Source organism: Spermophilus citellus (genome assembly GCF_964194105.1).
Source record: "Spermophilus citellus genome assembly, chromosome: 2".
Taxonomy (NCBI): Eukaryota; Metazoa; Chordata; class Mammalia; order Rodentia; family Sciuridae; genus Spermophilus; species Spermophilus citellus.
Window position 1 is genome coordinate 199,271,972 of NC_138183.1, and position 58,018 is coordinate 199,329,989.

General features: G+C 39.9%; 3 protein-coding genes across 9 annotated transcripts; 2 read left to right on the top strand and 1 right to left on the bottom strand.

Moving 5' to 3' along the window:
• Positions 1-19,503: 19,503 nt before the first annotated feature.
• On the top strand, positions 19,504-20,466 carry OR52W1 (olfactory receptor family 52 subfamily W member 1; the record flags this gene model as incomplete). Its single annotated transcript, XM_081281752.1, has 1 exon — positions 19,504-20,466. One exon carries the CDS (start codon positions 19,504-19,506, stop codon positions 20,464-20,466), a length of 963 nt encoding a protein of 320 aa, XP_081137878.1.
• Positions 20,467-22,137: 1,671 nt separating this feature from the next.
• Positions 22,138-29,420, top strand: LOC308642152 (uncharacterized protein C11orf42). The gene is made up of 3 exons (XM_081280755.1): positions 22,138-25,304; positions 28,083-28,881; positions 29,154-29,420. Exons 1-3 carry the CDS (start codon positions 25,122-25,124, stop codon positions 29,282-29,284), a joined length of 1,113 nt encoding a protein of 370 aa, XP_081136881.1. The 5' UTR covers positions 22,138-25,121; the 3' UTR covers positions 29,285-29,420.
• A 186-nt stretch (positions 29,421-29,606) lies between these two features.
• On the bottom strand, positions 29,607-55,031 carry FHIP1B (FHF complex subunit HOOK interacting protein 1B). Of its 7 annotated transcripts, none has more exons than XM_081280604.1 (13): positions 54,897-55,031; positions 52,830-52,927; positions 45,103-45,429; positions 44,338-44,976; positions 43,790-43,948; positions 43,561-43,647; positions 43,178-43,345; positions 37,204-37,283; positions 36,803-37,008; positions 35,582-36,373; positions 33,016-33,194; positions 32,697-32,859; positions 29,607-30,126 (listed from the first exon to the last, which is right to left on the bottom strand). In XM_081280604.1, the coding sequence occupies exons 3-13, from the start codon at positions 45,238-45,240 to the stop codon at positions 29,768-29,770; spliced, it is 2,970 nt and encodes a 989-aa protein (XP_081136730.1). In that variant the 5' UTR covers positions 45,241-45,429; positions 52,830-52,927; positions 54,897-55,031; the 3' UTR covers positions 29,607-29,767. The 7 variants fall into 7 exon arrangements, with proteins under 7 accessions (XP_081136730.1, XP_081136731.1, XP_081136734.1 ...); XM_081280605.1 differs by lacking the exon at positions 54,897-55,031 and adding an exon at positions 54,183-54,715; XM_081280608.1 differs by lacking the exon at positions 52,830-52,927 and having other exon boundaries at positions 44,704-44,976; positions 54,897-55,029.
• Between the last annotated feature and the right edge of the window lie 2,987 nt (positions 55,032-58,018).

A 58,018-nucleotide genomic window follows, 5' to 3' on the forward strand; every position in this document is an offset into this window, starting at 1 on the left:
AAAATTCTTAATAAAATATTGGCAAACCCCATTCAAAAACATATTTAAAAATAGTGCACCAGCATCCAGTGGGTTTCATCCAGGAGAGGCAAGGATGGTTCAATATATGCAATCAATAAGTGTAGTTCATCACATAGAGTTAAGGACAAAAATCATGTGATTATCTCAAGAGATGCAGAAAAAGCATTAGACAAAGTCCAGCCCTCATTCATGTTTAAAACACTAAAGAAACTAGGGATATAAGGAAATTACCGCAATATTATAAAGACTATATGTGACAAATCATACTGGAGAAAAACTGAAAGCATTTCCTCACCATTCCTATTCAACATAGTCTTTGATACCCTAGCCGAAGCAATCAGAAAAGAGAATGAAATTAAAGGGATACAAATAAGAAAATAAGAAGTCAAATTATCCTTATTTGCTGATGACATGATTATATATTTAGAAGGGCCAATAAACACTACCAAAAGATTTTACATCTGATAAACAAATTTAGCAAAGTAGCAGAATATAAGATCAATATACATAAATCAATCACTTTCCTATATTCTAATAATGAATCTGCATAAAAATAAATTAGAAAAACTATCTGATTCAGAATAACATAAAAAACTTGGAAATAAATGTGATCAAGGAGGTAGAAAACCTCCACAATTAAAACTATAAAACACTAAATGGACCTTAGAAGGTGGAAAGACCTCCCATGGTCTTGGATAGAGAATTAATACTGTCAAAATGGCCATAATACCAAAAGTTATACAGATTCAGTATAACCCCCATAAAAATACCAGTGACATGCTTCACAGAACAAGAAAAAAAACAGTTCCAAAATTCCTTTTAAAAAAATAGGATACCCAGAATAGTCAAAGCAATCCTGACCAAGAATTGTGATGCAGGAAGCATCACAATACAGGACCTCAAATTATTCTACAGAGCTGTACTAACAAAAACTGCATGGTCTCAGCACCAAAACAGTCATGAAGGCAATGAAATAGAATAGAAGACTAAGAGACAAATACACATACTTACTGCTATTCCATACTTGACAAAAGTACCAAAAATACATGTCAGACAAAAGATAGTCACTTTAACAAGTGATGCTGGAAAAACTAGATATCCATAGGTAGAAGAACAAAACTTAATCCCACTATCTCTTATCCTGTACAAAAGTCAACTCAAATGGATCAAAGACTTAGGAATTAGACCAGAAATTCTGAAACTGCTGGAAGAAAATATACTCCTACCATTCCAACATGTTGACACAGGAACTAAGCACATAGCAAGACTCCTACTAAAGTATAAGAAATAAAACCAAGAATCAGTAAGTGGGACAGCATCATATTAAAAAATTTCTGCACAGCAAAGGAAACAATTAATAGCATAAGCCTACAGAAAGTGAGATCTTTGCCACCTCCTCCTCAGATAGGGTATTAATATCTAGAATACAAAATAATACCAAAAAAAATAACCCAGTTGATATATGGGGCAAAAGAACTAGAGAGACACTTCTCAAAAGAATAAATACAAATAGCCAAAAAGAAAAATGGAAAAATGCTCAACATCTCTAATAATCAGAGAAATGCAAATCAAAACTAAATTGAGATTTCTTCTCATTCCACTCAGAATGGTAATCATCAAGAAAACAAAAAATGATAAATGTTGGTGATGATGTGGAGAAAAAAGTACATTGTCAGTAGGACTGCAAATTAGTACAACCACTCTGGAAAGCTGCATGGAGATTCTTTCAAAAAAGTAGAAATAGAACCACCATATGACCCAGCTATCCTATTTCTTAGTCTAAATGTAAAAGATCTAAAGTCAGCCCTGTCAATGTTCATGGCAGTGCAATACACAATAGCCAAGTTATAAAACCAACCTAATTGCTCATAAATAGATGAATGGATTTTTTAAATGTGGTATATATACACAATGGAATTTACTTAGCCATGAAGAAAGAAGAAATTATGGCATTTTCTGGTGAATAAATAGAAATAGAGAACATTATGCTAAGTGAAATAAGCAAGACTCAAAAGGTAAAGGGCCAAATATTTTCTCTCAAATACAGAAGCTAGACCAAAATAGCAGGGTAGGAAGGAGAGGGGGGAAATTCAAAGAAAACAGAAAGGGAGATCAGTGGAGTAGAAAAGGGGATTGGGGAGGAGGAGGGGGAAGAATGAAAAAGGAGAATGGTGACTCCGGCAAAGAACTGCCTTTTCCAACCATCAGACTACCACAGGAGCCCACGCCCAGCCCAGATCCACCCACAGTGACTTGTGTAGGACCCAGGGTCCAGGGTAAGTCCAAGATCGTGCCCCCCACCCTACTATGCCTAATCCACTTCCATCTTGGGACACTGCAGTCATCGCCATAGCCTTCTCCACGCAGTAGACCCTAACTTTTTGACAGTAGACAGGGCCTAAAAGTAGCTGCATCTGAAAGCAGGCATCCCAAAAAGAGTGTAAGGCCCACCCTTTCAGTCCCATCTCTTTAAGACATTGCTCCCATGTTGGGGCACCTTAACTATTATCTTATTATCTCGAGTTACCTTGGCTATTGCCTCCACCACCTTTAGATGCAGTAGCATACATTGAGGGACACGAGCAGGGTCTGGAAGCCCAACATCAAGGTGGGGCATAGACAATCTGCACATGTACTACAAGAATACAGAGAAGAAACTAATATCTCAGATTCATGCTGCAAGAAAGAAAGACACATAGACAACATGAAAAAAAAACAAGAAAGAAAAGTACCCCAAACAAACCAGGATACTATAATAACAGAACCCACGGCCAGCAAAGTTGATGAAATGTCATAGAAGGTTCATAATTAAAATGTTCTATGAATTAAAGAAGGACCTAAATGAGCAAATACAAGCAAACATTGATCACTCCAACAAAGAGATAAGAGATCAAATACATGAAGCAAAAGATTACTTCAAGAGAGCGAGACTCTGAAAAAAAAGTCAGAAATCCTTGAAATGAAGGATACAAAAAAATCTAAAAATAAAAAACTCAATAGAAAGCATAACCAACAGACTATAACACTTGGAAGAAAGAATGTCATATAATGAAGACAAAGTATACAATCTGGAAAATAAAGTTGATCACACAGTGAAGACAGTAAGAAACCATAAACAGAACATCCAAGAATTATGGGACAGCATCAAAAACCAAATCTAAGAGTTATTGTGATAGAGGAAGGCACAGAGTTTCAAACCAAAGAATGCACCATCTCTTCAAGAGAGAATATCAAAAAATTTTCCCCACACACACAAAAAAAAATTTTCCCAAGCATGAAGAAGAATTGGAAAATCAAATACAAGAGGCCTACAGGACACCAAATTTACAAAATTACAACAGATCTACACCAAGGCACATTATAATGAAAATGCCTATCATATAGAATAAGGATAGAATCTTAAAAGCTACAAGAGATAGGAATCAGATCATATATGGGGGAGACTAATTTGTAACTCAGCAGATTTTTCAACCCTTACCCTCAAAGTCAGGAGATCATGGAACAACATATACCAAGCTCTGAAAGAAAATGGATACCAACCAAGAATCTTATATCCAGCAAAATTAAGCTTTAGATTTAATGATGAAATAAAAATCCTCCATGATAAACAAAAGTTAAAAGAATTTACAACTAGACAGCCTGCACTACAGAACATCCTCAGCAAAATATTCCATGAATAGGAGATGAAAAACAATAATGAAAATCAGCAGAGAAAGGTATAACACTAAAGAAAAATCTATTCAAAGGAGAAACCAAGTCACATTAAAAACCAAAAATAAACAAAAATGGCTGGGAATACAAATAATGTCTCAATAATAACCCTGAATGTTAATGGCCTAAACTCACCATTCAAAAGACATAGACTAGCAGATTGAATTTAAAAAAAAAAAAAGACCCAACAATATGCTATCTCCAAGAGACTCACCTCATAGGAAAAGACATCCACAGACTAAAGGTGAAGGGTTGGGAAAAATCATGCCACTCACATGGACTGCAGAAGCAAGCAGGGGTTTCCATCCTCATATCAAATAAAGTAGACTTCAAGCTAAAAATCAATCAAAAATGGTAAAGAAGAATACAACATACTTCTCAGGGGAACCATATACCAACAAAACTTAAGAATTATAAATATAGGGCTGGGGATGTGGCTCAAGCGGTAGCGCGCTCGCCTGGCGTGCGTGCGACCCGGGTTCGATCCTCAGCACCACATACCAACAAAGATGTTGTGTCCACTGAGAACTAAAAAATAAATATTAAAAAAAAATTCTCTTTCTCTCTCTCTCTCTCTCTCTCTCTCTCTCTCTCTCTCTCTCTCTCTCTCTCTCTCTCTCTCCCCTCTCTCACTCTCTCTTTTAAAAAAAAAGAATTATAAATATATATGCCCCAAACAATGGAGTGTCTATATTCATCAAACAAACTCTTCTCAAGTTAAAGAGTCAAATAGACCACAACACAATAATGTTGGGTGACTTTAACACACCTCTTCCATCACAAGATAGATATTCCAAACAAAAGCTGAACAAGGAAACAATAGAACTCAATAATACAATTAATAACTTAGACTTAACTGAAATATATAGAATATTTCATACTTCAACAAGAGAATATACTTTCTTCTCAGCAGCACATAGATCCTTCTTTAAAACAGACCATATATTACGCCACAAAGCAACTCTTAGCAAATATAAAAAGGTAGAGATACTACCCTACATTCTATCAGATCATAATGAAATGAAATTAGAAATCAATGATAAAATAAGCAATAAAAGCTATCCCAACACTTGGAGACTAAATAATATGTTACTGAATGACAATGGGTTGCAGAAGACATCAAGGAGGAGTCTAAAAAATTTTAGAGGTGAATGAGAACACAGATACAACATATAATCTCTAGGACATTAGGAAAGCAGTTCTAAGAGAAAAGTTCATTGCATGGAGTTCATTTCTTAAAAGAAGAAAAAGTCAACAAATAAATGATTTACTTAACATTACATCTCAAAGCCCTAGAAAAAGAACAAATCAACACCAAAGCAATAAAAGACAGGAACTAATTAAAATCAGAGCTGAAATCAATGAAGTTGAAACCAAAAAATTGACAGAAACAAAAGTTGGTTCTTTGAAAAAATAAATAAAATTGACAGACCCTTACCTATGCTACTGAAGAGAAAGAGAGAGAAAACTCAGATTACTAACATACATGATGAAAAAGGAAATATCAGTCCAACAACAACAAGTGCTGGCGAGGATGCGGGGAAATGGGTACACTTGTTCATTGTTGGTGGGACTGCAAAATGATGCAGCCAATTTGGAAAGCAGTATGGAGATTTCTTGGAAAGCTGGGAATGGAACCACCATTTGACCCAGCTATTCCCCTTCTCAGTCTATTCCCTAAAGACCTAACAAGAGCATGCTACAGGGACACTGCTATATCGATGTTCATAGCAGCACAATTCACAATAGCAAGATTGTGGAACCAACCTAGAAGCCCTTCAATAGATGAATGGATTAAAAAAATGTGGCATTTATACACAATGGAGTATTACTCTGCAATAAGAAATGACAAAATCATAGAATTTGGAGGGAAATGGATGGCATTAGAGCAGATTATGCTAAGTGAAGCTAGCCAATCCTTAAAAAACAAATGTCAAATGTCTTCTTTGATATAAGGGGAGTAACCAAGGACAGGGTAGAGACGAAGAGCTGGAGAAGAAGAATAACATTAAACAGGGATGATAGGCGGGAGGGAAAGTGAGAGTTAAGGGAAATTGCATGGAATTGGAAAGTGAGCCTCAGGGTTATACACAATTACATATAAGAGGAAAGGAGGAGTAGGAGAAAAATTATATAAGTGGAAGAAACGATTTATAGTAGAGGGGATGGAGAGAGAGAAGGGGAGGGGAGGGGAGGGGAGGGGTGAGGGGACAGTGGAGAATGGGATAGACAGCAGAATACATCAGTCACTAGAAAGGCAATTTGTAAATCAATGGAAATGTAACTGATGTGACACAGCAATCTGTATACGGGGTAAAAATGGGAGTTCATAACCCACTTGAATCAATCTGTGAAATATGGTATATTAAGAACTATGTAATGTTTTGAACAACCAACAATAAAATTAAAAAAAAATTTAAAAAAATTTAAAAAAAGGAAATATCACGACAGACACTACAGAAATACAGAAGATAATTAGAAATTATTTTGAAAACTTGTACTCCAATAAAATAGAAAATATTGAAGGCATTGACAAATTTCTAGATACATATGATTTGCCTAAATTGAATCAGGATGATATACACAATTTAAACTGATCAATTTCAAGTGACAAAATAGAAGACACCATCAAAAGTCTACCAACCAAGAAAAGCCCAAGACCAGATAGATACACAGCCGAGTTCTACAAGAACTTTAAGAAAGAACTAATACCAATACTCTCCAATTTATTTCATGAAATAGAAAAAGAAGCAGCACTTCTAAACTCATTGCATGAAGCCAATATCACCCTGATTCCAAAACTAGACAAAGACACATCAAAGGAAGAAAACTTCAGACCAATATCTCTAATAAATATAGATGCAAAAATTCTCAATAAAATTCTGACAAATCGAATACAAAAACATATCAAAAAGATCGTGCACCACAATCAAGTGGGATTCATCCCAGGGATGCAAGGTTGGTTCACATACGGAAATTAATAAATGTCATTCATCACATCAATAGACTTAAAGATAAGAATCGTATGATTATCTCAAAAGATGCAGAAAAAGCATTTGACAAAATACAGCACCCCTTCATGTTCAAAACACTAGAAAAACTAGGGATAACAGAAACATATCTCAACATCATAAGGGCTATCTATGCTAAGCCCCAGGCCAACATCATTCTAAAATGGAGAAAAAAAGAAAGCATTCCCTCTGAAAACTGGAACAAGACAGGATGCCCTCTTTCACCACTTTTATTCAACATAGTTCTTGAAACACTGGCCAGAGCAATTAGATGAAAGAATTAAAGGGATACACATAGGAAAAGAAGAACTCAAAGTGTCACAAAGGGCTTAAAATTAGCATATTGCATTGACACAGTCACATCAATAATTAAAGCAGCATAATTCACAATAGCTAAACTGTGGAACCAACAACCTTGATGGATAAATGGATGAAGACACTGTGGCATATATACACAATGGAATATTACTCAGTATTAATAGAGAATAAAATCATGGCATTTGCAGGTAAATGGATGGAGTTAGAAAATATCATGCTAAGTGAAGTAAGCCAATCCCAAAAAACCAAAGGCCAAATGTTGTCTCTGATATTCGGATGCTAATCCATAATGGGGGGGTGATGCTAGAGAAGAATGGAAGAACTTTGGATTGGGCAGAGGGTAATGAGGGGAGGAGAGGAGGGTGGGGGTGGGGAGAATGGTAGAATATGATGGATATTATTACCCTATACCCATGTATAATTGCATGACCGGTGTGACTCTGCATTGTGTACAGCCAGAAGAATGAGATGTTGTGCTCCATTTGTGTACAATGTGTCAAAATGCATTCGGCTGTCATGTATGACTAATTAGAACAAATAAAAAATTAATTTAAAATTAAATGACATAAGTGTGTTGAAAATAAAAGGACAGAAAAATATAACGTGCAAATGTTTACCCAGAAAAAATAGGAGTGACTATATTAATTTCAGATAAAGTGAACTTCACAGCAAAGGGAATTACTAGCTACAAAGTGACCCAATAATCAGTTCACCAAGAAGACATATACACACACACCAAAGCACAGATCCCCAAAATACATGAAGCAAAAACTGAAAGAATAAACAAAGTTCAGCTTGGTATTTGAGTTATTTTCTTCTGGTAACTGATAAAACTACTAGAAACAATAACAACAAGGACATAGAAGAAATGACCAACATGATCAAACAACAGAATCCAACCAACGTATACAGAACATTCCATCCAAAAGCATAACATAATTTTGTTTTCCAAGTACGCATAGACATTCACAAAAAATGATTCTATCCTGAGTCATAAAACAAGCCTCATCAAATTTAAAAAACTGAAATCACCCAGACCTATATTCTCTGGCCATAATGAAATCAAATTGTAAATCAATAACAATGAGAAACAAAGAGAATCTCTAAAAATCTGGAAATTAAAAAACATACTTTTCAATAAACTATGGATCAAAAAGGAAATCATAAGAGAATGTTTATTTAAAGACACTGCACTGGATGAATGGAAATAAAATTATAAAAATGTGTGGGTTGTAGCTTAAGCAGTTCTGAAAGGACATTAATAGCACCACAAACGTAAACCAGAAAAAAGGAAAGGCCTCAAATCAGCAATCTACTATTCAACCCCAATAAACTAGTGGAAAAAAAAGAAAAATATTAATCCAAAGCAAACAGAAGGAAGAAAATAATAAAGGCTGGAAATTAATGAAACTGAAAATGGGTAATATGGGGGAAATTAGTGAAATGAAAAGTTTGCTCTTCAAAACAGCAATAAAACTAACAAACTCTAGAAAGACTAATAAAGATAAAAAAAAAGATACAAGTAATATCAGGAATAAGATGGGGGATTATCACAGTAGGCTCTATTACCATGATAGCTAATAAAGAAATACAACTTTACATTCATAAATATGATTATTTAGAAAAAATGAACCAACTCCTCAGAAACTATATACTACCAAAAAATCACAAAAATTCATAAAATTAACTGAGTAGTTCCATAATTATTTTAAAAATTAAACATTAATTAAAATCAAGAATCAATAAATGGGATGAATTCAAACTAACAAATTTCTTCTCAGCAAAAGAAACAATCTGTGAGATGAATAGAGAGCCTACATCCTGGGAGCAAATTTTTATCCCTCACATATCAGATAGAACCCTAATCTCTAGGGTATATAAAGAACTCAAAAAGATAAACACCAAAAAACCAAATTACCCAATAAATAAATGGGCCAAGGACCTGAACATACACTTCTCAGAAGAGGATATACAACCAATCAAGAAATACATGAAAAATGTTCATCATTTCTAGCGATTAGAGAAATGCAAATCAAAACTACTCTAAGATTTCATCTCATTCCTGTCAGAATGGTAGGTATTATGAATACAAACAACAATAAGTGTTGGCAAGGATGTCGGGGGAAAGGTACACTTATACACTGCTGGTAGGACTGCAAATTGGTGCAGTCAATATGTAAAGCAGTATGGAGATTCCTTGGAAAACTTGGAATGGAACCACCATTTGACCCAGCTATCCCTCTCCTCAGTCTATTCCCAAAGGACTTAAAAACAGCATACTATAGGGATACAGCCCACATCAATGTTTATAGCAGCACAATTCACAATAGCTAAACTATGGGACCAACCTAGATGCCCTTCAATAGATGAATGGATAAAAAAATGTGGCATATATACACAACGGAATATTACTCAGCAATAAGAGAATAAAAACATGGCATTTGCAGGTAAATGGTTGGAGTTAGAGAAGATAATGCTAAATGAAGTTAGCCAATCCCAAAAAAATACAAATTCCGAATGTTTTCTCTGATATAAGGAGGTTGATTCATAGCAGGATAGGAAGGCGGAGCATGGTGGGAATAGAGGAACTCTAGAAAGGACAGAGGGGTGGGTAGGGAAGGGAGGGAGCAGGAGGTTAGAAATGATGGTGGAATGTGATGGACATCATTATCCAAAGTACATGTATGAAGACACGAACTGGTATGAATATACTTTGTATACAAGCAGTGATATGAAAAATTGTACTCTATATGTGTAATATGAATTGTAATGTGTTCCACTGTCATATATAAAAAATTAAAAATTAAACATGTAACTTAAAAACTTCTGAAAAAGAAATCTCCAGGCCTGCTTTATTTCACTGGAGAATCCTTCTTACTTTAAAAAAGATTAGCCAAATTTAACACAATCTTTTCCAGAAAACAATAGACTAAAGGACACTTCCCACCTCAATATGAGGCCAGTTTAAGAGTGACCATACCAAAAAAAGAACTCTATATTATAAACATTAGCAAATTAAATCCAACAATATATAAAACATTCATCAATGTAATTCACTATATCAACAAGATAAAAAATAAGATCACATTAATTAAAGCAAAAAGAAAATTTTTTGCAAAATTTAGTATCCTTTCATGTCTAAAACTTATCAACTTAGAAATAGAGGGAATGATCGCAATTTAGTAATGCGAAAAAACCTACAGCTAACATTACACTAATGGTGAAAGACTGATTTTTTTTTTTTTTTTTTTTGGCAAGGTCAGGAACATAGCAAAGATATTGACTCTTGCTGATCTTTTTTTTTTTTTTTAGAGAGAGAATTTTTTAATATTTATTTTTTAGTTTTCGGCAGACACAACATCTTTGTTTGTATGTGGTGCTGAGGGTGGAACCCGGGCCGCACGCATGCCAGGCGAGCGCGCTACTGCTTGAGCCACATCCCCAGCCCACTCTTGCTGATCTTAACATCATATTGGGAGTTCTAGCCACTAAAATAAGAAAAGGAAATAAGTGGCATTCAGATGAGAAATTGTTGATAGAAATTATATCTACTCAGAAAAGAGTTTGGCAGTGTCTTAGCTAGCCTCTGCTTCTACAACAAAAACAACATAGATTGGGTGATTTTAACAAAAAATATTTACTTCTCACAGTTCTGAAGGATGGAAAGTCCGAGTCCAAGGCATCAACAGATTCAGCATTTAGCAAGGGTCTCCTTCTTGGTTCATGCATAGCTGTCTTCTTGCTGTTTCATCATATGGTGGAAGGGATGAGAAAGCTCTCTACGGTCTCCTTTTTAAGGGCGCTAACCCTGTTCATGAGGGCTTTACCTTCATGACCTAATCACTGCTCAAACGCTCATCTCCAATATCATTACATTGGGGATTAATTTTCAACATATGATGAAATGAGGTGTGGGATGAGGGGAGTGGCATAAATATTCAACCTGTGGCAGGAGTGTTATAGTATATAGTTAGTTTATTAAACTAAACATCTAAACATGACCCAGCAACTGTACTCTTAAATATTTATCTCAGAGAAATCAAAACTTTTTGTTCCCATAAATGTTATATATGATTGTTCATAGCTTTATTAGCAATAGCCAAAAGCTGGAAACACCTCAGATGTCATTCAACAAGTATATGGCTAAACTAGTACATAAATACCATAAAATAATACCACTCAGTAATTAAAAATTACTGAACTAGCCAAAAGTGGTAGCACATACCTATAATCTCAGCTACTTGGGAGGCTAAGGTAGAAGGATTGCAAGTTAAGACTGCCCTGGCAACTTAGCAAGATCCTGTCTCAAAAAAAAAAAAAACAGCTGAGAATGTAGCCAAGTAGTAGAGTGACCCTAGATTTTTAAAAAAATGAATGAAAAAGAATGAGCTATTCATACACACAACAACTTCAAGAAATCTCAAAGGAATTATGAAGAGTCCAAAAAAAACAAATCCTAAAAGCTTATATGTTACTATGATTCCACTCACCTTCTTGAGAGGACAAAATTATATAGAGATTAGTGGTTTCTGGGAGTTCTTAACAGAAGTATGAGAGGGAAGAAAAAAGGTGGCTACGTGTATAAAAGGGCAGAAAGAAGGATTCCTGTGGTAATGAAACTTTTATGTATCTTGACCGTCAATATGAATACCCTATTATACTGTGCAATAGTTTTTCAAGGTGGTATTACTGGGAGAAACTAGATAAATGTTATAAATGTTCTCTATATTATTTCTTACAACTGCATGTAAATATATAATTCTCATAATCAGAAGTGTGTATACAGCTATTTAAAAAGAATACATTAAAGCTCTATCTATTGACCTGAAATATGTCTGCAATATGTTATTGTTAGGTAGCTAAGTGTAGTACCTAGTAAAAGTAGCTGCTCATTAAATATTTGCTCAATGAGTAAAAGGAAATTGCAGAAAATATATATTATTTCAAAATTTAAAAAAATAAAGAAAACCTAAACACTAAATATCTATGTTAGTGTAAGTACATATAAGCATATGAAAAGGTGTCAAAGGATGTAAAATGTTAACAAAAAATTACCTTAGGAGTGGAAGAGGTGCTAGAAGGAGAGAAACATGTTTTTCCTTCATCTTCTTTACTTTGTGTTGCAATAAACACTTTGAAATATGTATTTTTGGAAGAGATAATTAATAAATGATATTTTAAAAAGTATAGTTTGGCGGTTTGAGAAAAACCAAACCACCTAATAAAATGAAAAGTAAAGAATAAAAAATGTGAAAAGCAAAAACTAAAAATGGTTTGAATATTACTGTAGAATAGAATAGAATAGTGATAGCCAAATTGTATAAAATTTATGGAATGAAGCAAATGCAGTACTTATTTTCAAGGAAATTGTGGTAAGGATCCAAGGGAAAAAGAAGCTCAGAGATTTAGTGACAACAGACTAAGTGCAAGAAGCAAACATCAGAAATATGAACTCAAGAGACAGTCCATATGCAAGCTCTATAGACCACCAAACAACTCTCTGACATTGTCCCTTCCACCCAAAAATGGAGGACAGGCTAGGAACACACACATGGAAGTGATCACCCAGTGCAAAACTGGAGATAGATTTCAGAAGAGATGTATTTGAGTAATATGAAACTGAGAAAAAACTGATATTTGCAATGAATCTTCAGCCCCAGCCAGTGAACACTTAAAGTATAACAAGTTCTATAGGGTATAGGACATTGCAGTCAGTACACAAGGGAAGGGAGAGCATAAAGGGTACTAGACAAAGAATTATGGAGTACCGAATGAGTAGGGGAAAACTAAATTGGAAATTTAAACTTTGAAGAGCCATTTGACAATAACTTGCTAAAGAAAATGTGCATACCTTATGATCCAGCAATTCTATTTCTAGATAGTACGTTCTAGAGAAATTCATACCTCTGAAACTATTATACATTTTTCCATTTATACATGGAGACATGTACTAAGATATCAATAGCAATTTTAAGTCTATTAATAAACATTTGGCTAAATTATATGCTACAAAACTGTGTAGCAAATTAAAGGGATAAGAAAGATGTATTTATTTATATAAATAGAACTCTAAAATATAAGTTACTATACAGTAATTTATATAAATATTTCAAAGCACCAAATAACAAAAACATTAAAAACTGAATTAGAGGGTACATTCTAAAGTCATGATAATTATTGTTTTTAAGGTGAAGGAATGGGACATTATAGGGGATAAAAGAAATTTTAATTTTACCTGAAATTTTAAAGTCTTTTTTAAAAAAAGAACGAAAGGCAAGTGAGATGAAATATTAATAATTGACAATTCTGGGTGCGTTGATATTTGTGCATGTTCTGATGCTTTGTACATCTGTATTGACCGGCTACTTCTCAAATAAAAGTATGGCAAAAATAAAATATAAAGAACATGTTGGAGACCAGGGGATCAGTTATGAGGCCGCTGCAATATTCCAGAATAATATTGTGAAGAATAAAATATGACACATTCCAACATAGATAGAGAAGGGTCAGATACTCAAGCTGCTAATGAGATGAGACTTGATGGCTATTAGATTGTCGTCTTAGTCCATTCAGGCTTCCATAACAAAATGCCCTAGACTGCATGGTTTACATAACAGAAATTTCTCTCTTACAGTCCTGGAAGTGAAATCTAAAATCAAAGTGATTGCTAATAGGGCTCTTGACTGGGGCTCTCTTCCTGGCTTTGTATTCAGTTCTGCCCTTACTGTCTGTACAAGGCATGGGGAAAGAGAGACCTCACTCTTCTCCTTGTTATGAGGACATTAATTTATTCAGGAGGACCCCAGCCTTGTGACCTCATAAATGAGGGCTGGGGCTGGGGCTCAGTGGTAGAGCACTCGCCTGGCACACATGAGGCCTGGTTCAATACTCAGCACCATATGAAAATAAAATATTGTGTCTACTTAAACTAAAAAAAATACATACATACATAAATACTTAATGACTTCCCAAAGATTGAGGGTTAGAGCTGCAACATATATAGTGGGAGGGGCAGGGGGCACAAATATGCAGCACATAACAAATTAATATTGAGAGAATTTTTATTCATACAATAGTATTATATGACATACAATAAGGTCTTAATAATGTTTGTTGAATCTGTGACATTGGTATTTTCCTGGTTGTAACAGTTACCCATATAGTATGAACTCAGAAGGAGGAAGTATTGATAGGAAAAAAATAAAGGCACTATTATCTCAGAAAATAACTTCAAAGAATTAACTTCTTGAAGGATGGCCTCTTAGTGTGAAAAATAACTGAGGGGAGGGGGCAGAATTTAGAGGAGGAAAGATTGTTTTGGCTTATGGTTTCAGATATTTCAGTTAAATGGTCTCCCGATACCATTGCTTTGGACTTGTGATAAGGCAGAACATGGTGGCAGAAGGATGTGGTAGAGGAAGCCTATCAGCTTATGGCAGCCAGAAAGTGAAGACAGAGAGACAGAAACAGAGAAGAGAAAAAGAAAAGGGGGGCATGGACAAGAAGTACTCTTCCAAAGCATGCCCCCGGTGACGAACTTCCTATAACCATGCCCACCACCTACAGTTTTTCACCACCTCACAGTGATTCATTGAGCTACCCATGGTTTAATCCAATGATGAGGTCAGAGCCCTCATACAATCACTTCCCAAAAGTGCCTCCTCTTGATGAGGGCCACAACCAAGTTAAGATGGCGCCTGGCAGTATGCTAGGAGGAGTGGTTTCTGAGCCAACGCCAGTGAGTCATTAAGATGATGAGGATTCCTTAATGACTGACTGCTATGTCTAGATGATGTCAATTAAGTTAAGCTGTATGTAATTAGTTAGGTATATGTACCTCTGCAGCCCGGCAGAGAAGTGGCTCCTGCTACCTTGGGTGCCCACTACTTTTGAGTCCTCAGTTCCTGCTGAGTTCACTTGCAGTAAAGTAGTTCCTGCTTCAACCTTCAAGTTGCTTGTCACCTCTCAGTTATTTTGCCCAGCCGGACTTAGGCAGCCCAGCAGGACTACGGCATCCTCTGAACATTGCCAAGATTTCAAATACATGAGCCTTTGGGTTCCAAACCATAACATACATCCTCAACCCAATCCAAACAGAGTCACTTCAAGAGCCCTCTTTCAAATGCTAGAGAACCCTTACAGGAAGCATCTTGTCTTGAATAAGAAAAGCCTTTTATAAATCATCAAAGCACTGATTTCCTCAGCCATAATTAATCCAAGTGACTTAGTCAAAAAATACCTCTTCCATGCCTCACATTGAAGGAAAAGAATTATTGGATATGTGGTGGGGGGCATTGTTCTGGGTCCTAGCCTAATCTTACAGGTACAGTACTACTTCCTTGGAGACAAGAACAGCAACTGTGACCTCAGCAAGAAGGAATCACTGGTTATATATGGTCAAGGATAGCATTAGTTTCAGAGATTTGGTGACCAGGAGAAATGGCCCTGTTATGGATAAAGGAAAAGTAGATAGTCAGCAGAAAATATCACAAAAGAATTTATAAAAATTAGATACGATCTATTCCATATCCCTACCAAAACTTCAATTCTATCAGATCCTATTATAATGGAGAGGGAGAACACATCCTCTCAAACCTGAGGCCTCAGTGCAAGCACATCCACTATCCTAAGGACTGGGGACTCTCGGTGCCCCAGAGATTTATGGAGTAAACCTCTCATGTAAGATCTAGGGACCCTGAAATGAATGGAGGAAAGTGATGCTGGAAGACAGAATGGATGTGGTGGTTTGATGTCTCCTTCCATATCTCTATAGGATAGTGCCACCTGAGTTTACAGGGTCCCTCCATCTCTCTTGACAGTGAGGAAAGGTGAGGACTCAAACTAGTATGCTGCCACTAGTCACAAAGGAGTCTCATACTAACCTGGGATTTTCAATTTCACAGTTGGAAATTTGCCTCCAAAATAGAATTCAGTGTTGAGAAGCACTCAACTAGGACCCAAGATTTTCTGATCCATAATCTATTATGAAAATGGATAATATGCTCTTATGTGCTGTTGTTCATGGAACAATTTAAACAAAAAAAAATCACGGAATAGGTCTACACAGACACGTGCCAATATATGAGAACTCTATTCTATGGAAGGTGGTGGTAACTAAATTAACCAAAGGACTGAAAAAAATCAGCCTCAGTCTCCAAATAGAAAACACATCCTATTTTTCACATTAGCCTAGAAGCAAAAAAATAAATAACTTTGAGTTCCAGTGTATGGCCTCTCTCCTCCTCATACCTCACTCCCTGCAGAGGTCTGGCATCCTCCTCTGAGGAGCAGGTTCTGGAACATAGCCTCACAAGGTCACAGGTATGTTACTAAATCCCCTCCTATAATTACAGGGAATGACCAGCCTGGTGACCCAACATGTGCTCAGAGAGCATCTGTAAGTATGGCTGAAGGCCTTAAGGGACCAATCAAGGAATTTTCTAGAGAAAAGTCTCCCAGTATATCTTGGATTACTGGAGAGCAAAACAGCACATATTTCCAAGAAATTAAGTACTTAAATTTTGGACATTTGGGACTTAATATATCTGACTTAAATCTTATAAATAACCTATGCACAAAAAAACAGGTGCCTAAGATAGCCAAAAGTCTCATTAGTGCTCTCTTGAAGTCAAAAGCATTTTTTCCAATCTCTCCTTCATGATTCCCAACCCACACCCACCTCCTGAGTTTTCCTTTTCCTGCCCTCCCTCAATAGATGAGAGAAAACCATCTACTGTCTAATAATTGTAGTCCTTTCTACATTTTACCATTTAGCAATCCTGGGACCACCTGCCAATTCCAAAGACTCGAAAACTGCTTGTCCCAGGAGAAGGTATATTTTCCCCCAACTATTCTAGAAAATTCCTATTCATGTGCTAGATCTCAGCTGAAATGCTTGAAGTAATGACTAAGTATGTTAAAGCCATACTGTTTTAGTATCCTAACTCTGCTATTTAATAGCTGTGTGTTCTTGGGCAAGTTAATGATTCTGTGCCTTAGATTCTTTGTCTATAAGATGGGGAAAAGAATTGTACACACCTCAAATGACTGTAATGAGATTAGGGCTTAGAACAGTGCATGCACACAGGAAACCCTACAGGATTTTTAGCCATTACTGATTCAGAGATTTCCACTGACTTTCCAGGAAGAGTGAAAAGCTTCTTTGTGCTACCCACCTAGCTGATACTGACCAGAGTTAATGGTCTTTATAGCTCTCAACAACTGCTTATATCACTGTATCCACTAGATTATAAGCTCCTTGAAGGAAGTAGTTTCTTGTTTTTATCACTGTATCTTCACCATATGGCACAGGTCCAGGAACAAGATATTCAATCAGTTCTGCTTTACTATAGGTAAATTTGTATGTGATTCCATTTTCAAGAAACTAGGAGAACATTCAAAACTGTGCCCAGGGACTGGAGCTGAGTAGAAGAGCGTAGCATGCATACACCTCAAGCCTTTATCAGTTCCCTCAGCTTACTATTTGTGTTATGAACTACATCCATTCATACTTGGTGTTAAAACTTTCTACCCAATTCCAGATAAACCCACTTCACCACTTCACAATAATTCACAAGGTGCTTCCAACACTCACACAAGGGAAACTCCTGGTCTTTTTCAAGGAAGAGTATCATATTTATTGTAGTATTTAACCATATACCAGATGTAAAACTGTTCTACTATTTGTTTCTTATCTTTAATGTGTCATTGAGAAATTTTTAAATGTTATGTCCATATCCCATTTTTCCAATAAGCCCCATGGTTTTTATTGTGTAATTTTTGCATAGTATGGTGATTTTAAGGATATGTCTCTTTATAATAGAACTGTACTTGGTAATCTTGCGGTTGATGGTAAATAACCCTTTCTCTTCTCCATGGATACCTAAGGCTCCTGAAACTGTAGGAGCCCCTATTAGTTATCATAGGCTATTTGAGCTAGCAGTTCTGTCCTACATTAAAAGCAATAACTATTCATAGCCATCTGCATGCCTGACACTGTAATGAAGATACACCATGGTTGATACGAAGCAATGCTATAACTTTCAGTCTGGGGCAGGGGGGCGAAAAGTACACTAATTACAACAGAGGTGGGCATATACTATTAAAGAATAATACAAAGGTTTTTTTCTCCTAGACGTCAGGGAGTCAGCAAAGACCTCCCATAGGAAATGTTCTTTCCCAGATCTTTTCACTCCATAATTTCTTTCCTTGCTTGTTTTTTTCTCTGCCTTGTTACTGTACTCGGAGTTACTGGGCCCATCAGCACTGGGAAAAGAAGCAGAACACGGAAGAGTTAATATGGCACAGGTGGAACGGGAAAAGGCCCTGAGGGAAACAAGATAAACAGCCACATAAAGGAGCCCACAGACATTGGTCAAGGTGAAAAGCAGCTACCATCATACAGTGCTGTGTATCTTTCTCAAGCTTCTGCAGGTGACTTCTTCCTCATTCAACATTTGCTAAACTTCTGCTGGAGGCTAGATTTTGAGAGGAGTCTGTCTATTCATCCTGCCTTTTCCAACATCAAAGGTGATTCTTCTTCAAATCGTACTACTCTGGATTGAGCACCATGTCCTCCCTCTTTGTCACCTCCCCTCTATGGCACTCCAGAAATAAGACTCTAGTGGGACCCCCTTCTGGATCGTGAAGAATCAAAGAAGACAGAGCAGGGAAGTTTCTTTTCTTGATGCCTCTCTCTCTTTCTCTGTTGCTCCCCAACCCCAACTTCAATTCTACCTGGTATTCAAGTTTACAAGATCTGCATCAAATTTAAGAATAATATGAGCACCCCACACCCCCAAAACCCACCAAGTTTTCTTCTATCACTAGGGGTTCCTATTACAGTTTCTCCTTTTCTTTCTATTCAGCCTCCTTGCTTTTTGGAGGGTTGCTGCCAAAAATGTTAGTGCTAGGAAAGACTTAGAATTGTTGTGCCCACCTCCATTATTGAGTTAGGAAAGCTGAAGCCCAGAGGTCCCTCCCAAGGATACAAAATCGAGGACTGAATAATCTAATCCCCACCCAGCACTGGCTTTTCCCCCATATACAAAGAATGAGACTGACTCTACTTGCACCCTGAAAGAGAAGAGCATTCATCTCAGTTGCACTCTCAGCTGACCTCCAATTGGAGGGTTCTCGCTCTACCAGCCACTATAGTAGTCACTCCCCTTCCTCACTACCATTGCACCCACCTACTTCTCTGGCTACACTTATGGGTTTTTAGGAGCAAGGGATTCTCCCAACCTAGCTAAGACTGGGACCTTAATTATCCATCCAAAAACCCCTAAGCAAAGATTATACCCTTGTGATCTCCTGGCCTTTCACTATTCCTGTACATACTCCATGGATGGGTTTATGCCACTGTGACACATCCAAAATCTCCTTGTCCTTCTCCTATCCAGAATCATGCCCCTGTGATCCCCAGAGCTCCACCCTCTACAGGATGGTAGAAACTCCACAGTCCAACTCCACCTTCCTATATCCAACCTTTTTCTTGCTGACTGGTATTCCAGGGTTAGGGGGAGCCCAAACCTGGCTGACAATGGTTTTTGGGCCCATGTACCTGCTGGCCCTGCTGGGTAATGGAGCACTGCTGGCAGTGATACAGATAGACTCCACACTGCACCAGCCCATGTTTTTACTCCTGGCCACACTGGCAGCCACAGACCTGGGCTTAGCTACATCCATAGCCCCCGGTTTGCTAGCTGTGCTGTGGTTTGGGCCCCAACCTGTGCCATACACTGCCTGCCTGGTTCAGATGTTCTTTGTACATGCACTGACTGCTGTGGAATCTGGTGTACTTTTGGCTATGGCCTGTGATCGAGCTGTGGCAGTAGGGCGCCCACTGCACTACTCTATCTTAGTCACCAAAGCCCGTGTGGGTTATGCAGCCTTGGCACTTGTACTGAAAGCTGTAGCTATTGTTGTGCCTTTCCCTCTGCTGGTGGCACAATTTGAGCACTTCCATGCCAAGACCATACACCATGCCTACTGTGCACACATGGCAGTAGTAGAGTTGGTGGTAGGTAACACACGAGTCAACAACCTGTATGGGCTGGCACTTTCACTGGCTGTGTCAGGTGTGGATATTCTAGGCATCTCTGGTTCCTATGGGCTCATTGCCCACACAGTGCTGCGGCTGCCTACTCGGGAGGCCCGTGCCAAGGCCTTTGGTACATGTAGTTCTCACATCTGTGTCATTCTGGCCTTCTATGTGCCTGGTCTTTTTTCCTATCTCACACATCGCTTTGGTCATCACACTGTCCCAAAGCCTGTGCACATCCTTTTCTCCAACATCTACTTGCTGCTGCCACCTGCCCTAAATCCCCTCATCTATGGAGCCCGCACCAAACAGATCAGGGACCGACTCCTTGAAACTTTTGCATTCAAGAAAAGCCAGTTTTAGTGGACAGTGATGACAATGAAGGCTAGACTAGAATAGAGGTGGCAGGGGACAGTTGGAGGAAATTCTGGAGTCTGGGAGTATGGGTTATATTGTCTGTTCCATTGTCTGCAATATGACCGCAATAAGAAATATTTGCTGTGAAACTCCTACTAGATACACCACTGGTATCTGTACCCTTTGGCCTACCCATGTGTCCTGCGTAAGGGAGGAGGGCAGGAGGCAGGAGCTACACATTACCCTGCCAGGAAAATAAGATGAGGAATCATAATAAACAAGATCTAACTGAAATGTATCTTTTTTTCCTACTCCTACCCCCATTGTTTTGGCCTAAGTTGAAAAACTAAGCTCTTCTACAGACCCCAAACTTTGGGGGCTTGATACTGCCACAAAGGGTGGTACTGCCTCTCAAGATAAATGCTTGGGTACTTGTCTGGGACCACAGCCCTCTCTTTTATAAAGCCAGATTCTGTTTTCAGCCTGTCCTCAAGAATGGAGCTATAGAGGCTTATCCTCCACCTTCTGAAAATCTGGAAAGATAACGTACCCTGTGATGCCAATTTGGCCAGAACACTGGTTTTTAAGACATTCCTAAATCAGAGGATCCTCTTGGTCTCGTGTATAATTGTCATTCCTCTTCCCTCACTTCCACCAAATTCCCAAGAATTAATAGCTAGAACTTCTTTCCCTGGGCCAAGGATCCAACTGAAAAAGAATTTGATGTTCTAGAAAATCATTGTAACCACATCATCTACTTGCCCGAAACTGAGCCACTTTTTGATCTTGCCAATCTTCCCTTTTATGCACCCTCAGTCAAGAATGTATACTCCCCAAATAAAATCATCAGCAGCACCCCTATCTGTCCTGGTCAACATCACTAATAGCACCTGATGTCAGTGCAATATGATGAATAGGAAGTTTTCACACTGCTGCAGCTGCCGGAACAGAGGTACTAAAAAGGAAGGGTTCACAGTGTTACCCAACAGGAGATTCATTTTCACCTAAAACTGCAGAATGAAAGGAATATTATATAAAGGTCTTACACACCAGCATGGGTTTCAAAATGAGGATAATCTTATATAGAAGGCCAGGAGTCACTGGTGTGGGTCAGAGAAAGCTGCAGGCTGCACAGGCAACAAGCAAACTCAAGCTCTCCAAGAAAACTATCTAACCACAGGTACTAGAAATAGCCCTGAAGACCTGGAGCCTGGAAAAACCCAACCCACACAACTCCAACAGCTGGACCAAGCATGATGGGACACAACAGAGACAAGGCAGCTGCAGAACTGAAAAAGCAAATGATGCCATCTCTACGGCCACATGGGATCTCATCAGGTCCTTTATAAAGATCCAAAGAAATAGCTCAGATTTGCATGATTTTCAGATGTTCACACTGAACCCAAGTGGATGAGGAGCATATCTACAATCTCCCCAATTGCCAGTTCAGACATTCTCAAGACTAATTTTTTCTCATGAAGTTCTGAGTTTAAAAGTCCTCTAAGCCATAATTTTGTGGATAACTGTGACAAAATACTGATGAGTTACAATTCTTTAAGATGTCCATGTCCTTCTCTTAAAAGAGATTTATCTTTAATAAATCTGAGAAAATAATTGAGATATGAACAAACATATATGCAGCAAGATGTTTATTACAACATTATAAAGAAATATAAAGAAGTTCCTGTGTGTTATCTCATGTCACACATACATACACACACACCATTTCTTACCATTCCCCTCTGATACATGAAAAGGGAAATCATATGCAGCCAGTATTCATAAGCATTGAATTCTGTCACCCTCCCACCACAGGAAGACTCTTCTAAGGCACCTTCAGTCCCTGGTTGTGTACAATTCTCCAAAGTAGCTGGTTCCAAAGCTGTATGTTGTCCAAAGTAAGGAATTTCTTTCTTCAAGCCAAAAATCTATAACCTTGGACATTTGTACTTTGCTCTGCATTAAGACTGCATACATACCATTCTTGTAATATATTTATAAAGCTTTACTAGCACTCTCTGATGCCTCATAATAACCTGAGAAGTTTTTTTATAACTTTGGTCCAAAACTTGACCTCAACCATTATGACCCTATTCATAGTCTTTATCTCATTTAGTATAAATATTCATACATTTAACTGAAGAAATGTTTATGATGTTGATTATAGGGTACTGCCCTAAATCCTGCTGGGGTATTACTTAATATATGATATATATGCTGTATTTCCTTTTTATCAACAAATTTCCAACTCCAAAACATACTGTCTCAAGAAGTTTCAAATAAGAAATTAGGGACTCATCTGATTATCCTTATAGCCTGAGAGAAGTGAAGAGACTTATTAGGGCTCTTTATTCCTCTACAGTCTTTGCTGTCAATACTATTCTGTAGTGCCCAAGAGGTACCTGCAAAGAACCTCATGTTCTCTGGATAAACATTCCCATTTATTCGCCTTATGTTCTCCATTCAGATAACCCTCCAATATTCTGCAGACAATCTGTGCCTCTTTTCCAAGGGGACCCCAGAAACCCTGGCAGCAGGATATGGCCCAAACAACTCAGTTCTTGGGCTTACCAGCTCCATTCAGGACTCAGTTGTCATCTGTTTACCTTCAATAACTTTTAGTCTCAGACTCTATGAGCCAAAAGGAAAGAAACTTACTTAATGTCAGTGTACAGCAGTATGAAATTTAGGGAAGCCTACAGACTCACAGTGATAAGAAAGCAAGATAAAGAAGACAGAAGGTATAAGCTTCTGAGGAGGACCCAATTCTTCAGGACCCAAATTTTCCTGAGCCCATCTCTATGAACAAAAATCCTAGATAAATCTTCCTCATCCTATTTCACCAACAACCCACTATTCTCTTCTCTACCTCAACAACCCACTTCATTGTGGACTCCCCTCAGCATCGACAAGTACTCCATTCTCCATCTCTGTTTATCAGTCACTCTCGATGTCTCTGTACTTCTGCAACTCTGCCTTCTTGCACTGTCAGTTTTATCACCTTTATGTTTACTTTCATTGTGAATGCCTCTTTCCCTCTACCTTTGTCTTACTCATTGAGAATTCTTTTCTAACGAAAAGAGAGGTACCAATTATACTACACTAAATAATCTCTCCTTATGAAAATAAAAAATGTACTAAAAGTAAGTGACTTGGTTTCACTTGTCTTAACAAGAAATTTGAGGTTTCTGATTTGTTCTGTTGTGGCTTTTCTCCCATCCTGCCCATTTCCTGTTAACTAAGCCACCATGTACTTTCCATCTAGCATACATCTCTCCCACCACACAAAGTGAATAGAAGAACATGTTGATTTCTCCCTTCACCAAAAGGAATTATTGTTTAATGGCTTAAGTTAGAATCAAGATGACTTAGATTTGAATTCTAGATTTTCCACTAACTCACTGTATGCCCTGAGCTAATTACTCAACTTTTCTGAGGTCTTTCTTCAAAGGATCAACGGTATCTGGCATAGACTCTAGCGTAAAACAGCTCAACAAATATTTGATATATTTGATATTAACTCCTCTCCTGAAAAATAGGACAAAGCCCACTGTCAAATATTTGCTCAAAGACCTAATACCCACATATTTAGCAATACTTTCCTCTGAGGCCAGTTACATCTTTTTTGGAAAATTTTTCATGACAACACTCTTTCCTACCACAGTAGAACCCTTCTCTGGGCCCTACCTTCATATCACCTCCACCAGCTCATTAGACAGCTAACTTTATGGGATAGCTCTATACTCTGGGTCAAGTTAGGGAAGGACACTCCCTACACGCAAGAGGTCTTCATGTGCACAAGGGACACTTGCCAGAGAGACTGAGAGAACTCTTTGGACAGATAAGGTATGGAGTGGGAGAATAGTTACCAGGCTCTATCTACTCCAGTAAGATACTAGGTTGAGACCTCTGGACAAAGACATAAGGAAAGATAACAGGTAAGAGTTGGAGTGGGAGAGAAGCAACTAGACACAAATCAGCCTAAGACAGAGTGAAGAACATAAAGAATTTCCCTCAAATTTACTTGGGCATTTCTGATTTCCTGAAAATTCTCTCCAGTTACTAAGGCAACATTATCCCAATTAGAGTCTTATCCTCCACATTGTCAATGCTCAGCATGCCACCCACCTACACACATGCCTGCTTTTCACTGTACTTATAACTCACCCATTAATAATGGGTTTCAATCTAGGCTGCATACTAAAATGGTTAAAGAAGCTTTTAGAAACTGTGCCCAGGCACACCCAGATCAATTAAATCAGAATCTCTGGAATTAGGAGATAGACAAACATCAATAATTTTTAACATTCCTAGATAATTCCAATGTGTAACCAAAGTTGAGAACCATTGCTTGGATCTAAGTCGAAGCTATATTTTCATGTCCTTCAGGATCCCTATCCAACCTCACAAAGAAGTCTTATGCAGCTAAATAGACAGTAAATTGCTTCAGGAAGGCTACTAAAAGGAAGAAAGCCCTGATCCTGTCTCCTTAGAAGACCAAGAACTACACACATAAACATATCCTAAAAGATACCTACATTTTCCTCCCTTAAAGCAGGAGGATGAATAGGTCACTCAGGAATATGAACCACAGGCTGTAGTGAAGCTAAGAGAGTTACTGTCCTCTCCTATCCAAGACTCCATCACCTAGCAGGACCTCTATGACCTCACGAATAATAGGTCAGAGCCCAAGGCCTGGGTCCTCACCTTGCGGGGCAGCTTGGGGTTTCCGCAGCAGCCACTGCCCTACCCAATCCTTCCCACACCCCACCATGTTGGTTAGTAACCCCCACCTGCTAACGCTGGATGAAGCTGACGCTACCTGGACCCTCATCAAGGATAAGGTGGGTAAAGTAAGGAGGCTAAAGAGGAAGTCAAAGTATGACCCAGATGGGTCTGAGCAGCTTGTTAGTAGGAAAGGGTAAGACAACAGTAAAAGGGTAAGACAACAGTAAAATAACATTTTCTCAGTGCTTGCTTATGTGTCAGGCTCTGGGGTAAAGTGCTTTGCACAAATCATTTCATATAATCCTAACTGCAAAATTATTAAGAAAAGTTCCTCAAAAAGCAATGTATAGAGAGCTATGAGAGCAGAGAAGAGAAGCAGGAAGTCAAAGATAGGACTTGGAAGGTCAGGAAGGTGTCCTGGAGAGTGACATTCTGGCTAGAGAAGAAAGAATTATTTACACAAAAAGGAAGAGAAATGGCTGGCACATAAAAGGTATATATTATGAGTGAGTTAATGTGCAGGTGGATGGGGAGTGAATAATATACTAATTAAAGGTAAAGTATATGGATCCCTATTCAACCTCACAAAGAAGTCAAATGCTCATTTGCAATCTGCAGTCTTCTACAGCAAAGTAGTAGTCATGAAAAGAAAGGCAAAGAGGTATAGGGGCTGATCATGAAAAGTCCTTTAAACTTCCTATGTAATCTAGAACTTTATCTTAAACCCCATAACAAATATTCTCTCCACTTTAATTCCAACAAAGTGAGAAATTTGGGTTTGAGCCAAATGTGTAAATTTTAAGGAGCAAAAGAGATCATAACTGTGTCTGGGATGCAGGTGTCCAATAAGTCCCACCAGATTACTTGTCAGCTAAAGGATAGATAGCTGCAGTTTTCTCAGCTTGGAGAATCAGGTTATGGCTATGTGATTTGATGGGAAATGTATTTAAAGCATTCAATAGAAGCTAGTCTGCAAAGCTTAAACCATCTTAAAGCAATGTCTACCAGACTCAAAACAGCCTTTATGGCAGGTAGCTACCATTTCCTGGGAAGCTGCTCACCACAAAGATCAGGGAAGTGGAAATGAAAGTGCCAAGGTCTTCCCAAGTTTTGAAAGTAACTGATTTCAGCAAGGCAGAAGGCTGAATCTGGACTAGTCTAATCAGAATTAGAGTAAAAGTAAAGGGGGTAATTCCACTATTAGAATGCTATACCATCTCTGAGTAGGAAAATAAAAAAATAAAATAAAACCTCACTATACTATTTAAATGGAAGATCAGAGTAGAGATGTGCAGGTTAAGTCACCAGTGATACGTGGCAAATTTAAGGAACAGGGTAGGATACCTTTGAGTGACCTTGTTTCTTGTCTGCAGAAATGATGACAATTTACTGGGTACCTTGTAAAATATGTGGCTAAACAGAATGTGCCTCAAGAACTCCTCCCCATTCAGCATTCCAAACAAAATATATCTAAAAAGATAATTTTCTACCATCACTTTCCTGGGATGGCCCTAGGAAACCTAAATTTATACCCTTTAAGGTCTGTACTTTACCTTAGTTCAGTAGTAGCAGAAAAAAAGTCTCAAATGGTGACTCTACAGATATGACAGATTTGGGGGCTGGGAATAGGGAATAAAGTATAGCACTTTTAAGCATTGGGCTCAAATATGAAGGAGACTCAAAAGAGGAACTTTTATCTACCCTTGCTCTCTAGCTGAATAGAGAACCAGAAGTTTTAGCCAGTGAAAACTTAGAATGGATTAAGATAACAACTAAGTACAATTACTAAAGAGGATCCTATAGGTCATGAAGTATGCCAAACTTTCTAATAGCTGGGTTACCAAGCCCAAAAGAAAACCCAGACAAAAAGGAAATAAACAGAAAATTTAAGTGCATGCTGAAACTAAAATTATAAAGATGAGGATTAAACTTCCTAAAACAACTATCCTCTACAACTAGGGTGAAAAGTATATTACTAAGAGGTACTTGACATACTTTATAGACAGAAAATGGACATTATGAATCTATTTCTGCACATGCATTCTTGGCTAATGTAACCAATCACCTAGGAATGATCCTTGAAATTTCTTTTCCCACACCACTTGAGACCAAATTCTACTAGTCCTATGACCTAAATATAGTAATATTTTCTCCACATTATTTAGTTCAGGAATTCATCATGTTTTGCCTAGAGTATTTCAATACTCTTATATGACATCTCTTATTTTATGCCTTCCTATAACAATCAGCTTTCTAAAACACCTATCTGGCCCTATCCCTCTTACCCAGAGTCCTTCAAGTGGCTCCCCATTACCCCCAGTATAAAATTCCAATCACTTATGAAATGCATGCACACAAGGCCTTTCATAATCTAGTTTCTGTGTGCCCATCCCTCCTCATACTTTACATGTAAGTATCATGAAATTATGTGTTCCTAAACATGTCCCTCATGGTTTAAAAGTTCAGAGTTTTTCTCATTGGCTATCCCTTCTTACTGGAATAACTATTTTCCTATCTGGTTAATTCTTTCAAAATTCAAGTATTATCACCTAGAAACCTTCTTTGATCCTCTTTCTAGCAAAGACAAAGGTTGTTAGGTCGCTTCTCTTCTTCATATCTTGTTATTACTTCATTTAGCTGACTACTTACACTTGTCTCTTTCATTAGACTGAGCTATACTAGACAAAAACAGTGTCTCACTCTTACCTGTATCCTAGTACCTAACACATAGTAGACATGCTGCAAGAGAAAACTGGTGGATAAGCAGTAGGTATAAGTCTGGGCATGTAGAGATGTAACTGAACAGGAAACAGTGGGAAGGTCAATCTGGAGTAGGCTATCAGTTAACTCCTGACCCTAACTCAGTAACTCACTTATAAACCGGCCACCTACAGGTCATCGAGGAGCGCTTTGGGTCCAATGTAGTGGCAGTACCTTTCCTGTCGGATGCAGCCTGCTATGACCTACTGGGTGTGCTAGTGAAACAGTCCCGCTCAGCCCACTCCCGCCTGGCTTTGCCAGGTCGGCAGGGCCGGAGGGCACTAAAGCCAGTGGGACCACTACCAAACCTTCTAGAACAGGCAGGGTCTGAGGGTGTCTTTTCCCACTGCACTCGGGAATACTCACCAAATGGACGAGCAGAGATAGCCTATGAAGAGATGCGACTGTTGGATGGGCAGCCCTGCCGAATCCGCCTACATATGGGTGGCCTGCGTAAGAAGGTTGCCTTCCTGTTGCTGCCACCAGGACAGGTGAGCCTACAGCAGACTCTTCCCTGGCTCCGAAGCACCCACAGCATCTATGTCATCTACCAGGTCTTCACCTGCTCCTGGCTGCAGCTAGGGCTGTTACCTACAGCCCGTGAGCCCCAGCTGCTCCGGTTACAGCGGTCATTGCCTGTTGCCTTCTCCTGCCTCAAGTTTTCATTGCAGCCCAAGGGTGTACTGGGACCACAGAAGCCTCTAATCAAAGACCCACTGCCCCATGGGGCCAACTGGGTCAGACCCAACCTCAGTCTCATGCCAACTCTGGCCCCCACATCAGCACCTGCTGATCCCCTAGAAGCTGCTGATGTGCCCCCACCTGTCCCAGCCCCAGCTACACCTCCACCCCAGGAAGGGCCAGAGGGCAAACCCACCAGATTCTCCTACAAGGGCCGAAACCCCTTCCGGAGAGGGCCCCAGATGCTGTCAGGTATTGCTAAAGGAAGTGAAGATGAAATGGGTGGGAGGGACAAGATGGGAGAAGGATGGAACCTGAGGAGTATAGCCCAGGAATATGTGGGTAACCCAAGACTATGCACAGGTCCCTGGTGCGGGGAATGGAGTGAAGGAACCAGGGGTGGGTGAGATGGAAGCATGGCCCTGATGAGGGGGTGGTGATAGCATGGGGGACCAGAGGGTGGGACTAGGGTGGCAAAAAGACCAGGGCATGAGTCAAGCTGTTACTATCCCCAACCCTGGCAGAGAACTGGCTCTTCAGCCCCCGCTGCCCCCCACCAGGAGGCCAGGGTGGGGGCCCCGGGGATCCCGATCGGCACTCCATGTCCCTGCCCCTGCTGCAGGGTCTGTCCTCGGAGTTCGACAGCGACGACTGAAGCTGAGGCGAGAGATGCAGGGGGCAAGGCCCCCAAGATCTGGCATAGGGATACTGGTTCCCAATAAACATCAGCTGCTGCTCCCCAGAACCTGGACTTATGCTGCTTCTTCATTCCGGGGTCCAAAGAACAGAGAGTTTTCCCACTTTTTCCCTAGGCTTCAAGTCCTCTCACCAGCTAAGGGCATAAGAGATACCTTGAAACCCTGGCATCGATGTCATCACCGGAGAAAAATACCCCTGATCACCTCCCCATCTATGTACAACCTTTTTGGGGTCCTAGCCCCTTAGATAAAGGGTGGGAAAGAAGAATGAGCACAGAATAGAGATTTCCCTTTTATACATATTGCAACAAGTTCTCCATAAAACATTTATCTGAAATAAATTAAAAAGTTCTTTTGCCACTGTCTCCAAACATAAAAAGGAGCCTGGGCCTTGGCCTCAGCCTAGGCCACCTATGGCCCTGATTGTCCATGGAAGAATATTAAGGATTGAGGGGTCCAAAGCCTGAGATGGGAGGGCCAGATCCCTCCTCTGAAGTATCCAACAAGAAAGGCGAAGTTACAGCATGGGCCTGGGAGATGGCAGCCAACTCCTTGAGAAACTCAGGGAAAATGACTGCACAGTAGACAGCATTCTTGACACGAAGAGCCTCACCTTGGCGCTCAGGGGCCCCGCCCCGGGGGAGTAGAATTGGAGTTGAAGCCCCAGGGGAGCCCCCACCTAGGCCAAGTCCTGCTCCGTCTCTCCCAGGCTGAAGGACCTGTGCCGCCTGCCGGGCCCTGGTTGGACTGTGTGCGTGTCGCAGGAGTAACTCCCCCAAGGATGGCCTCCGGCTCTTCACTGAGAATAAACAGGGTTATCAAGAAGGTGCTAGTATCAGGGAACCTATCAGTCTGAAAGAGTAGATTCCCCCGCCCCCAACCCCCAGGTTCCTGGACTTCTCCACTAGGGTTCTAAGAAAATGGAAGGACAAGATGGAGCAGAAGTGAACCTCAAATTCCATTTCCTGTTCCATCCTTGAAGATGACCCAGGACTTGAGAGGGAAGGTATTCTTTCTCATTCTAGCACCAAAAGGCTACCTGTCAAGCCTTTAATTCTCTACATAAGCTTCCCCATCCAGTCAACCATCATCCTCAGACTTAACTAGTCAACACCTGAGCTACTTCATATCCAGCTGTGATTTCCTCCTTCCCCATGCCACTTCACCAGGAAGGATTCCCCTTCTTTCTAATCACTATTTATTTTCAGTCTATAACATGCCCTTACTTCATGCTTTCTATCACCCTCCAAAACTAGAGTCAACTACTTCCCCTTCCTATGCAGAGCTATAACACCTGACACACATCCTCTGCTCCATCAATACTCACAGGGCTTATATGTGCCATCATAGTTCAGGGACTATTTCATTTCTGTCATACACCACTCTCCCTCTAAGATCTATTTTCTGGTATGACCATTTCAACATTCACCAGTCCCTGTCCTATACCCACAAAAACCTTCCTCCCACTGGTTGTGGGAGGAAGACAACTTTATGTTGGTTTAGACTCAAACAAACCTTCAAAACACTGTCTTCTCTCTAATTTTCTAGAGGATTCCTAGGTCTGGACCCATGATCATTATTCTAGCTTGGACTCTAGCCTCTAGATTATGATAGCAGTTTCCATTTCCAATCTCTAATATCATCTACAGAGACACTATTACATTTGGCATTCAGAAGCACTCACAACTAAGCTCGCCTCCTGTAGTTTATTCTCAAAACTCTCCATACCCCACCTTACCTTTGCATCTGCACCTACCTACTTGGAACCCAACAGATACATTACATGCATTTATAGCTCTGTCTCCTTACATTTTATTCTCTCTTATGTTTCATTTTGTTTTCATCCTTTCTGACTTTTACTCTCTCCACTTCTTTGGGAAACCTCCTCTGACTTGCTCTCCACTGACTTCCCATTTTACTGCCCTTATCTGAACATACTTTAATAATTTATTTCAATGTCTTCTACCTCATGCACAAATCTGAGCTTATGAACTTAGACTGTCTTATCTACCTTTATATCCCTGGTTCTTCCAGGAACCCCAGTACTAAAACTGTAAAAGTAAGAAATAGTCACAGTATAATAGACCATTAGGAAATCATGCTAAGTAATTTCAGCAGGGCCTTCACAGCTGAGCAATAACCCTTGTGAGAGTCTCTTCCCAACTCATACATGCTTTTCCTTAAGCCTGCATTTCATCTCTGCTCTCAGCATATCATTTTTGCCTCCAATTTCACTAGAAAAGAATGACATGAAATCCCTAACATCTTCCTCCACACTTCACAACTCCATTGGTACATGTCATTTCCACATTTTTCTCTTCATGTTTGCCCAAAAAGGTGGGGGACCAACCTTTTCAAGTCCAAAGTTAATTTTTTTTCCGAGTGCTCAATTTCATTATTTCTACCACCTTTGGAACCTTGCTCCATTACCTATTCCTCTAGTCACTGTCTATATTGTATGTTCTCTTAAGGCAGAGATCATATCTTATACTGCCCTGAATTCCCTGTTCCAAAAACAAAGGTTTTTGGAACAGGGAATTCAGCAATATGTCAAGTATTCAGATACTTGTTAAATTAAATATCTCTATTTAAAATTCCATTTTCTCATTTAATTCTTCCTTTCTTATCCCCACAACCACTCATCAAATTCTGCCAATATATCTATTCCATATCTACCTTATCAAATGTTTCTTTTCTTTTCCACTATTCTAATTCAAGCCTTGCTGACCACTTTTGCATTATGACAGAGCCTCCTGACTCTTCTTGCTAACTTCCTTCTCCTAGTTCCAATTCACCTCTGCTAACTTACCCATTTCTCCACTTCCGATTTAAGAACCTCCAGTTTCTTAAATACATTTCTCAACTTCTAACCAGCCCAACTTCAGCTTGGAGAACTTTCTGCTCTGGCCAAATATTTCCTGCCTTACCACCAACTGTTCCATCACCTTCTAAATCCCCTGCTCCAACTACACATACACAGTCCAGGATATCTCCTGAACAAAACAATAAAGACACTCTCCCCCTTTGCCTACCTAAATCCTACTGTCTCTTAAGGACTATGTTAAATGTCACATCCTTTGTAAGGTCTCAAAATATCTCAAACTATGGACTACTATGTCCGCTTGCTTGACCATTTAAAATTTCCTCTCCATTTAAAAGCTGGTTTTGCTAATACTGCTGATTGGGCTCTTAATTGATATACCAATGTTGTAGCCTCGGAATCAATGCCTGAGGACAAACATCAAGGCTCTATTTTCTACAGTTCTCTAGTTCCTGGCACAAGGTTTCACCTTGAATAAGAGCTCAGCTAACCTGGGCTAAGGGGTTATCTAGGAAGGGTAAGGAGAGGGGTGGTGGGACAGGCCTCACCTAGGGGATCGGAGCGGCGGGGGGCAGGTCCTGCTGTGGGACCCTCAGCCCAGTCCAACTTGCCACGGGCAATGAGGTACTTCTTGGCTTTGGACAGTAGTGCTGGGAAGTCCTCCTGGGAGGCCGCAAAGCTCTCAATCTTATTCTTCACAGAGCCCAGCACCTATAAAGCACAACTTTATGACACTTCTGGTGGCTCTAGACTGACAGTCCTTTCTAGTCCCACTGAGCCTATTCCCAGCCCACCCAGGGTCACTCCAGCTGCGGGCCTGGCCCACCATGGAGCCTGGACGCACCCATGCATGCATGCATCGCACACCTGCAGCAGGGACTTGACACTGGGCTGGAAGACCATGTTGGTGTTGAGCAGGAAAGAGCGGAGCAGGGGCTGGGGGTGACAGGCCAGCTGGGCCACCAGCCCCGTCAGCAGGAAGTTGACATAGACGGAGTTCTGCAGCATGTTCTCGAGTTTGGCAAAGAGCACAGCCATGAAGGGGCCTGGGGGAGGGGTGGGCACAAGGACACAAGGCCTGAACACAATGCATAATGCACGCATTCCTCCCCAAAACAAGAGATTCCCCACAGGATGAAAATTATTTGTATGTCAGTTTCTGGGTATGTTTGATATCCTATGACCACCTATTCTGGAGGAAATAAGGTAGCAGACACAACATGGACTGCAAGAGTCCAGATGCCAGCTTTATATACATCTGAGCTCTCAAGAGTCAGCTCTTAGGCTCTGGAGTCACAGAAATATAATTTCAGATTTTAGTTTTACCCTTTACTAGTTATATATTACTGAATAAGTAAGAACTTTCCAAACTTCAGTTTCCTACTTGGTAAAATAAGAAAATATACCTACCTCATAAGGTGATTAAGAGGATCAAAGAGATATCAATGTAAAGTATTAAGTCTAAGATCTGACAAATTTTATGTGTTTGATTATAACCATAAGCCACAAAAAAAATCTTAGTTTTTGAAAAGCTTCATCCAAGAGGATGAAGAATGACTAGGTAAAGACAGTAATTAGGACCAAAATTCAGAATCAGGTCCCACACAAGACAGAAGAACATTAAACCTGGTAAGAAAGGAAGCAAGAAAAATGTACAGCCAAGACAAACAGATTATATTTAGAGGAGAAATCTTTGGGGGACCAGAAAAAACACGGGAGCTCTGTCTTTCAGGAGCCAGGAACCAAGGAGGTAGAATAGAAATCTGCAGTAAAAGGAGAGTTTAGTTCGAGAATATAGTAAACAGACTCTTTGGAGGAAAAGGAAATAACAAAAGGGGATCAGTTTTATTTGTGAGAGAGACAGTCTCAATTAAAACACATCACTAGCACTAGATCTACATCCATTAGTCTTTCTGATCAGGGGTTTTGGAGAAAAGAGAGTATATCTAAGAACTGTACTGTGAATTGAGCCAAAATTACAATTAAGGGCAAGAGATGGTGAATACTGAAAAAGATCTAGGTTCCCACAACTAGCCTTGGCTCAAAGACAACTAACTAGCTTAACAGGGTCCTAAGGTAACTCATCACTTTGTTTTTCTGTTCTTCTCATTTCCTGGGAGTTTCTTATAAGAGATGATCCAAAAAGCTCAGATGAGTTTACAAAAAAGAAAAAAGAAGCTTCAATTAATATTTCAAGACTATGGTAAAATCTGCACACTACCTCCTATTGGTAATGAGCCAAGAAGCAAAGCATAGCTTAAATAAATGGAAAACTATATTTTCTATAGTCTCTAAAACAAGGAAGTTGACTCCAGAGCAGAAGTCCCATGGGCAGGACAGAAGCATATTTCAGGCCCAGTATGACAATAATTAACCAAGGCATAACAACTTGACTACAAACAACAGTAAGATGAGTGGCTGCCCAATTTACATCAGTCATGCACCCAGAGTTGATAATTCTAGTGAGTAGCTACCACTTGTTGAGTTCTCACAATGTGCCATTATTACAATAAGTGATTTACACACACCAATGGCAAATATGAGATGTTAATGTATGTCTCACCAAAGTCTATGGTCTAACTTTTAACGATCACAAAGCTTCAGAGATTTTGTTTGTTTTTCTTGGAGTTGGGTATGGAGTAAAGATTAGAGACAGATGAGGGCTACACATGCTTTAACAGAAACAAAGGGGAGTCAGCCCAACCACTCAGGTCAAGACTAGCTCCAGGAACATTCCAGAAAACCCAGAAGGGTTCATTTGGGAGTTCAGGGCCATGCTTTGTCATTTGCCCTCAATGAGGTATTTTACCATTTCTGATTCTGTCCTTACTACTAATCATAAATCCCTAAAACAGTCTTATTGGACAGTCAAGGCAACCAAGAAGGTCCAAGGGCAGTGGACAGAAGAACTTGATACCTTATTTGAAGAGACAGGAAGGAAGGAGCTGAATAGGGTAGGAAAAAACAGAAGAACTAACCTTGGGCCACAGTAGAACTGACAGAAGACTCAACACCCAGACAGATTACAGGTGGGAATGACACAGAACAGAGGTTTATAGGTGCCTCTCAAAAAGGACAGCACATATGTTCAAATATTGTTATGATTCACCAGAAAACACCAAACATAAAATATACTAATAACAAATCCCAGGAAATAGCCAGACTAGGGGAAAGGAAGGAACATGCACAAAGGACAGACAGACAAGGCTCAAACATAAGTCAATACTCAAACCAGCACAAGCATGGAAGACACAGACATATACAAAAACACAATTATGACATGATATGTATCTGGAAGGGACCCAAGCAAAATGGATGAGGGGTAGGCAAGTATACAGAAATGACATAGCCAAGAAGTCTCAGAAATCAGCACAAACATGTTGAGAACATGCAAAAAGTACACAAAAGGGAAGGCCTAAGCTAAGTAGCTTACCAGTGAAGGGCTGGCTCGGCAGCTGGTTGAGAGTCCGCAAAGGGCTGCTGAGGAAGGGGCCAGGGGGTTCAGGGGGACTGGTGAAGCTCTCGTAGGCCTCCTCCTCCTCAAGAGGTAGTGGAGGCTCTAAGGGGGATTCTGAGCCAGCTCCACCATTGCTCAATGCCACCTCCAGCTCCCGGAGCTCTTGCCCAAAACTCTCTAGTCCTGCTATGCCCTCAGAGGTGCCCTCTAGCAGTTCCCCAGCTCCCTCCTGTGGCACCAGACGCGGCACCAGACGAACCTTCTTGGCCCCCTCAGGCCATGGTCCTGGCACCCCATTGAGTTGGGGAGGGGGCAGGTGACCAGGGCCCTCCCCTATGCCCCCAGGCAGCCCCCTACTCCCTAGTTCCTCCTCCTCCCCCTCCCCCCCATTGTCCCTGTCCTCCTCAGGTAGTAGGCTGCGTTTCTTAGTCCGGGAGCCAAGAGGATTGGACTCAGGAGGGGGCCGCTCGCCATCATAAGGGGCAGACCAGGTACGGCAGGCTCGGACACAGCGGTCCACACCACGGCGCGCCTCACGCAGATACTCCAGGTAATTGTCTTCCAGCTCACCAGGCTCCTCTGCAGGGCTGGGACGTCGACCAGGGCTGGAGGCTGGGGATTTAGCAAGACCTGGTGAGTGAGGTGCTGGGCCTGGCGACTCAGAGCCACCCAGACTCTGCTGCCGAAGAAAGAGAGCCAGACGAGATGGTGTAGAGGGCCGAGGCACTGTCACCACAGAAGAGGAATCAACACTTGGGCTTCCAGGGCCTTCAGAGGGGAAAAAGAAAACATAAGAGTAATCAAGGAGACAGACATACAAGATATAAAATACCGAGAGAGACTAATAAAGAAAGCAATGAAGAGGCAGAAGCATGGAACTCATTTATATAGCTGACTTTCCAACCTCTAGACAAACCTTTCCCTTATCTGCCACCCCTTTTCACCACCACCAGCACCACCAAAGAATGAAAACAGGAAAAGTAAAGGACTGAAGTGAAGGAAAGAAATAGCTTAGCCTAAGAATCCACTCTAAATTTCTTTGGTGAGTTCACGAATCCTCTCCCTGCAAGACAACTCAACATATACTAATAACAAATCCCACGACCTCCCCAAAAAAGGAATGCCACTCATGTTCACCTCCCTCCTCTCACCCTAGCCCCACATTCTTGCTAGGCTCCCCCAGAATCCAGGCCATACCCGTGATGTCCTCCCTTCTCCCTGCCTCTCTGGTAGGCCCACCTCGTGCCCACGAGGCATGCTCTGGACGAGGTGGGCTGGAGGCATGGTGCCGACAGCAGCGTGGGATTAGAGAGAGAAACTTGTCAGCTGCTCGTCCATAAAGATCCACATCACGCACAGCTGGCTTCTGGCTCAGCATCACGTGGTTACACGGGACAAGATACCTGGAAAAGAAAGCAGAAAGGGAACATGGTAGATAAGAAAGGAAAGAGCATGCCTGGAAAAATAGGACAATGGAACTAAATGGCTAAGCAAGGCTCCAAAAGGATACTCATGAGCTACCCCAATACAGGCCATCACCCAAGCAATGTGCAAGGCCCTAAGGGTCAACCATCCCTCCACGCTGCCCCCAGAGGTACCTGAGAACCAACTGCAACAGGACATCCTCACAGCTGAGGTTCAAAAGGGTCCTGAAGAGACTCAGAGAGACCATGCAGAGCTGGGAGGAAGAAAAGAGGGACTCAACATAAGAGCTCTCTACTCTCCAAATTATTCACTAAATGAGAACAGCCTTCCCCCAGCCCCAGGCCCAACCAACCACTTCTAGAGCAACAAATGTGCACAAGGCCTGGCACATAATAGTTATTCAAGTATTAACTAGATGTTCACAAGATCTCTGGCAAGACTTCAGTGTTCACATATAAAAATGAACCATGTGTCAGACACAATGAATTTCTATAGGCCATACAAATATCAGCAGATTCTCTGGCTAGGTATACCTGTCAGCTGAAACTCCAGTAATATTTGAATGAAAGCCCCAAAAAAGAAACACTAAGAAATACTGTGACAGAATGAATGAGTGACTAAAAGGAAAGAAAGCAATACAATAACCAAGTGAATGACTGTCAGCTGAGACTACAGCAAAAAGCCTTCCCATAAGAAACCAGAGGGAACCTGGAAAAATCCCAACTGGGAAGTGGGTGGAGCTGTGAACAAGGAGTCTTGAGTCACTCTCCAACTTCAGTGCCTCTCAGAAGACAGAATAAAGAAAAGCTCAAGGACAGCTGACAGGAAAAGGAAAAGTTGGTGGGTCCAGAGCAGGGAAACTTTTTGTTTTAGAAAAGGAAGGATTGTTCATCCCTGGCTAGGCAAAAAGAACAAATCTATGTAAGCTCTCCCTCACTTCTCTGAATCCCCATAGTACTCTATACTTCCCAAGGCAAGTATGTCAGATACTTTGAGCTCTCTCAAGACAACTAAATGAACCTTCTTTGTCTAGAGCACTGTCTGTATAGATTAGGTGCTAATTGTTTGTTAAGTGACTAGGGGAATTAAAAGCCAACCAAAAGCCACAAGCCAGTAAAGTGGCGCATTCTGTAATCCCAGAGGCTTGGGATGCTGAGACAGGAGGATTCCAAGTTCAAAGCCAGCTTCAGCAATGGTGAGGCACCCTAAGCAACACAGTTAGACTCTGTCTCTAAATAAAAAAGTATAAAATAAGGCTGGGGATGTGGCTCAGTGGTCGAGTGTCCCTAAGTTCAATCCCAGGTACCAAAAAAAAAAAAAAAAAAAAAGCCAACCACATAATAGGAAAAAGATGAGATAGCTTACATTTTGGACAGCGTGGATAATCAGGAGGCTTATCCTAAATGACTAATTTGACAAGCAATAAAAAATTAAGACTCACTGGAAAGCAGTTCCTCAAAAATGTCCACATCTGAACCTGTAAATATTCAGAACCTATAAATATTTTTAGCTTACACAGCAGAAGGAAATTTGTAGATGTGATTAAAATTATGAAATTTGAGATGGGGAGATTACCCACATAATGTAGGTGTGTCGGATCAAACCACAAGGGAGAAAAAAAGCAGGGAATCTTCCAGCTGGGTCAAAAAGAAAAGTGAAACAGCACTGCTTGGTCTGAAGATGGAAGAAGGAGATCAAGAGCTGAAACACTGGTAGGCTTTGCAAGCTGGGAATGGTCTTCAGTGGATAGTCGGCAGGAAAACATAGATCTGTCTCAAAACAAGGTAATTAATTCTGCCAACAATCCAAACATGTCCTTCAGAACTATAAAATAATTGTTATTTATTTTAAGCCACTGAGTTTGTGGTAATTTTTTACAACAGCAATAGGAAACTAACTCAGATAATTAGGCACATTGACTGACTTTAAGGCACAAAAGACAGGCTATATAAGTTACAAAGTCAGTTCAACAACATCAAGCTTGAAAGAACAAGATAGTGAAAAGGAGAGCACCTATATTTTTAACATGAGCACCTTGTAATCACACAAAAGTTTTGATCTCAAGAACAAGAAACACAAAGAAGAAATACCCTAAGAACACAAAAGGCTGAAGATCAAAGATCAAATGGGAGACTAACAGAAATAACTGCCATGGACTAAAGACAATAACAAATAATTGAAGAAGTTAGGATAAGATATCACAAAAAGAAAATGGACAGATCCCAACACAGGGAGAGAAAAAGAACCTGAAGAAGAAAATCAATTGTCTCTAAACATAAACAGGGCATTACATGAGGCCAAATAGAATATGACCATAGCTTAACTATGGCATAATGAGAAATAAACCTCTTTGTTATCTTTGTAAAAGTGAACTTTTGACATCTATTCCCTATTGGTTTCCATCAATAAATGTTAAACCAAGCACATATTATAATCACTTTTTGGAGCATTTTTAAAATGTACATGCCCTACAGAATTAATATTGTTAAAACGGCCGCATTATCAAAAGCAATATACAGATTCTATGCAACCCTCATCAAAATATCAATGACATTCTTAGCAGAACTAGAAAAAACAGTCCAAAAATCAATTCTCAAAGCAATTCTAAGCCAAAAACGCAATGTTAGTGGCATCATAATACCTGACTTCAAATTACACTAGAGAGCCTCAGTAACAAAAACTGCATGGTACTGGCATAGAAAAAGACACATAGACCAATCGTACAGAATTGAAAAAAAGAGAGATAAATCCATACAGATATTGTTATCTGACCATTGACAAAGGTGCCGAAAACGTAAACTGAAGAAAAGGTAGCCTTTATATACAATGATATTGGGGAAACTGGTCATCTATATGTAGATGAATGAGACTAGATTCTTATCTCTTGCCCTGCATAAAAGTCAACACAAAATGTATCAAAGACTTAAGAATTAGACCAGAAACTAGGCAAAACCTAGAAGAAAACATAGGATCAACTCTCTAACATACAAGCAAAGCAATAATTTTCTCACTAGGACCCCAAAAGCTCAGGAAGTTAATGTCAAGAGTTAATAAATGGGATGGCATCAAATTAAAAAGCTTCTGTACCAAGCCTATAATCCCAGTAGCTCAGGAGGCTGAGACGGGAAGATCAGCTAGCCTCAACAACAGTAAGGCACTAAGCAACTCAGTGAGACCCTGTCTCTAAATAAAATACAAAATAGGGCTGAGGAAAAAAAGTTTCTTCATAGCAAACAAAACAATTACAAATATGAAGAGAGAAAATTTTTGCTAGCTGCTCTTCCAACAGAAAATTAAAATTTAGAATATATAAAGAACTCAAAAAACTTAACACCAAAACAAGCCTAAATAACCCAATTAATAAATTGGACAAATAATAAATGGGCAAATAAACCAAACTTCTCAAAAGAAGAAATACAAACATCCAACAGGTATATGAAAAAATGTTTAACACTGTTAGAGAAATGAAAATCAAAACTAAACTGAGATTTCATTTCATTCCAGGCAGAACGGCAGCCATCAAGAATATAAACAATAAAGATATGCATGGTGGCGCACACCTATAATCATAGCAGCTTCAGAGGCTGAGGCAGGAAGATCTAAAGTTCAAAGCCAGCCTCAGAAATTTAGCAAGGCCCTAAGCAACTCAGTGAGAGCCTGTCTCTATATAAAATATAAAAAGGGCTGGGGATGTGGCTCAGTAGCTGAGCACCCCTAGGTTCAATCCCCAGTAACAAAAAACAACAACAACAAAAAAAGAGATTACAAACAATAATATTCTACTACTTTGCTGAATTCATTTATGAGTTCTAGAGGTCTTCTGTGGAGTTTTTTGAGTCTTCTAAAAAATGCTGGAGAAAATGTGGAGAAAAAGGAACAAACTGCTGGTGGGATTATAAATTAGTACAACCACTACGAAAATCAACATGAAGGTTCCTCAATAGACAAGGAATGAAACCACATATTATACAGTTATACCACTCCTCAGTATTTATCCTGAAGAATTAAAGTCAACATACAATAGTGACACATGCATACCCATATTTATAACAGCACAATTCACACTAAAAGTCAAATTATGAAAAAAGCCTAGATGACCACTAATGGATAAAGAATGGAGTATTACTTATCTATAAACCATGAAATTATGTCATTTGAAGGAAAATGGAAGGAACTTGAGAACATTATGTTAAGCAAAATAAGCCAAACTGAGAAAGGCAAGGGTCATATATTTTCTATCATATGTGGAAGCTAGAGAGGAAAAGGAAAAGAAAGGAGAGGGATCTCATAAAAATCAAAGGGAAACCAAAAGAGTAGAGAAAGGTAAAGGACTGGAGGAAGGAGGAGGGGACAAAAAGGGGATGGAGAATGATACTGGCCAAGTTATATTATTATATTCTGTGCATGTACAAATATGTAACAACAAATTCTACCATTCTGTACAACTATAACACAACAATAAAAAATATTTGGAGGAAAAAATACACATACATATACATACAAACATACACACTATAAGACTATACAATGCAAGAGTTCTGAGATAGAGTTTAGAATCTGTGATTACTGTTGTCATCCTCAAAGCTCCCCAGATGATCCTGAATTGTATATCTGGTTGAGAAAAACTGTTCTAATCAGAGCCAGTATGTAATATTTCTTACATACACTAACTTACCTATTTAAAAACTACACCTGTATAAAACATAGCTATCCAGAAATCTCAGTGATCTGAAACCATACTACCAGGTACCTTAATTTAAGAACAGTTTTCTAGAAGTCTTAATGCTTGAAAAAAATTCTATTTTAAGCACAAGCATTCAGGAAACTTTAACTATTTTTAATGAAAAAAGGAAGCAAAGATGGTCCCAGAACCAAAATAGAGGTCACAAAGTCCTTTAATATGGACTAATTATGGCTAAACTAATACTTTATTCCCCTAGAAAGACATTAAGTCATTATTACTTAGAAACTATTTACTCCCATTTCATGTACATTTCTACTAATTAAAATCCTTCTTACCTGGATCTACAAGGCCTTGCATGATCTGAATTTTACCTAACTCTAAACTTTCATCTCATTTCCATCTCATATGCCTCCAGTCATGCTGGTCTTTCATTTCCTAAAGTATGATAAGCTCTTACCCTATCTGATATCCTTTGCATGCTGATCCCTTGCCTAGACTATTCCTTCATTGATATTTAACAGGCTAACTCCTCACAACTTTATGCCTCAGTTCAATGTCACCTCCTCAGAGCAGTCTTCTTGACCACCCTATTATTTTCCAAGTAACCTGTTTGGTGTTTTTTTTTTTTTCATAACATTTACCACACTTTTGAATTATTTTATTATTATGTTTTCTTCTCTATATTTCCCATAAAATAATCTACAGGAAGTCATCAATGTCTATTATTATAGCATAGCAAATGGTACGGCACACAATGAACATTCAATAAAAATATGTAGGAGGGCCGGGTGTGGTGGTGCATGCCTGTAATTCCAGCAGCTTGGGAGGCTAAAGCAGGAGGACTGAGAGTTCAAAACCAGACTCAGCAAAAGCAAGGTGCCAAGCAACCCAGTGAGACCCTGTCTCTAAATCAAATACAAAACAGGGCTAGGGATGTGGCTCAGTGGCAGAGTGCCCCTGAGTTTAATCCCTGGTACCACTTCCCACAAAAAAAAATGTAGATGGAAAGAATGCAGGTATTTGAACAAATGCATGTCCCAAGTAACATTCCAATGAAGTAAATCTAAAGGGGAGAGAAGGTAAGCTTACTGTAACAGCTGGATTATCTATCAATGTAGACACAAACCCAAAGTGATCTCAAGTTACCCACAACAGACTACAAAGCTATAAATACCTTAACAGAACCTTAGAGCAATGTTATAAACACTGAAGAATGGCAAAACCTATAGCCATGATGAGCAGCCAAAGTCATCCAGAAAAGGTAACTGTTCTAGATTCATGTATAATAAAAACAAGGAAATAAGACTAAATTCTGTACCCGAAATGATTAAAAGTTTAATCCCTAATTTTGAAATGATTGCTCGACACAAAATCCAAAGAAAAGTAAGAACACCCTCTGAGAACAAAGGTCAGAGAGAGACGGCTCACCCAGGTTAAGCCAAGAACAGTGGTAAAGGCCATACCCGGGAGTTGCTGCCAATACGGGCAACGAGGGTGTCAAGGATGGTGTGGGTGTCATGCCGGTGTAACAACAGGAATCGCAGGAAGGTACGGAGCAAGGCAGGTTCTGAGATACTCCGGAGGAAAAGTTCCAGATAGGCGGTACTGGCGATCATCTCCTCCACAGAGGTCTGGACAAAGGGAATGGAAAATTTGGAAACTCAGGGCTTCCTTGCACATATACTAACTCATTGATATATTTAGAACTCAGTTACTTCTGGTTCTAAGAAAGAACCAGAAGCAGAGAGGGGAAAAAAAGGAGGACTACCCTGCCCACTGCCTCCCACATTGAGGTTACCACCCTGTAGTTTAGACCCTAATATTTCTTGCCACCAATGACTCTCACCTTGTGCAGGGCAGGGCCCATGACAGGCACCAGGAACCCATTATGGATATAATCAACCAGCTGCTTCTGCACCAGAGGGTGAGCCACCTATAGTGTTGTAAGAGAAAAGAAAGGGTATTATGACATCACTGGAAGGGAATAGGATGGTATAATACAGAATAGCAGAACTCCAGGGAATGTACCCTTCCCACCCTATCTTCCCAGGATGACCATGGGCCACACCTCCTACCTGAATGACTGCATTGCAGAACTCTAGGGAACTCATGAATAGTGCAAGGGCTGGCACTCCTAACCAGTCTTCCCGTCGCAAGCAGTGCCAATCATCCCCTGGAACCTCAATCTTTCGGGGCAGTGAGGAGTACAGGGCACTTAGCCCTGTGGCCAGCACCTAGGGGAGGTTACCAAGGGCTCAGGCAATATAAAGATTGGGATTTAGTCCAAAATTTTCCTAGGAATAGAGGTAAGAACTATTACCAAAGCACATTATTTAGCCACCCAATGTGCCGGGACCTCACCTGGAACAATGGTTCATAAGGAACCTTAGTATTTGCCTTAACCACCTAGGTCCATGCTTCATCACCATTGCAACTCTGGTAGGTGGGGGGGCAGATGTGCTTTCAAATCTGAGGACCTTCCTGGAGGAAAAGGCCTTTCCACACTTCCTGGTAGGAAGGTACTGTCCAATGATCACATGTCATACCAAATCCCCTATCCTAGGCAGTCTATACAATGACCATATGCCGTACCCCACCCCACCCCATCCTAGGGGGTGCTAACCGGGCAGAAGTAAGAGTGATCCGCGATGTAGCGCCCCACAGTAGGGCTCCCAGCTGACAAAGCCATGAGCAGAAGTAGGGCATCACGGGCCTGCTGCCCCAGAGTGCCCTCTCGATGGACAAAAGGGACAAGGCGAGAAAAGAGTAGAAGACGTGGGGCAGCTCCTGGCTCAGGAGGTGGCTGCAGGAAGAATTCAAGCAATGTAGGCTCCCGGGCCACACACACACATAGCTGGCTGAGAAGTTGCACCAAGCCTTCATCCAGTGCTGGGCTACTAGGCACAGGGCGGCCACAGGCATCCAGTAGGGTGAGCAGAGCCTCACGAACTGGACCATGCCGCAACAGAGGCTGACGAGCTTCGCTCACCAACATCTCAAATAGTTTCAATTGCTCAGCCCGCCGTTCCTCGACCCCATCCCCAAGCTCATCCCACTGTAGCTGCCATGTCAACACACGGGTCAGCAGATCCTCATGTAGAGCAAACTCAAGAAGGGGCCCAGGGCAGGTGGGGGCCGAAGGGACTGCACGATCCTCTGCCAAAAGTGTTAACATTTGGTAAGTATGGTTGCGCACAGCACTGAGATCATCTGCACCTCCAGCAGCTGCCCGAGGGCCTTGCCGCTCCAGGATTCGCACCACCTGGGGAAAAAGAAGACAGAAGGCATCGAAGATGATAAAGTAACTAAATGGAATGGTTGAAAACAGTGAACACAAAATTAGGACAACTCAGGAGGCCACTAGATACTTTGGCATATAGTTTCTTACCTGGGACCAGTGATTCTTGAAGACCATGAGGCAAGTCTCAGGGTCAGCCATGACTGGAGTCTGCAGACTGGACCCTTGAGGTACTCGGTTCCCAGGACCCCTGGAGGCCAGTCTGCTCAGCCAGTTCATCCTCTCCATGAGGAAGGCTGGACAGGGCCAGCAGCCAGAGGACTACACTCCAAGGATTTGCCAGCTGGAGGCTTTCTCCACTTCTGTCTCCAGTGTGCTTCATCCGGTCTGTATGAGCCAGTAGCTGGCCATGGAGCCAGATTACACCAGATTGAAGTAGTAAGCTCAGAGGTCACTGCCCAGTCCAGAGTAACAAATCTAATTCAAAGAGAGAGAATGAAAAGTATAAACTGAAGCTTATCTCTCTCTACTCCCCAGGAAGAAGCACTCAGAATCACCACTTCACTGAAAACTCCACATACATACATATATATACACAAATGCATACACATAGCCAGCACCTAAAACTTAATCAGAACTTGTGATTTTTACTATCAAATTTGTTATTTCCCAAGACTTTTTCATCTCTATATATGGTACCAACATTCACTCATATGATTAGGCCAAAAGCCTGGCCACATCCTAGTTTCTCTTCCTTCCAAGACCAATTCATTAGTAAAAGGACTCACCGCTTCCAATCTGGTCTCTATGCTTCATTCTTGCCATCCTAAATTCATTCTCCACATAGCAACCAGAGTAATATTTTTAAAACCTAAATTACATCCATCTCTCCTCTGATGAACACCCTTCAATTATTTTTCTATCACACTGGTAAAAATGCAAATTCCTTACACCTTGGTCTATAGGAGCCTGTATAATCTAATCTGCACAACCTCCTATCATTCTCTTCCTCTCTCATACTTTAGTTACACAGGCCTTCTTGAGTACTTTCTGTTCCCTGCCTAGAATGTTCTCCTGCTCTTCATATTATACTTTTATTACTCAATTCTTTTTCAAACATCATCTCAGAGGCCTTGCTTAACAATTCTATCCACATGGCTCATCTTCCCACCTTCACTTTATAGCTTCCTAATCCTATTCCCTCTTCTCAGTTTCCATATCTAAAATTATTTATTTGCTTGTCTATCTTCCCCACTTAAAAACAAAAAAACTCTTTGAAGTTAGGGCTTATCTGCCCTTTTTTTATGATTATTGTCTTTTCCCCAGTGCCTAGCACAGTATCAAGTATTTTTGTTCAATGTATGAATGCTTATGTGAATGAATGAATGAATGAATGAATGAATGAATGAATGAATAAGAAATACCAAACTGCCTAATGGCCCGAGTCATAGTCCAGTGATCACTTCCACCATTCTCTTGTCAGTTGGTAAGCATAAAAACTTTGTAGAAAGTGTGGTTCAGTTATTTTCCTCTTTATACTCAAAAAGGGCTCTGAAAGAATCTAGAAAAATAGATTTTTCCCTACAGTTATATTAACCAACACCTCTTTCATACAGATACTCTCTCACAATTACCAGATCTCAACTAAGGAAGGCAGCAACTATAGTGAGCGAAACTTTCCGTAAGACAGGTGACAGTATCATAAAGGCAAGGGCCAGCAGACAGGAATTACTCATTAATTAATTCAATATACATCCACACTGATATATTACTAGGCACTGTGCTAAGTAAGCACTGGAAATACATATGGATAAGAACAGCTGTGGGGCATAAACATAAACTGCAACAAAATTATAAATAGAAATACTTATAAGTGTCAGGGGCATGAAGGAAAGCAACTAATTCTACCTTGAGTGCTGTAAGAGGCAAAGCATGACTTAGTTCTTAATAATGAATACTGGTTACATAGAGAACAAAGGGAAAAGTTTTCTTCATATTCAAAATAGTATAAACAAAAATACAGCACTGTGAAAGAGCGTGACAGATTTGAAGAACAGCTGCAAGTTCACTGTGTCTTAATCACAAACTATTCAGAGCAGAGAGGCACAATATTGAGTTGAAGGGTAAATATGGGTAAAGGTATAAACATCACTGAACATCATTCTAAGGAATTTGGGCTTTATCTATTGACACCCTGGAAACAAAGGAGATTTTTAAACAAGAAAAATGACTAGATCAGATTGGCCTTTTAAAAAATATGTGAGATAGCCTGGCACACGCCTATCATCCTAACATATGGGAAGCTGAGCCAGAAAGATTCCAAGTTTGAGGCCAGTCTCAGCAACTCAGCAAGACCCTGTCTCAAAATAAAAAGGTGTATGTAGCTCAGTGGTGGAATGGCCCTGGTTCAATCCTCAATACTAAAAAATATGAAATAAAATAATAAAAAAATAATGAGATAGCAGTATAAGATAAAAAGACAGATGGCAAAAGGCAATTTATTAGAAGCTGTAATAGTTTCTCTTTTAAAAAAGGGCTGGAGGAAAAAAAACAAATAAAAAAATTTAAAAAATAAAAAAATAAAAAATAAAAAGGGCTGGAGGTGTAACTCAGTGGCAAAGTACTTGCCTAGCACACTCAAGGCCCTGCCCTAAATTCAATCCCCAGTACAGGAAAAAAAAACAAAAGTCAAGAACTAAGGTGGTAAAAGTAATAAAGAAAAAGCTAAATCTGAGGTCACCTCTATCTTATCATGTTCCTATGAAATACTGAAATTATTCAAACCTATAATGTGTCTACAAATGAATTATTTATATTATAATGTATCTATTCTTCTAACAAGGAGTCATATCATTAAACCTCCTCTATAATCCCTGCCAAATAGTGCCTAGCATTAGAAAATGCTTGTGGAACTGAAGGTAACTTCATGATAATTATAATAGCTAAAAATACTGAATACTTACTACATGCCAGATTCCATTCTAAGTACTACATGAAGTAGCTCATTTAAACCTAATAAAAACTCTCTATGTACTACTATACCCATGTTGTATGAAAGGAATTAAAGCCCAGAAGGGTTAAACAAATTGCCCAAAGTTAGCCAGTTAGTAAGTGGCAGGATTTGGATGAAAATTCAGGTAATTTCCCTCTTGATTAAAATTAATCATAAAGTAAAAGCAACAAAACCTGACAAATGAATGGAGAATAAGGGATTATCAGTAAAAATAATAATAAAGATGATGATGTCATTAATAGACTAAGAAATATATCAAGGGGATTTGTGTTTTAGAAAAGAGGATGAGTACAGTTTTTGAACATGGTAAGTTTTAAGACACTTGCCAGAATGTTAATGATAACCAGAAGCAAGTAGAAAAATCATACTTGAGCTCAAGAGTGAAATTAAAACTAGAAATACAATTCAAGAGTTACCAGCATATAGGTAATAGATGAAGCTATGAAAGCAGATTGAGTTATCCAAGGAGATCATCAGGAGCTAAGGGTGAAATCAGGAAAACTAGAATATAGGAAAGCTAAGAGGAGCCTTTGAAGAAAAACACTGTGGAGGCTATCAGAAATGGAGAAATTCAAGAAATAATTATCTAGAAATCAAGGAAAGGATATTTCAAGAACTGGAAATTGTCCATACGGTATAATTTCATAGAAAAAAAATAAGTAGAATGAAATTTGAAAATGGGTCAATAGTTTTATTAGTCAAGTTTTTTTATAAACTTAGGAAAGTAAGTGCTTAAAGGATGAATAGGAGTCAAAAAAGTATTAAGGTGCACTTTCAGGAAATTCAGTGATATGGGGAAGGAGGAAAACAGGGCAAAGCTTAAAGAAACTGGGGTGGAGAAGGAAGTCAAGAGAGTTTTCATGTTTTAATTTTGGATAGGGAACTTCCAAGGTGTTCCTAAAAGACAAAAGCAGCCTGGGGCTAGGAATGTAGCTCTGTGGTATAGAAATTGCCTAGCATGCATACTGGGTTTGATTCCCAGTACTACAAAAACATAAAAGAGAAGTCTGAAAAAAGTGGGAGGTTACAGATAAATAAGATACAGATAATGGACAAAAAAATAAGGCATAGGATTAGCATGAGAAAGAGGTATAATACTCTTTCTGAGAAAAAATAGTAATAAAAGATGGGTGCCTTCAAGTAAATATGAAAACAAAGATGGAAGTTTACATTTACCACCTCCATTTCTCCAACCTACCCTCCTTTTCTTTTTTGTCCAGGAAAGTGAGAGTAAAAGAGGAGTGAGGAGATGGAAGAGCCAGAGAATGAAGGCTCAGTCTTTCATATATGGTTTCCTATAATCCATAGAACATAGTCATCACACAGACTAGTAGCTAAGAGTAGCAAGGATTCATTGAAAACAGTACTTACATATATTCCAAAGTACCTACTTTCCAAGGAGGCATGGACTAAGGAAGAGAATTTCAACAGTTAAATAAATGGTAAGAACTTGCCCCCTATTACCAGCCCTTTTGATTGTTTTCAGCCCCAGGATACTGTATCATCCCTTGTTGGTCTCTTTAAACCTTGCCCATACCTTTGTAAATATAGACCCTTTATAAAACTCTTCTCAAAACTAGCTTGGACCATCTGTCACCTACAAGAGGAGCCTGACTGATGTAAGAATATCACTGTTTACAGAATGCTTTCTTCATTACATTTCATTTGAGACTGAAAACAAATAGAAACCCTATCATCACACAAGAATAACAAAAAGTAAACTCAGAAAGTCAAGGGTTATATGATCTCTTTCATATGTGGAAGCTTTAGAGAAGAAAAAAAGAAAAGAATGGTGGTGCATGAAAATTGAAGAGAAATCAGTACAGTAAAGGACCAGGGGGAGGGAAGAGAGGAAATATTGGGGAATGATATTGGCCATATTATATTGTTATATCATGTATATCTACAGATATGTAACAACAAATCCCACCATCATGTATAATTATAATTCACCAATAAAAATATGGGGAAAAAATAACACAAAGTAATAGGTAAAGCTTGAGCTCTGTAGTCCCTCAAACAAAGTTATGAACCTCAGTCAATCATTTTCCAGTTTCCTTAAATAAATCATTTCCCACATCTGAGACTCAGTTTCCTCATCAATAAATTCCTGGTGAAATAAGTATTACTAGCTTTAAGAATTAAATAACTTATGTAGCACTTCAGACATAATGCAAGTACTCTGTAAATCACATGTTTATTTCCTCCTCCTCTTCTGATCTTGTTTAACCAAGGAGCCCACAACTCTGAGAGGAGAGATCTAATCTGCTCTGATGTGTCCATACTCACCACCTCCCACTCATACTCCAGTAAGCTGAAGAAGAGCCAACTATCCAATCTCAGCAAAATAAGATTTTAATGTGTCCAAATCTAAAAAACTGCCTTCAGCAGTTCTGGAACTCAATTCCAAAGATTAACAAAATGCTCCTAACTTTAACATACATACTTGGGATGTCCATTACTGCTCCATTTCTTAGCCATAAAAGAATACTGCTCACAAATCCAAGGAAGATTGGTCTCCAGGACCTTTCTTTACAGCCACCCCCACCCCTGTCTAGAGACTGCAAAGAGAAGAACCACACTGGAATCAGCAACTCAGAATCCAAAATCCAATATTTAATCTAGGTCCTGTTCATATATTGAAAAAATGTAAAAGGCCATACATAGGTTGATATTCTCAGCACAGTTCAGAACAAGACAAAGTGGCAGAATTACCACCCTCTTATCACTCTTTTCCTCTCGTAGCAAAGTCCAAAACAAGGGTAGACTCCCCTCTTTCCAGATTTACCTTCAGGCTCACTCATACAGTAAAAAGGGGAAGAAGATGCTGATCTCTCAAGACTTCCAAATGGCCATGGTGAGGCCCTCACCTTGGGTCCAAAATACAACTTTACAGGTACATACAGAAAGAGTGTCAATCAGTCTCAGAACAGCAGACCCAGGGGAGGAAGTGGCTCAGCTTTACCTAAGAACCTTTGCCCTGGGAGAGGCAAACAGGAGAGAGCTGGGGGCAGGGATACACCTGCAGTATCTACATCAGGCAGGAAGAAACCAAAAAGACCTTCCAAGAACATATCAGTAAAGTCCTAAGGTTTACCCCTCCCTACAATGGTTCTTCACAGGCAAGAAGACTGATTACCAATATAAGAAGCATGAATGGGCTTTTATCCTAAATACTGAAAGTAGAAAGACCAGATTAAACCTCAAAAGAATAAAAAGGGCAAGGGGTGGGGGGAACCACCCAGTAGGAGCCTACCTCTAGAGCTCAGCTCATACATACCTCCCAGCTTTTCCATCCCTCAGACAGAGTGTCAGGATATGGTCCAAACTCACACCTCCCCTCTCCCCAATACCATCTCTACTTCTTATAAGGATCTTTTCATAGGACTTCAGCAGAGCCTTATAATCAGGAAGCGCACCTCTATCACATAGTGATTCCCATTACAACACCAAATCCTCACCTCACACATGGTTATCTCTACTTCTGTTAACTGACATTGACAAAACCAATCCTAAAAGAATAAGAAAAGTTCACTGGATAGAAAAGAAAAGGCATTCCGAGTAGAAGCAGCAGCTACTGCAAAGATTTCAAGGCTCAAAACAGTAATGTGTTCATTAGAGAACTATGAACAATTCTATTCAAGCTAGAATACAAAGTAGGGAATGGCAGAAGATGAGGCTGAAGAGGTAAAATAAGGCCAAATGAGGCCATGTTAAAAAATTTGGATGTTGTCCTAAAGGACACAGCCAATGAGTTCTGTAATCAGATTTGCATTTTTAGAAAGCCCATTCTAGGGATGAATTAGAAAAGAGCAAGTTTTAAGGCAATACACCCCCCAAAAAAAAAATCATAAGAGAGATGAACAGGACCTAAACCAAGGCTTTAATAATGAAGCCATGGTAATGGAAATAAATAGAAAAAAGATAACAGAGAAGAAAACGTATAAAGATTTTAGTGACTGAATTCAGGGGATAAAGGAGCAGAAAGAATGAAGGATAATGATGAAGTCCTTGTCTAAAGTGAAATAGGTTACAAAAGCACATTTTCAGGATATAAATATAAGTTCTGTTTTAGACATGTTAATTTTGAGATACCTGTAGAGATAAATAGATCACTGGATATGTATGTTTGGAACACAGTGAGAGACAGACTAGACAGAGAAGTAATCACCTCGTTATGATATATTTTTATATTTCACATTCTCTAAACTGAAACTATTTTTTCATGTGCCTGCAAACTCCATGAGATTTCATAGGACCAGTACTTATTTTGTTATCCCATAAAATGGAAGCAACAGGAGAACAGTCAATATGCTCAAGAAGTATTTACTGAGTGCATAAATGAATGAATATGTAAAGGAATGAGTTTTTTGTTCCAGCACTTAGCAGAGTGCCTGGCACATAGCAGATATGAAATAAACAGCTACATACAACACCCCCAAACATGTTCCTATGTCTACATCATCATCCTCATCTGTTTCATCTTCTAGAACATAAATCTTTTGTATTTAACAAACTACTATTTCAATGAAGAGTTCAGTATAGCATACAATAAGCTTACCATCAAGTGCAACTATGAATCTGGACAGTTCCTAAGAATCCTCTAATATGCGACTTTGCTTATCCTATCATTATCTTGATGTTATCCAAGTGCTATGCATACCTGTTACCATGTCATTGACAAAGTATTAAACAAAACCCTCAACTCTGTGCCCTCAAAGCCCCTTTAATCTCTCTTCTGGAAACAGAACAATTACGAATCTTTAAAAAAACAAACAAACAAAAAAAAAAACTTTGTCAGTCTTAGATTCTCTTACAAAACACTTTTATTCTATTTACAAATCTTTCCCCAAGTCACACTCACTCTGAAACCAAGTTCTGAGTCCAGTTTTGCCACTTTATCCATATGTGACTTCTAGCTTCTGAATGTGATTCTTCATTTATAAGAATTATTTCCTTTGCCTACAACACAAGATATCAATGTAAATCTAGTAAAATTTGAAATTTCTATGTAAAGCGTGACATTTTTACTTCATAGCAAATGATTACTATGAAAGTATGAATGCGCTTCAGATGTCAGAAGTTAAACAGAATCACTGTTTAATATGCTATATGCTTCCTCAACGTTAACAATAGCCACCATCACACTGTAAATTTCAGAATTTTGTTAACCAGTAGAAACAAGTTTTTTAAAAATACAGTTGTTACTTTTTATTTTGGAAAATAGGATCTTTTTTTAAAAAACTCACCATCTACTGTCACCATTATTTCATGGGTGAAAAAGCACTTTAACACCAAAGGAAGAAAAATTATAATGTCAGAATAAATTTATCTTAATGAAAAACTCACTATGCTCTCTTTCTCGCCTTTCATCTCATACAGCTGAAAACTATCATGGACTGAGCCCTTGGCCCAGGGTTTAGGAACACTACTCTAAACCCTGTATTACCCATGCAGATCCTATAGGGTTCTGGCTATCTGGGCAGGCTGCCAAGGGTTCTACCAGTATGAAGTCCTATTTGGCCTCCAGAGAAAAGCAATGAAAATATACTATAGTTAGAAGAGCTGGTTCTAAAGCCAAGACTCTGGAACAGAATGGGGACTGATGCTGCTCCTAATTCTCAGGGAATGATCTAGATAAGACAATTTTATTTTAGACTAGAGAGACATCAAGGCATCTTCAGCTCATGGCAGATCATTAGCAGAGAGGAAATTTCAGTATTCTGAAAGTGTCGATTATCACTGAATGACAAACAAACTTTCTAAAATTTTCATGTGTCTGTGTTGGTGAAAAGAAGGGAACTTGCAAAACACTAATAAAGTGATGCCAATTAAAGAATGTGGCAGGAGGAATTAATTGCAAAGGAATAAGAAAGCTTCTGGGGATGGTAAAAATATTTAGTATCTTCAAAATGGTTTTGTAAAAATGTATGTTTGTCAAAACTAATCACATGTACCTTTTAAATATGAGTTGTTGTACATAAATTTACCTCAATGAAGTAATTTTTTATTTAATTCCAAGAAAAGGAGAGAAAGACCATCCTATTTGGGAGTCTAAATATAGTCATATGTGATATGTGACTTCCATGAAAGTAGAATTAGCAACTGAAGGTGGTCATTCCAATATAGATGACAACCATATGTAAAGCGTAACAGTGGAGTAAGGTTGCTCAGAAGCAGGCAGAGAGGGGGGAAAAAAAACTTCATAAGGGTCCACCTTGTTTGCAGTCCAAATGAAGAACTTGAGGGAAATGGGGCTCCAATGATTACGCTGTTGGTGACAGAACTTCAAAAATCACTTTCATTATCATAGTTACTATTGCCCATGACGCCTTTTTTCCCCCTCCAAACCCATGGGAGCATGGGACACAAGTGCACAACACTTCCACCCAAGCTGTCCTACTCAATCCCAAACTACTGTTTTCACTGGACAGGACGGTCCACCCAAGGAGGACACAGAACCAACCACCTCACACCCATATATACGTCTCATCACCTTCATTCCCTCCTCCCTTGCCCTGCCTTCAGCTCCCTCGTCATTCACCGCCATCCCCAAGGGTCCCGCCTTCGCCCTTTACTCTCCCACTCCTTGCACAGGCCTTAGCCACTCACTCTGGTCCCAGGACTGTCCCTCCCCCTTGCCCTCAGGAGACCCAGCCTCTTAGTAAATCGTTTTCATGAGTTCCTTCAACTTGTCCCTTCATAAAACTTCCCCTCCTCTCACATAACCAGCCTCTTACTCGTCCATTGATCCCTAGTTTCTTCACCCTGCTACCCTTCCTTCCCACTCATTAGCCACTCACCACCTGCCAACCCCTCGCCCTGTCCCCTCACAACCAATAGTCACCAAATTCGGTGCCATCATTCCCCAGTCCCTCATTCCCTCATGCGACTCTTTGGGCCCTCCGGTCTGCGTATACTCTTCACTCACACAACGCCGACTCCGGCCAGGCCCTGTCGGCGCGGCGGTACTAGGTGAGTTCAGGCCGCCGCCATCGTTCCTCAGGCGCACTAGCCGCGCCCCGCCCCGCGCCACACGCATCCCGCGCCCCCGCGCACCACACGTAACCGCCCAGCGACGCACAACTGGGCGATGGCGTGCCAGCTCATTGGCTGGGCCCGGCCAAAAACAGAGCGTTGACTCTTGTTTCCTGGCAACGGTCGAACGCAGGGGCGGGGAGGCAGACGACGTTCCGAGGAAGGAGTGCCGCTTGTCTTCCAGGTCCCGCCCCTTCGCACTGTAAACCCCGCCCCTCAGAAGGACTCCAGCATATCATAGGGGCAGACCTCCGGAGAGGTGCAGGACGGGGGCGGAGCCTGGGAAGGAAAGGTCGAACCAGAGGGCAGAAGGCAGGACCTAAGGAGTGACAGGACTTTTAGAGGCAGGGAAAAGACCAGCAAGGCGGGATTTAGGAGTGGGATGGGCTGGAAAAGACTAGGGCCAAGGAGCGTAGCCACGGATACTGGGAGGTGCTTAGAGTGAACAAGTGGGCGTGGAAGGGCGTGACTAGTCCTAAAGGTTAGGCCTGGGGGAGGAGTCAGTAGGTGGGCGGGACCTGTGAAAAGCGAACCCCTGGAGAATGCGACTGCAAAGGAACTAGATCATTTTACCACCTCTGCCAGTCACCCACAACACCTATGCATTGTGTTGCTCGGTGACCCTTTGGGTGCTGTTTCAGTCAGCCAAGGAACATGAAATAAGTGCCTACATGTCAAGCTGGATTCCAGATCCATTAGAACAGATCTCTGCCCTCCAGGACCTCAGACCCTTAACTAGACACAAACTATCGCAAAGTAGTGCGAAAAGTACTATATTCAAAGAAACATCTGGGACAGCACTTATCATGATGATTTGGGTATGCAGAGGATGAGAGGAAGGAAGGGTGAAAGGGCTTAGGGAAGACTTCCAGTAGGAGATACTGAGCTGAGTCTTGGGAAACAAGAAAAACTTAGAGAAGCTGAAGTTTCAAATCAAGTCTGTAGTTTAAAACATTGTGCCAATGTTAATTATCTGGTTTTGATCATTTTTCTAGATTTCTGTAAGATGATGACATTAGGGGAATGTGGATAAGGAGTTTACAACGTTCTGTATTATTTTTGCATCTTTTCTAAAACTCTGACATTAGTTCAAAATTAAAGGTCTTTCAAAGGAAAAAAAAGAAGAAGAAATGGAAGTTTCAACCAAAAGGACCAGCATATACCCAGGCAAGGCAGAATAGAGAAGTGGAAGGTGTTCTAAACAATCAGTACAGTGTGTCCAGAGCCTAGGCAACATGCAGAGGAAAGGTTAAATAAGGTTAAAGACAGGAATGAATGTGAGGTACAGGAGAGTTTTACAGGCCCTGTGGAAATTTTGATGTTTATCCTTGGGACAATAGAGAGTTAAACACAGTTTTATATATGGTCAGATTGATAGTAAGGGAATCTTTGTAAAAGGTCAGTCAAGAGCTAATAAGGCCCAAAGTAGTGTGATAAGAATCCAGAGTAGTGGACATGTGGACATTAGAAAAGCTTGATGAGAGAGCTGGGGTTGTGGATCAGTGGTAGAGTACTTGCTCCCACATGTGAGGCATTGGTTCTGGTCCTCAGCGCCACATAAAAAAACAAATAAAATGAAAGTATTGTGTTCCATCTACAACTAAAAAGATTTTTTAAAAAGACAAGTTGATGATTAGGTTCATCTGAAAGGAAGGAAGAAGGATTAAATACTGATAGATTATATAAATTCAAAACTAGGTAAAACTTAGCTAAGATATAAAAAGTCAGGGTAATAAATATCCTTGGAAAAGTATTGATTAGAAGTGGACAAACTATGACTCCTGAGATTAGTGATGTTCTTTTTCTTGATCTAAGTGCTAGTTACTTGGTTGTGTTCACATTGTGAAAACTTATCAAGCTATATCCTTAGGAAATTTGCACTTTTCTATATGTTTATTTGTTGTGGCTATTATGCTGGGCAATGAACCACCCAAAGCTTAGTGTCATAAAACAGTAGCCATTTTATTATGCTTACAGAAACTGAGAATTCTAATAAAACATGGCAGGAATGGCTTGTATCTGCTCCATGCTGTCTGTAGCCTCATCTAGAAGTCCAAATGCCTGAAGCTGACTTGAGGCTGGTGGCTGGAATTATCTAGAGTTTTTATCAGTCACATGTGTAATGCCTGGGCTGGGACAATTTAAAGGCTGGACTCAACTGGCACTATCAAGCACAGCTTCTTACAATGTGATAATTGGGTTCCAAGAGAGAGATTTCTGAGAGGAAGCTACCAAACAACAAGTATTTCAAAAGATCCAGAAAGCAGCCACGTGACTTTTTATTATCTAACCTCAGAAGTTACACCCCATACTCTTGCTATACTCCCTTAGTTGAAATAATCTCCAGAGAGCATTGTGAAAGAATTTGTAGCCATTTTTCAACTGCCCTTGTACAATGTATTACAATAATAATAATAAATAATTGTTCTAGGTCTTTGGCTTAAAGGACAAAGAGATAGGGATTATAGGGAAAAGAGTAAATGGGCAAAGATATTGAACACAGTTATAGATCCAGTAGTTTGAAAGTGACTGTGATATATCCAAGTGAGGGCATTCAGTAAGTAGTTAATTATATAAATAACTGGAGCTTAGGAAGAATTTTTGTTTATTTTTTGTTTTGTTTTGTTTTGTTTTGTTGCACTGGGATGCTTTAACCCAAGAGTGCTTTATCATTGAGTTACATCTTTTGTTTTTCTTTTTTTTAAGATAGGGTCTTGCCATCAGGTATGGTGGCGCACACCAGTAATCCCAGCAGTTCGGGAGGCTGAGGCAGGAGGATCTCAAGTTCAAAGCCAGCCTCAACAACTTAGCAAGGCCCTAAGCAATTCAGTGAGACCCTGTCTCTAAATAAAATACAAAAAAAAGGGGGCTATGGATGTGGCTCAATTTTTAATCCCTGGTACAAAATAATAATAATAATAATAATAATAATAATAATAATAGTATTATTTAAGATAAATTGGGTCTTGCCAAGTTGCTAAAGATGGCTTCAAACTTGCAACCCTCCTGCTCAGC

Coding starts and splice junctions, on each gene's coding strand:
- LOC308642152 (XM_081280755.1), top strand. CDS start 25,122: ATGACCTCACGAATAATAGGTCAGAGCCCAAGGCCTGGGTCCTCACCT. Junction 25,305..28,082: donor GGACCCTCATCAAGGATAAG/GTGGGTAAAGTA, acceptor GGCCACCTACAG/GTCATCGAGGAGCGCTTTGG. Junction 28,882..29,153: donor AGGGCCCCAGATGCTGTCAG/GTATTGCTAAAG, acceptor CAACCCTGGCAG/AGAACTGGCTCTTCAGCCCC.
- FHIP1B (XM_081280604.1), bottom strand. CDS start 45,240: ATGGAGAGGATGAACTGGCTGAGCAGACTGGCCTCCAGGGGTCCTGGG. Junction 43,648..43,789: donor TCTGCAATGCAGTCATTCAG/GTAGGAGGTGTG, acceptor ACAACACTATAG/GTGGCTCACCCTCTGGTGCA. Junction 37,009..37,203: donor CTGTTGCAGTTGGTTCTCAG/GTACCTCTGGGG, acceptor TTTCTTTTCCAG/GTATCTTGTCCCGTGTAACC.